The sequence below is a fragment of the Lissotriton helveticus genome, chromosome 1_1 (genome assembly GCF_964261635.1).
Source record: "Lissotriton helveticus chromosome 1_1, aLisHel1.1, whole genome shotgun sequence".
Classification (NCBI taxonomy): domain Eukaryota; kingdom Metazoa; phylum Chordata; class Amphibia; order Caudata; family Salamandridae; genus Lissotriton; species Lissotriton helveticus.
Window position 1 is genome coordinate 900,486,559 of NC_136057.1, and position 72,089 is coordinate 900,558,647.

Below are 72,089 nucleotides of genomic sequence, written 5' to 3' on the forward strand. Positions count from 1 at the left end.
TGTCCCCCTTCTTATAGATAGGGACAATGATGGAATCTCCCCATGTAGGTGGAATCAGAGTTGAAACTGCTGCATTTAGTACCAGGGTAAGTATAGGTCCCCACAGCAGTGGGACGGTCTTGTAGACATCAATGGGTACTCCGTCAGGTCCTTGGGCCTTACCCCCTTACTGTTCTTAATACTATGCTCGTCCTCTCCCAAAGAGATATCTAAAGAGATTATAGGCCAACATCTATGTTCTACATCAGAGGGGCCTGCAGCTTGAAATATGGCTGAAAAATGGGAGACCCAGGCCTCGCTGCTAACATTAGATGCGAGTTGTGGGACTTTATCATCCTTAAGGAATGGGGAGTTGACCGTAGACAAAAACAGGCAGCTATCAGAGGTCTCAGCCGCCTGCGACAAATTATCCCAGGCTTCCTGCTGAAGTTCCCGCTTCCTTCTGAATTGTGCCAGTTTGTATTCATGTCTCAAGTGTGTGATCTGATTCTTATCCCTAGGTCTAAGTGCTAGAACCTGTTTCAATTGGGAAAGGAGAGCTGTACAGGCGTGGTCAAACCAACCCGTTTCCCGGGCAGCCTTGCCATTCCTGCTTCCAGTAAATATGGCATCGATTATTTTATTAATATTAATAAAATTATTAAAAATGGAAACCGATGCGCTACCTGATGTCAGGATGCCATCGATATCAGCCAAAGATTTTGATATAATAGTCGTCATTACAGTTGTCGATTTATCCCCCTTCCACCTTAACCTGGTTCCATTTGGCCTACAAGGCTCAACATTACATAAGGTTCTTGACGCCCGCTGCCTACCGCACTTCCAAATCTCTGTTCTCATTACAATGCGATTATGGTTGCTTAGGGTAGAATCCTCGATTACTGAAGTCAAGCAATTTGACACAATGTTAGACGAAACCATAACATGGTCAATATAAGAACTAGATTTCCTCCCAATATAGGTGGGGATAGTTTGGCCACCGACATCTTTAGCAGGCTGCAGTAGCTCTAAATCGTAAGTGGACATAATATTGTTTATTGCCTTGCCATAGGCGTTGTGGGGAAAATGTGATGGATTGTCACCGCTATTGTTTTGCACCCCACAAGCCTTAGAAAGCGACAATGGACAAATCGGGGAATTAAAATCACCTAACCAAATGTAGTTAAAAGTACATTTTGCTTCTGCTGCAAGCTTCTCAAGGGCACTTTCTAATTCCTCGATAACTTTGTGCCATGTGTTATCGAAAATATGGTTATAAAAGTTTATTAAAAGCACCTCTGGGCCTTCCTTCTGTTGTACCCATAGAATTTGTGAATGGGTTCCTACTGTTATATATTTAACAACTGTCAGCAATAAATCCACGGATAACAAAAAAAGCAAACCACCTTTTGCTCTACCATGCCTAGACTCTGAGGCTTCTAGACTGTAGCAGACAAAACCATTGAGGCTAGGTTTAGTGGTGCACCATGTTTCCTGGAAACATAAAATGTCATATGACCTAATCAGATCCTCCCATCCCAGAATCTTTCCTTTGGATGCCCAGCCAGCTATGTTCCAGGTAACAATAGAAATTCCCCCTGTTAAACAACTTTTGGATTGGCCTTGGGCAATAATACAGGTAACCGCATCCACTTGGGTCTACCCTCAGCTAAACCAGCATTTTTATTCTCAATACATGTAGATATCTGGTCTTCTGCCATCCTCTCAACAACAAAAACAGGTTCAGGACTTTTGTCACCACCCTCAGCTGAACCAACATTTATGTCCTCAATACATGTAGATATCTGATCTTCTACCATCTTCTCAACAACAGAAACAAGTTCAGGACTTTTATCAATGGTCACTATAGGAACACCGTTCACAATTGGCTCTAGTTCTATACCAGTCCCATTCAGTTTATTACCTCTAATACGCCGAGTTAAACTCAGGTTCAGCCTGCTGACCTTTAGATGTCAATCGTTCGAGTCCAAAGAACTCAAGGGCTGGTATCTATTCTGTGTTGGAACTTCAAAGGTCGGGTGATGGTTGGGAATGAAGAGGATAAAAGGTCTATCTCTATTGGTAACCTGGGGTGCCTTAATAAGATGGTTATAAAAATAGCCCAGGGAATGTACACGCACACTATTCTCGTCTGGGGTTAAAGAGGCTGCTCTGAGTAAAACAGTTGGTACATGCTGAGGGTGTTTAAAGTTAACAATGACACAATCGCCCCTGCAAGTTTTTCTTGAGTTACCTATCCAGTTTACTCTTCGAGTAGTTAATATTTGGTCAGAGTAATTGGTAGGAATCCCGCATTGTCTGTGCAGCCATGAGACAGTTTTATTTTTAAGTGAATTGTGTTTCCTGATGCGGTTGGGACAAATTAGAATCCAAAGGCGGTACATTAGAAAGAACAACTACATAAGGGGCACAGTCAGGTGGGAGATTGATAGAACTGCTTTTCATTGGTGCTAACACACTCCCTTCGTACTTTCAGGTGCCGCTATTGCCTTTTTTTTCTGACTGGCCTGTAACGGGGGATCAGGTATAGCTACTTGATTTGGGCCCGTCTTTCCATCGTGCGGCTTTAGTACAGCGTTACTAACTAGTACACCCCTCTCTTTAGGCTTAGCAACGGGATGTTGCTGGCGGCAGCAGGGAGACCAGTAGCGTCAGGAACCCAGGGGTGACTGAAGCAGTGTTGCAGGTGAGACCGGTGGCCCTGCTTCAATGAAAATTCACCCCCGCTCCTTAGAAGGAGCCTCCGATGTTTAAGCGTCTCCGGGCGTGCGAAATGCGTGGCAGTGGGCGGGGCAGTCGCTGTGCAGCATGGGAGCTGTGGTCTCCCCCTCTGCGGCCGCGGGATGTTGCTGGCGGCGGCAGGGAGACCAGCAGCGTCAGGAACCCAGGGGCGACTGGAGCAGCGTTGCAGGTGAGACCGGTGGCCCTGCTTCAATGAAAATTCACCCCCGCTCCTTAGAAGGAGCCTCCGATGTTTAAGTGCCTCCGGGCGGGCGAAATGCGTGGCAGTGGGCGGGGCAGTCGCTGTGTAGCCTGGGAGCTGTGGTCTCCCCCTCTGTGGCCGCGGGATGTTGCTGGCGGCGGCTGGGAGACCAGCAGCATCAGGAACCCAGGGGCGACTGGAGCAGCGTTGCAGGTGAGACCGGTGGCCCTGCTTCAATGAAAATTCGCCCCCGCTCCTTAGAAGGAGCCTCCAATGTTTAAGCACCTCCGGGCGCGCGAAATGCGTGGCAGTGGGCGGGGCAGTCGCTGTGCAGCCTGGGAGCTGTGGTCTCCCCCTCTGCGGCCGCAGGATGTTGTTGGCGGCGGCAGGGAGACCAGCAGCGTCAGGAACCCAGGGGCGACTGGAGCAGTATTGCAGGTGAGACCGGTGGCCCTGCTTCAATGAAAATTCACCCCCGCTCCTTAGAAGGAGCCTCCGATGTTTAAGCGCCTCCGGGCACGTGAAATGCATGGCAGTGGGCGGGGCAGTCGCTGTGCAGCCTGGGAACTGTGGTCTCCCCCTCTGCGGCCGCGGGATGTTGCTGGCGGTGGCAGGGAGACCAGCAGCGTCAGGAACACAGGGCGACTGGAGCAGCATTGCAGGTGAGACCAGTGGTCCTGCTTCAATGAAAATTCAGAAGGTGGAGTTAATTTCCCTGATTTTTAGGCATACCTCTTGGTTCCTTGACCCCAAGGATGACTGTCCTCTATGGACCTCAATCGAGCGACTTTTTTTGTCTCCATTTTCTTTTCATGAGTATCTTTCTTTTTCACGCAAACCGCAATCCCTTTCTACTCCCATAATTAAATTGACCACCAAACTCCTTCGACCATCACCTTCCCCCATACACCAGAGTCATTCCTCAACTCAACCATCTGGCATAACAAATACCTGCTTATTCATAATAAACCCTTTTACAGGAAAACTTGGAGACAGAAAGGTTTACTTTGGGTCCACCAATTATTCACTCACTCAGTCTTCTTGCCTTTCACTTTGCTTAGTCAGCTGTTTAACTTACCTGCCTCATTTATTCATAAGTACAATCTTTTAAAGGAAACAGTGATATCCACATATACTCAATTATCTAAAACGCCCATTATTTCTGGAAATTCGGATTCTTTACCACGTTTGCACGCTTTGTTAAACAATACGCCCAAAGCTTCCACTATATGTAGTTTCCTTCAGGGTAATGACACGATTAGGCAGAAATCTAGAATAGAGGAGTCATGGGAACATGATTTTCAGATGTCTTGGCCAATTTCTGTATGGAAAATCTTATGGATTAAGCTAAGAAAATACTCCAGAACGGCTAACACAATGCAAACCTTGTTTATAGGCTTTTACTTTCGCCACATGCATTAAGTAAGAGTTTTTCAACTGTGCCAGATGTTTGCTGGACTTGTTCATCTCCATGTGCTGATTTATTCCATATGCTATTCTCCTGTCCATTTGTAAGTAACTTTTGGAAATAAGTTTGGGCTCAAATTAATCTAATCTATGGAACTAAGTTTCCCTTTTCTTTTACCAATATTTTCTTTGGAAGTCTTTCACCTGTTTGGGACAATGTGATGCTAAATGTTAAAATTATTGATCTGTTATGTTATGTCATGTTATGTTATATAGTTTTCTATAGCGCTCGGCTGCCCCAGCAAAGGGGCGTCCCGGCGCTTGCACCAATGAGGGGAGAGGGTTGCTGCGGATGTTGGTTGCAACTTATATAACATAGAGCATTTTTAGCAGAGAGGTGGGTTTTTATAGCTTTCCTGAAGGACAGAAGGTCATTCAGACCGCGGATCTGGGGAGGTAGGGCATTCCAGAGCTTGGCTGTCAAGTACCGGAAGGATCGGCCGCCCATCCGTGCCAACTTGACACGGGGGACGACTGCGAGGTTCTGTCCTTCCGAGCGCAGAGTGCGCCGAGGTGTATACGGTGTTAATAGTGGACTTAGCATGGGGGAGAAGTGGTTTTCAGGATTTTAAATGCAAGACATAGGGTCTTGAAGTGTATCCTCTTCTCTACCGGCAGCCAGTGGAGTTTGATTAGTGTACTTGCCACTGATTGATGCCGAGGGAGACCAGTCAAAGCTCTTACTGCTGCATTCTGAACTCGTTGCCCTAGGAGAAGCAAGCTTGCGTAGTCCAGCCGAGAGAGGATAGCTGCCTGCACTACAAGTTGGCGCGTCTGAGGGTCAAAGAACTTAAGAATAGGCTTAAGGTTCCGTAAGATCCCGAAGCACGTAGCAGCAACCTTTTTGGTCTGATGAGTGAAGTTAAGGGCGGAATCCACCCAGACTCCAAGGTTTTTCACAAGACTTTTAGGTTCGGGCAGTTTGCCGTGTGACTCTGGTCACCATTTATCGCCCCAGGTCGCTGCCTCTTTTCCCACCACTAATTCCTCCGTCTTTCCAGCGTTAAGCTGAAGGAAGTCAGATGACATCCAGTTGGTTATGTCGGTGAGACATTGTTTGAAGTTCTGTGCACTCAGCCCACCTGCATCCCTTAATGTCACCACTAGCTGGGTGTCGTCAGCATAGGATACCAACGACAGCCCCCCTCTTCTGGCTACCAAAGCCAGTGGTCGGACATATAGGTTAAATAGGGTAGGGCTGAGCGCTGAACCCTGGGGAACTACTTGTCTGATGGAGCTCTCTTTAGAGAGGTATGGGGGAATGGACACCCTAAATGATCTCTCAGAAAGGAATGCTTTAAGCCAATTAATAGCTTGTCCCGATATTCCTGCCTCCTCTAGCCTGAGCAGCAGCACCTCGTGTGATACCGTATCGAAGGCAGCACTGAGATCTAACAAAATCAGTGCTGCCGTCTCGCCAGAATCTAATATGGCCCGGAGATGCTCCGTCACACTCAGGAGAGCTGTTTCTGTGCTGTGGCCAGCATGGAAGCCAATCTGAGACCTGTCAAGAATGGAATTGGTCACAAGAAATTTTGGCAAGATGGTATTGACATGGGACTCTGCCACTTTAGCTGGCCAGGGAAGCAGTGATATAGGTCTGAAATTTTCAGGCAGAGTGGGGTCTAACGTAGGTTTTTTTATGACGGGGGAGACCCATGCCTGTTTGCACCTGGAGGGTATCTTAGCAGTGGAGAAGGACGAGTTAATGATATCCCAGAGTGGGCCCAGTACTGTCCAATCTGCTGCTCTGAATTGTGCTGGTTTTAGGGGATCTGCGGGCGAGTCGGAGTTGATTTTATTGCAGAGTTTGACAAAGTCCTCTTGACTAAGCGCGGGTATGTTAGTGAGCTTAGGAGTGGCCATGGCGTCTAATACTTTGATGTGCGGTAATGTTGGAAAAGAGTTATAAATCTTCTGAATTTTATCCATGAAGAAGGATGCTAAATTCTCGCACAACGTGGGCGAAGGATTAGACTGGTACTGAGTTCTTTTAATATTTTGAAGATGGTTTTGGAGGCATTCTGACTGCTGCTAATCTCCTTCGCATAGTATGTGGCTCGAATTCTGCAAATATTACGATGGTAGTTTTTTTGTGCCTGGACGTAAATGCCTTTGAGTACGGGGTCATAATCTTTCCTCCATTTACGCTCAGCGGTTTTACACTCTTTCTTAAGGGAGGAGAGCTCTTCATTGTACCATGGGCTGGATTCCCGTGAGCATGCCCTAATCCATTTAGCCTGTATGAGGCATCAAGAGCCTGATTGATCCAGCTCCAAAAGCCCTCCTATCCCAAATTCGGGTCAACACTGGCTATGTGGGGGTCGGCTGTGAGGAGAGCATGCAGGTCTTCGAGGCAAAGCTTTCTCCAAGGCCTCTTGAGCACTCGCTGTGCATCATTGATATTGGATGTTTCCCCCATGGGAATTGCCATGGTCACCAATCGGTGATCAGTCCAGGACATGGGGACCGGTGTTTCTACTGTCATGTCAGTCAGATTGGTAAAAATGGGGTCAAGAAGGTGCCCTCCACTATGTGTGGGGCCACTGACGAGCTGGCTGAGCTGGAATGCGGCCAGATCAGCCAGTAGAGTATCTATCTTCTTGTCAGTGATAAGGTCAAAGTGGATATTTAAATCTCCTACTATATTAAAATTTGCTGTTCCTGCCACCAGGGAACACACCGTGTCAAGGAGTGATTTTATGAAAGTATTATCGTGTCCAGGGGGCCTGTAAATCAGAATGCCCGCAAGAGTGCACTGTGGGTTGATTTTGACGTTAAATCGGGCACATTCACTGCCTGCAATGTCTAGTTTAGAAATTATACACGAGTAGTGGGACTTGGCAATCATTGCTATTCCTCCTCCCCTAGCTTGTCTATTTAGTGTGTATGTAGAATATCCTATGGGGGTGGCTAGGTTAATCACCGAGTGCATGTCGTCTTGCAACCAGGTCTCCGTGAGGAATAGGATATCTAAGGCATGGTTAATTATTAGTTCGTGAACTTCCAGATGGTGTTTTTGTAAAGATCTTATGTTGAGCTGCGCAATCTTAATTTGTTGAGGGGCTACTGCTGTAAGGGACGGAAGTGTCGAGGGCTTAGGAAGGGAAAAGCCACAGGGGCATTTACAGCTACCCTTCCTGCGTGTTAGAGAAAGTTTGTTGCACGTATCGTCAGTGACATTGAGATTCAATACATTATCCCTGGAGTAGGATACCATATCACTCCTGGTAGTGCCAGAGTTCCTGGCGAGAGGCGACGAACAGGCGCGGACGGGCGCAGACGGGCTTGTCTTAGGCGAGTCTTCGGCGAGCTGAGAGCGTGCCCGCTGCGCTCGTCCGCTGAGCTCCTGTCCCACCATCCTCTTGAACCCCTAAGGGCCCGTCTGATTGGTGCAGGATGCCCAGCGGAAGTCGTAATCACTTCCGGTGTGCTCCTGTACTCGTCTTCCCTCCACAACAAGCTGAGCAAGTCAGTGGTGGACCGTGGAAGCGAGGTAATGAACTTTTTAAAATCGGCGAACATACAATTTAAAATAAAGTAGCTCCAGCTCGAAAACAAATGCTTATAAACAAAGTAAAATGCAAAATAAAATGCTGCGCGCCTCTCCTTACTCTCGGTCAGCTAGGGAGTGCGATTGTCGCGGCTGCTTTTATGATGCCGGGCCCCTGATTGGTGCAGGATGCACAGCGGAAGTCGTAATCACTTCCGGTGTGCTCCTGTCCTCGTCTTCCCTCCACAACAAGCTGAGCAAGTCAGCGGTGGACCGGGGAAGCGAGGTAATTAACTTTTTAAAATCGGTGAACATACAATTTAAAATAAAGTCGCTCCAGCTCGAAAACTAATGCTTATAAACAAAGTAAAATGCAAAATAAAGCGCTGCACGCCTCTCCTTACTCTCGGTCAGCTAGGGAGTGCGATTGTCGCGGCTGCTTTTATGATGCCGGGCCCCTGATTGGTGCAGGATGCACAGCGGAAGTCGTAATCACTTCCGGTGTGCTCCAGTACTCGTCTTCCCTCCACAACAAGCTGAGCAAGTCAGTGGTGGACCGGGGAAGCGAGGTAATTAACTTTTTAAAATCGGCGAACATACAATTTAAAATAGAGTAGCTCCAGCTCGAAAACAAATGCTTATAAACAAAGTAAAATGCAAAATAAAGCGCTGCGCGCCTCTCCTTACTCTCGGTCAGTGTGGTGATATAATAGGAAATAGTGTGATGAACCCCGAGAGACCATAGTGAGAGGGAGTAGATGGAAGATGAACACTATCCAGTTATGATAATACCTAGGTCTGCAAGGATCTATATGATTAATCAGCACGACATAGAATGCTGGTAGGTTTGATCATGGTGGTTAAAGTTAGGATAGGTAAATGTGCTGCTAGGCCAGTGTGGATGGAAAGGCTTCAGAACGAGAGCAGCACTTGATGAATTCAAATGGATAAATGAACAGCCAGGACGTGAAAGGTAGTGATCTTCAATATAATATTTGTGGAGCTGTCAGTGGTAAGAAATATCATGTAACCTTGTTAGAGGTGTTCAAACGGCGCAGCAATACTTCTAACAGACAAGGATGATTGTCTGAAGCTGACAGACTGCCGTGAAAACGATGCTGGTGGCGGCTCTCCTGGGCTCTGATCTGCCTTGGTAAACATAGCAGTAACATTTCAACAAATTACTATGAATTGGAAAGACTTCACAAAAATTTCTTACAGAGCCTGGTGGTACGCCGTTTGCCATAATCATAGATTAGACACTGTTTTTGTTTACCCTACCAATTTGGCAATGAAACGTTTGGACATGTGGTCACCTGTCACAACATTTTTTGACACAAGTGCCAAAACTTTCTCCCAGTTAAGACCATCGCAGCAAGACGTTCTTAAACCCCCCTAATATCCTAATGTTCCTTTTATTTTACATGATTCATTGATATTACCATTCTCTTTGTATTTTTGGTATCTTGTGTGTTGTTATTTTTTAATTTGATTGGTATACTCTTAATATGGCATATTTCGAATGTATTGTTTTTAGACTACTATTTTGCATATTTCATTGACACCTTGATATTCATCAATAAAAAAATTCTTGAACTAAAAGATGCTTCGCAACTCCAGCTAGCGTCTCTGTGTCTGCTTGCTTGAATACCCTTGTAAGATGACATGCTGTTGCAGTATGGGCTTCATTGTGCAGAACCACTGCTTTTAAATTGCGGTAGCGCTCAAGTGTTTCACAACGTTACCATTTACTACTGGGTGCTTTAATTTGGCCATGATAGATGTATCCTGTCAGTCTCTCACCTCTATTTAGTGAATAATGTATATTCTAGTAATATTTTTACAAAAAAAAATGAGAAAGAAAGGAAACATTGGAAGCAGGACACACTTCTGCCATCCTTGGTACTGCAATACTTTATTCTAAGCGCCCTTAATTCTCCTGGGACTCCTTGAGACTCTTCAGACTCTTACTGTCGCAACCATGTCTCACCTCCTTGTAAGTGTCATAGAACTTTGTGACTGCTCCAATTTCCTTACCAAATTCTTGAACCCACCCCTCCAATATTATAGATTGGACACAAGGACACTCTGGGTGGGGAGAAGGAATGAAGAAGAGAACTAGTAGAGGACAGGTGCTGGCCTAGGAAGTATGGGGACTATTCACAAAGGTAAATTTGGCCAATCAATTCCACTACTACAAAACCTAGACTTTACAATTCTTGCTATTCACCATTTCCAAGTGTAAAGTTACTCCTAGAAGCAGGCTTACATGTCTTCACCCATGGTGGAGCATCCTACACCAGGATTTATGAGTGTAATGTTAATATGTGCAACTTTTGACATGTTGGTGGAAATGTCCACCACCAAGGCAAAGATCTTCCTATGGGAAGGAATAGAGAAATAATGAAAGTTTATTAATATTCAAATCAATATGACAAATATTTTAATATAAAATATTGCACACTCATTTTATATATTTTAGACAGAATTAATTCAATAAAACGTTACAACATTTTAACTTAAATGTGTATTAGATCATTAATAAATTATTATTTGTTAAAGAATATTTTTAGAAAATCCTTGCTATAGTACTTTTTAAATTTAAAATGCATTCAAAATTATTAAATGTTATTCAAAGAACTAATTTTAATATTTGTTTATAACAAACTATGTGTGTGTATGTGTATATATACATGTATATAAATATATATATATGTATATATATATATATATATATATATATATATATATATATATATATATGTATGTATATATATATATATATATATATATATATATATCACCAAACTCCTTCCCCGAGAGAAAACAGCAAAGGCCAGAGGGGGTATCTTTGGAAGAACTTTATTTCGTAGCTGTACAGGTAAGTGGCGGCGGATGCATTTCAGCAAGATTAGCCTTCTTCAGCGCCCTGCACCCACAAGAGTCTCTCATTAGATCCGTCTGCTCTGTTCCGCCTTATGTGGTACTGACGTCACTGGGCTCCTCCCCAAGCATGATCTGCTCACCTGTTGGGGCCCGCGAAGTATTAGACAAACTCCAACTCCCAAGATGCATCATGTCCATACATCTGGGTTGGTGGTGTGGGAGGTAAACCTGGATGGTACCGGCTCCAATGACTGTTGGCAGGTTTGGATGTCATGACTCTTTCCTCGCAGCCAGGATCCAAAGTGCCTCCTCGGGTCCCCTCGGCCTGCTACAGCCGTGGGATTAAGGATCTCGATATGCGGGGGCAGCCATGCAGCACACAACACCCTCACTAAGGTAAAATACCTCGCACCGCATGCGTCTCCCAATCCAAACGGCGGACACCGGAACTCTCAATCACTTGAGTTTGTAGATCACTGCAGGGCACTGTGTAGCCAGTTCTGTCCGGGTCTCTTGAGTAACAGGGCCATCCGTACTGCGCTCCTGGCTTGACGCAGACATTATCACCAAACTCCTTCCCCGAAGAGAAAACAGCAGAGGCCAGAGCGGGTATCTTTGGAGGAACTTTATTTCGTAGCTGTATAGGTAAGTGGTGGCGAATGCATTTCGGCAACATTAGCCTTCTTCAGCGCCCTGCACCCACAAGAGTATCTCATTAGATCCGTCTGCTCTGCTCCACCTTATGTGGTACTGACATTACTGGGCTCCTCCCCAAGCGTGATCTGCTCACCCGTTGGGGCCCGCAAAGTATTAGGCGAACTCCAAATCCCAAGATGCATCATGTCCATACATCTGGGTTGGTGGTGTGGGAGGTAAACCTGGATGGTACCGGCTCCAATGACTGTTGGCAGGTTTGGATATCATGACTCTTTACCTCGCAGCCAGGATCCAAAGCGCCTCCTCGGGTCCCCTCGGACTGCTACAGCCGTGGGATTAAGGATCTCGATATGCGGGGGCAGCCATGCAGCACACAACGCCCTCACGGAGGTAAAATACCTCGCACCACATGCGTCTCCCAATCCAAACGGCGGACACCGGAACTCTCAATCACTTGAGTTTGTAGATCACTGCAGTGCAGTGTGAAGCCAGTTCTGTCCGGGTCTCTTGAGTAACAGGGCCATCCGTACTGTGCTCCTGGCTTGACGCAGACAATATCACCAAACTCCTTCCCCGAAGAGAAAACAGCGGAGGCCAGAGGGGGTATCTTTGGAGCAACTTTATTTCGTAGCTGTACAGGTAAGTGGCGGCGAATGCATTTCAGCATGATTAGTAATATTTATATATATTCACGATCCAGGCGCTCCTCCTGGGAGCTCCGCCGGTGTTCGGTGGCGCGATGGCAGCCGGTAGAGCAAGCCGGCATTTTAATCATCAATCCATTTCAATAATACGTGCTCTCAGAGTCCCGTGTCAATATGATTTATTTAAGGTTCAAGATTACGCGTTTCGGAAGCGAACTTCCTTGATCACACAAGGAATCAAGTGAAAACATTATGATTTCATAGTCTCGGTACTTGTCATAGAGAGAGGACAACACAAAAAGGTGTACAGTTGCATTGAAAAAGTGGCGGCCATCTTAGAATGCCCAAAGTAAAAACATAATTATATTATATGCACATTTTACAAATTTGTATCTCGGATTTCAGTGATATTGTATTATTAACTACATAATACAAGAGCATGAATATGGTAAAGCAAGTTAATCACAACAAAACTCGCCCAGTGGAGGTAACTGCTATGAGAAGCACTCTGTGTGCCACGCTAAGAATGTATTTCTCAATAGAAACAGTTCTGGCCATCAGAGAGAAGTGTGAATGTGGAGAAGTGTGGCTCAATGGTTAGAGTGGCTCAATGGTTAGAGTGGCAGACCCTGCTGCAGACGTCTAGCCCGGGACCAGGGTTCAATTCCCGCCTCGGCGGGTCTTGGGCTCAAAATTCCACGGACCTGACAATTCTCGCCTCGGTGCCTATTCCAATCATGGAGTCCCACTCTGCAACTCTGGGCAATAGCTTGCTTAATCTCCACAACGGCCCCCACAACGCTAAGGATGCCTGGCCTCCACCTTGGGGGTGCCCAGGAGTGGACACCTCACAGGGAAAGCCAGGATGGGTTCCACAGCAGTATTCGTACAAGCGCCTTGAGACCCTTGCGGGTGAGTAGTGCGCTATACAAATATCTATTTACATTTACATTTACATCATAGAGTTCCGTGAAGGTGAAAACATAATGCAATGTGTGCACATATTACACAGTTTACCAAGTTTCAAAGACATAATAGGACCTGGAAAGGCATGATCAATATAAGGCTGAGAGTCAGAGGTTATTGTGACAGTGCAGTTCAAGCAGTCTTGTAACTGCATACAGTGTCGCTAAAAGGTGTTGGCGAGGCCAATTTGTGAGGGAATAGCTAACCGTAGTGGTTAATTAAGTGTCTGTGTACCCCCATCAGCCAGGAACGTGTCAGAATACTGCAAGATATGGAGTAATCACGACAATACTTTCGCCCAGTGGCTGTACCAGCTCTTTGAATAGTAGGGCTCTAAGTGCAATACATGAAGAATGTTTACTCAATACTGGCGCCAATTGGCTCTGTCTCATTGCTCCCCAGTACTGTCCAGAGACAAATAACAATAACACTGACTATATGTGAAATAACTAAAGTTGAAAGAAAGAAAGAAAAAAAGAGTCTTATCTATAAGTCGGTGGTGCACTCTTCTTAGAGGTAAAGAAAAGGGTAGGTGGCCCGTGAAGTGCCCGCAAGTGTTCGGTGGGCCCCTTCCTTTCCATCTATGAAAAGAAAGAAGAAAGAAAATGTTAGATTAAAAGTAATACTGTGACCAACTCTACTTGTAATGCAGCTATATGAATAATTCACTGTAAGCATAAACGTTCAAGCAGTTACATATATCCATCAAACATCATGGATATGCTAAAACCTTAAAAAAAAGAAGAAAGAAAATACAGACATATCTTTACAAAGGTAATCTGTTATTCTTCAAAACGGATGTGTGGCTAATTTCTCATCTAAATTATGTCCATTGAGGTATTGTGTCTCGAGTTCTAGGATCCATTTGGATTCCTTTTTCCTGAGTCAAAGCTCCTTGTTCCCCCCTCTCAGACTTCCTGGTACCTGTTCAATAACAAAGTAACTAAGAAGCGAGCTATTGGAGAGATGATACTCCGCAAAATGTCTTGCAACTGGGTAGTGAGAGTCATTATTGTTTATGGCCCTAAGATGTTCAAGGACCCATTTCTTGGCCATATGCGTTGTACTCCTTACATAGTGTTTATGGCATGGACATGTCAAAATGTAAATGGCATATGTCGTGCTGCATGTCAGGAATTGGGAGATAACGTTTTTCTTTCTAGAGTATGGTATGCTAAATTCTTTATCCATATAGCTTGCCTTATACGCCTTGCAATGTCCGCAAAGGTAGAAACCTTTAAGATTGTGCATAGCCGTGTTGTGTTGTTCTGTGATGTCACCAGGCATCAAAATGTCCCTGAGGCTACGGCTTTTGCGATATGTGATTCTTGGTCTATCACTGAAAGTAGGGCCCACTATGTGATCGCTTTTGAGGTTATTCCAATTCTCGTTGAGAATTTGTTGTACTTAGCGCTAACTGTTGTTGTACGTTAGGATAACACATGTCTCCTGAGACTCAGTGCTCCTTTCCTTTTCTCTCAAAGTGCTCTGTCTGTCAATGTTTTTCAGTTTGGAAACAGCTCTATTCAGTACCCACTCTGGGTAACCACGTTCTCTGAAACGTTTGATCATGGTTTGTTCTTCTGCCTGATAATTTTCTTCTGTACTGCAGTTTCTTCTCGCTTTCAGCAAATCCCCGTATGGACTGCTCCATTTGAGCGTTTCCATGTGGTGGCTGAGAGCGTGAAGAATACTGTTTCCAGCTGTTTCTTTACAAAACAGTCTGGTTTCAAGGGTGTTGTTGACTGCTTTGACTTTGACGTCCAGAAATTCTATTTCCTCTCTGTTTATGTTCTGTGTCAGTACTATATTGTATGCATTGGTGTTCAGTTCCCTGATGAACTCAATGGCTTCTTCTTCACTACCCTCCCATATCAGTTCCCAGATGAACTCAATGGCTTCTTCTTCACTACCCTCCTATATCAAGAAAAGGTCTTCGATGTAACGCAGCCACGTTTTAACTTTTTCAAAGTACTGAGATAGATGTCATTCCTGATCTCTTCCTCCCATAGGCCCAGGAAAAGACCCGCAAAACTGGGGGCAAAACATGTGACCATGGCAGTCCCTAGTGTCTGTTTGAACAGTTCCCCATTGAACATAAAGAAATTGTTTTGTAAACATAGAAACATCATGTGGTACATGCACGGATGCCTTGGTCGTGATCAATCAGGCTGTAGAGACTCGAGACAACCATGGTGATAAATATATAGTTTGTTTTCCATTGTATACTATCAATTTTGTGCAAAAAATCTTTTGGGTCCTTGACATAGGAAGGGAGTATGGTAACATAGTCCTGCAAAAAATGATCCACATACTTTGAGATGTTTTCAAAGACACTCCCCAAGGATGAGACTATGGGTCTCCCAGGGGGCACTAGAGGGTTTTTGTGCACCTTAGGGAGAAAATAGATAATGGGTAATTAGGGGTAGTCATTTTTCATAAATAAATACTCTTCCCGTGTAATGATGCCCTCTTGCTGCCATTAAGATAGTTTATTCCGGGTTGTTACAATACTGTTATTGTGTGTCTTTGTATTGTTTTTTTGGTAAAATCTGCTGTTTTCCAGCTGGCAAAGTGTTTCTGCAATGTACATGGTTTTGCTGAGTAGTACAATGTTCCCTCCTTTATCAGCAGGACGGATGACGATGTCTCTATCATTAGCCAATGATGAGATAATGAATCTTTGTTTGGTTGTCAAGTTGCCTGACACAAAGGTTTGTTTGGATCTAGCGTTGTTTGCATTCCATTAGAGCCTTGGTGATGACCTCATGGAATGTATCTACGTGCGGGAGATTAGGGTAGAAAATGGAACGAGGTTTGAAGGGAGTTTGGGCAGCCCTGTCTGTAACTATGTCTTCAATTTCAATAATGTTATTGGATCTATTTTATGCAAGGTCATTGCTGCATCCTAATTCTTGCATAGTTAAAAGCATATTAGTGTCTCCAAATGTAACCCATGGCATGGCACACAGAGCGCTTCTCATAGCGGTTACCGCCACTGGGCGAGTTTTGTCGTGATTAACTTGCTTTACCGTATTCATGCTCTTGTATTATGTAGTTAATAATACAATATCACTGAAATCCGAGATACAACTGTATAAAATGTGCATGTCATAATATTATGTTTTTAAAAATACAATAAACAAAGAAAGAGTGCTCCAAATTCAAAAAATATTTTTCAGTCCAATGCTGTAGTCCCAAAGTTCTTTATTTTCTGATTAATCCAATTTTTTCAGTTCTTTTTCCTTTGATCAACAGAACAAAATATCCAATTCTTGAGATGACAATCACATATGATAACAGCCTACGCGTTTCGTCCTAGACGGACATCATCAGGGCTGCAAAAATGATAAAAGAAAATTGTTTTTTACAATCATATCCATCTTATTTGTCATCTAAATATATAGTACAATATAGAATTTTCAAACATTACATTTCAAATCACTAAAATTTGATAAACCTAAATTGTCCCTGCCTATATGCCATTCTAAGCTCCTTGTTATGCGATCATGTACAGGCTCCAGTATTATAAGTCTCAGATCCACCATTGAATTTGATTAGAGCCCACTGCTCAGTTACACCTCTCATAGTAAGTTATATATTAAAGGCCCATACCTCCAATTTCATCAAGATCCTGTCATCCAAGTTCTGTACATCAGTTTTCAATCAGAAATAATGTTGAAAAGGCATTTAGCTATTTAAAGATGGCGGGAAAGTCACTATTACCTAGAAAGTCTCTTTCTATGTTCATGAATAATGATGTCACATACCTTAAAATGGCCCCGAACAGTGTCGATAGTAGACACTGAAGAAGGCATATCGAAACGCGTTTGTCTATTTATTGTGGAAATAAAACAACATAAGAAAATACTTCCCGTGAGTGCTTTAACTCTTTGTGGCGAAGGAGAGAGTAAGGAGCGGGTATATATATACATATATATATATATATATATATATATATATATATATATATATATATATATATATATATATATATATATATATATATATATATATATATATATATTACCTACTGGCGGTCGCCAGTAGGTATATATAGTTAGGATTTTTTCTCTATGGGATTTTTGAAAATTCTATGTGTAATAACTTTGGCGTTTGTGGACGGAATTGGCTGAAATTTTCAGGAAAATGGCACATTTTGTTTCTGAGCAGCCCTTGAAAATTTGGGGGGGGTTCGTCAAGGGGGGGCCGAGAAAAAAGGGGGGTCCCAAAACGTGTTTTTAACATTGAGTTTTCCATAGGGCGGTTGGCCTCACTTTTAGCCCGAACGGCTGAATGGATTTGCACGAAACTTGGCAAAATTGTAGGGACTGGTAGCCCGATGTGCCTTTTGTAGGTCTCAATATATGTGCTCCAGTGGATTTTGAGAAATTAACGTTTAAAAAAAGATATATATCTGTAACAGCGGACCTGGCAGCGTCCCAGGACGCGTACTTTTCGCGCAACGGAGCTTTGTGAAGCGAAGCTGATTGGTTCTCCGGCGTCTGTCAACATTCCAAAAAGTCCGTAGCGGCCGCCATCTTGTCTCTCGGTAGGATCGAGAGACAAGAGGAGGTCAAAACAAAGGGGGAAATAACTATAAGGGGGCATAGTAGATCCTCGCTGACCCCCTAGGTTTGATGTGGAGGTTTTAAAAGGGCCCCGCGGGGCAAAAAAAAATAATAATAATAATAATCGAACGGCTGAATGGATTTGCACGAAACTTGGCAAAATATTAGGGACTGGTAGCCCGATGTGCCTTTGCTAGGTCTCAATATATGTGCTCCAGTGGATTTTGAGAAATTAACGTTCAAAAAAAGATATATATCTGTAACAGCGCTCCGCTTCGCGTAACGGAGGTTTGCGAAGCTGATTGGTCATTCTGTCACTGGGCTATAGTTGGGCTACATCTGGCTGATATTTGGGCTACATTTGTTTTTTTGTGTGTCTGGCGGCCATCTTTGGGCTACATTGGGCTACATTGGGCTTCATTGGGCTACATTGGGCTACATTTGGGCTCCAACATATATATAGGCCAATGTAGCCCAATATATATTTTTCAAAGTTAATTTTCGTAAAAACCACTGGAGCATATATCTTGAGACATAGCAAAGGCACATCGGGCTACCAGTCCCTACAATTTTGCCAAGTTTCGTGGAAATCCATTCAGCCGTTCGAGCTAAAAGTGAGTCCAACCGCCCTATGGAAATGAAGGAAATGAATGGGTAATTTGTAATTAGCAAATAGCTAATCGCAAACTAGGAATGGTAAAGAATCGCTATTTATTCCTTAAAGTTCGCTATTTAGGAAATGCAAAAAACTTTGATGATACATATGGCGGTTCATCTCTAACAAGATAAGAAGCATAGGGATACATTTATGATGACTGGCGCATCACCAGGGATGTGTTAGTCATTCTGTGCCGCTGTTCCGTCACCTATGGTGTGCTGCATTTACAATGCGGCGCATCATGGGGCAAAAACAGCACAGATGCGTGATGTATCTGTGCCGTAAAGGTGGCGCATTGCTGGAGTTGTATCGCAAGTGTGATGAAGCTCCAGCAAGGGTCGGGGGTGCCCCTGTCGCAGGGTTTCTGTTCTCACACAGAACTGTGGACAGAGGATTGGAACCTCGGCGAATTAGGGTGTCCCAAAACTCACGTTAGTAATCAAAAACTCCTTAGCAAGCTAGGTACAGTGTCACATTGGATATAACAAACTCTCAATGTTTAGACAATCCAGAATATGAACTTATAGTACCTCAGGATACGTGGAACTCATGAACAGTCGGTCGTTATATATTTCTTAGAAACCAGAACATGGAGTTAAGAAGAACACATGTGTATTTGAAATGTTTATTTACTAATGCCGTCTTCTCAGGCGTAGTATCTTAGATAATACAAGTACACATATTATCAGTAGCAAAATTACCAGCATAGTTACTAGTACATAAAAAGTGAATGGTGATAGTATGTTAACATGCTGTAAATGAATAAGAGTTAGCAACACTTATAAGCAGCCGCGGGCCGTGGAGGGAGTTACGGTGAGGCGGGGAGGGGGAGAAGCAGGGTGGAGAATACAAGTACACATATTATCAGTAGCAAAATTACCAGCATAGTTACTAGTACATAAAAAGCGAATGGTGACAGTATGTTAACATGCTGTAAATGAATAAGAGTTAGCAACACTTATAAGCAGCCGCGGGCCGTGGAGGGAGTTACGGTGGGGCAGGGAGGCGGGGAGGGGGAGGGGCAAGGTAGAGAGGGCTCCACCCTGCTTCTCCCCCTCCCCGCCTCCCTGCCTCACCGTAACTCCCTCCACGGCCCGCGGCTGCTTATATCTCACCCTCCCTAATACACATATTATATTATTTGCTAAGAAGGTCTCTTTGTGTTGGTTTAGGGCGTGCCCATACTTTAGTGTCTTAGATTTGAAGGAATCACATCAGCATACACCAGCTCTCTCTTCATGTGAACCGCATCAACTGTTGTGTATGTGTGTTCGGCAAAGCAATATAAAACCCGCCTCATGCCCAGAATTGGCAGAAGTTGCACTTATGTTATGAGTATGAAGTCGTGGAGATCAGACCTCATAACAATTCTGTATCGTGTTGTTCTTGAAACTTTAGCACTCGCTGTACAGATATAGTTTAACAAGCAAAGCAGATAGTAGAGCAATAACATATTATTCTCATGTAAACCACGATGAACTACTAGGTGGAAAGCTAAAGCAACAACTAAGTGTCGTGTGCAGAAGTTGCAAAAAAGGAAAAATGGCGTTTAAACCGGTAATGAGCCCATGCTAACTTAACACGGTGTAAAGATATCCAGGACCTAGATGACACCTCCCCATGATCCGGAAACGAACTGAATAAGATAATAGAAGTGCCATCTCATGAGAGCAGATTGCAAGTTTATATGTGGACGGTCCGCAAGGTAAAGCATTAAAAACTAGGAAAATTTAATGCTAAAGAAAAATAAAACAGCCAAGTACTTTATCGAGTCTTAAGCCAATAGGCAAGGTAAATAATAAAAACTTGACAAATAAGTCAATGAATTGTCAATGAAATGCTAGTACTCAGCATATCAAACATGAAAAAGGTCTATGACATAACTGTGTATGCAAAATAAGCTGCAACAGCCTCCAATAGGAAGTCACCGTCTTCATCCGAAAACAGTTCAGCCATCCAATTTAAAAGCGGAAAAGAACATACGTGCTCTCCCAGCACCGGATCCTCTATCACCATCAGAGGACAGCTCGGTGGGTTTTCAAGAAAGCTGTGTTCCAAGAAAGACTGTGCTGCCGCCAGTAAATTCCAGGGACCAAGTAGTCCATGCATCAATGCCACAGCCATAATCCTTTCGCCAGGACAAACCAACTCGTGAGTAATGATAGGAGTCATCAGCTGATTAAAGTCGACGTCAGGAGAAACCGGTCCGCAGAGACACAAATCAATGGCCCAATCGAAATCACAGGTCAGGCAGTGAAATACAGGCTGGACACAGGTGAAGTAGGAGAATCGAAAAGATAATCCATATGCCGTGCTTAATATCGCCAACGGCATTGTGCCATAATATTCTAGCATGCGATTGCGGAACAGTGTCAGCAGCTGCAGGGTGGGAGGTTGCATAGGAGGGACATCCATATTTAAAAATGTAAAAAAGCACAAGAGCGTCCGCTGGTAATGCAAGTAAAAATGCCAATCCACGAACCAGAGTGGAGAAAATAGAATGAAAGGAAGCAGGGATGACTCCAAAGATTTTCTCAAATGAAGTCACGAGACCACTGGTAACAACTTTAAAAAAGTGCGCCAGGGCTTTTGTGGAGGATGCGTTAAAGATAGTCGGAACCATCTTGCTGAAATTGAAAGGCAAATCTGAATTGAAAAGGGTCTGCACCTCTGTACGGGTGTTCGCTATGTGAAGCACGAAAGTTTCACGGGCCGAACTCAAGGCCACCTCTCTCTGAGACAAAAGAGCTCTTATTCTTGCCATGCCGTTGAAATCTGTCCCAAGGTTGGTATTTGTGGCCAGATTGAAAACTCCCTATGTTCATGTGTGGGAGGAAATAGAACATTTCTGCAGCAAATAACCCGTTCACTTACTGTTACGATAAAAGGAATACTTTTAATTAACTCAGAACAATCTTCATTATTGAGCATCAAATAACTACCATTTTCCAACAACTTGAACGTGGGGATGATAGCAGGAACTGGCGTGCCTTGCAACACGCAAGCCATATTTGGTCGGTGTTTGTTGCATGAACCGTGTAACTGTATGTGCCTACACATTAGTGAATGATCTGGCGTCTCAGTGCATTCCTCTCCATTCAGATAAACTTCTTGATCATCTTTGAAACATCTGTATGTGTATGGAAGCGACCAGACCTCATGAAGAAAAGCACTACCTAAAGGTTCATAACGACCTATTGATATATATTTCATACAATTTGAAAACTTATATAAAGCAAAAGGCAGCGTTATTAAACCGTGGATAAGGCACGTTGCCAAAAAACCCGCAATCCTCTGCTGATGATGTCACTGAGCATGTCATGAATGATGTAATATGTGACATCATCAGCAGTGGATTACGGGTAATAGTATCTCTAGTTTACTCCCCTATAGCTGTCTTTCTTTTAACATAAGTGTCTGTTTCCTTCCCTTATACTTACTGTTTTTGGTTCGCTTCCGGTTCGCGTACCGGCGAGCGAACTGGGAAGCGAACTAAGAGAAATAGAGGTTGGCACAGTTCCAAATATTGTACCAATTTTTTAATAACGGGGAGGTAGTTCTGAAAAGAACTTTTTTTTTAATTGTTTTTGTTGTTTTATATTTTTTTTATTATTTTTCGGAACATTTTTTTACTTTTTTTGAATTTTTCTGAACAGTTTTATATTTTTTGGGGTTTTTCTTGGAGGGGGCAATGAAAACGATTCATTGTAAAGGGCTCAACAGGAGCAACAAAACAAAAAAAGAAGTATTTATTATTTTGGGCGTTTCGTACAAACTTGCATATGATAGTCAATAGCTCTGTTGATCAGAGTGATGCTTCTTTCTCCGTAGGAAATGAATCCATCGCAAAATACGCAGATGTGTTTTACTTCACCAAATTTCATTTGTATATTTGGCACCATCTCCCTGCCCTCTGGTCCCGTTACTTCCGGTACAACAGATCTTCTGGCCATAATAGGGAGATTATCTAGGTCGTTCCGAAACTGTGCAGCACTGTAGTTGTTAGGATGCCACCTAGTCATATGGCGATGCATTGTGTAGTTTCCGAAACTGTATTTTTTCTCGGTTCCTCTGGACAGTCTATCTTGACATATAAGGCAAGTTACGTATCTTGCATTTACTTTTTTCTGACCTTTGGGAATTTTAAAAAATTGCCAAATGAAGTTTTCTTTCCGGTGAGACGTCCTGGGCTGCTCAGGCAAAAACTGCCTCTCTTCGTGCTCGTCGTCCTGTTCCTCTTCTTCCTCTTCTTGTTGAATTATAACTTGAGCAGGTGGTCCACTCTTCCTTGGATGTGGTGGAGGTGGTGGGGAAGCACCAGCTGAAGCTACTAAAGAAGCCATTGCTCAGTGATCACAAAGGGTCTTTCTCTCACAATGATGAAAGTCAGAGTGAGGAAAGAAGGAGGGATTTTCATCATTTGGGAAAAACAAGAGTTCTCAACCAATCAAAAGTGTTCATTTTAGATTATATGACCTAGTCTTACATCATTAGGAAACCAAAAGTGAAATGAACCAATGAAAAGTGTTATTACCAAGTCACATGACTTGCTGTGTTTACGTTAAGCGCTTTGCAGGGCCTCCCGGTTTGCTTCCAGAAACCTGCGCTTTGCGACTCGCTTCGCGTACCAGTTCGCTAACGTAGCACGTCATATGACGTATCACGCGACAACGTGAAACGTCATGCGGACGGGAGGCGTCACGATGTTGTTTTCTAACGCGGCACTTGCGGTAAAGAAACGTTTACCGGCTCGCGGTCTATTTCGCGGCATCAAGGTCAGCTAACGGGAAGCTTCCCGATTCGCGAAGCGGGAACGAAGAAAAAAAAATATTTTAAAAAAAAATTATTCATAAACATATAAAATATATTTTTGGATTTAACCCCTTCAGCGCGGGTGACAAAGCCAGCTCGTCATGGGCGTTACCTGCGCTGCGCGCATGACGAGCTGGCTTTGTCACAATCAAGCCATTTTTGAAATTTCAGCGCACGGCGGGAATTCGCGGTAGCGCGGAAGCGGTTAAAGAAGAATACATTTTACAGCTACAGATATTAGCTGTTAAAAAAACCAATGAAATTCACAGAAAAAAACCATAGGTTATAGACCATATATAGTTAGGAATTAGCATTTACAAAACCTTGAAAATTCACTGAAAAAACCATAGGTTATAGACCATATATAGTTAGGAATTAGCATTTAGAAAACCTTATTTTACTCACACAAAACCATTGAAATTCCATATATAGTTAGTTGCACTAACTATATATCGCGCACCCACAATCCACTGCTGATGATGTCACATATTACATCATTCATGACATGGTCAGTGACATCACTGATGACATCACTGATGACATCTCAAATGACAACACTGATGACATCATCTAGTGTCTGTGTGTTTTTGTAAAGTTTAAATACGTTTTACATATTGAAGAATGAGTGGATGTATGGAAGACTGAGTGTGTGTGTGGCTGGCTGGGAGGTGTGTGACTCTGCATATCAATGTGTACTTGTATCAGTGATTGTATAAGAGAGTAAGTATGTGTTAGTATATGTGTGAAAAGTATGGTGTTCTGTGTTTAACTATAGATGAGGAAATCGAAGTGTGATTGATTCTTCACAGGACTGACTAGGTGTATGAGTGCATATGATAGTGTTCTAATAATAACTGACTGTATGTATGAGTAATTGTATGGGTGAATGAGTGAATGTGTGTGTAGACGTACGAATCAGTGACGGCGTATGTGGTAACTGGTATTGGTGTGTCATGATGACATCAGTGATGTCATTTGAGATGTCATCAGTGATGTCATTTCAGATGTCATTAGTGATGTCATCAGTGATGTCACTGAAGTATGGTGTTCTGTGTTTAACTGTATAGATGAAGAAATGGAAGTGTGATTGATTCTTTACAGGACTGACTTGGTGTGTGAGTAACTCCATGGATGAGTGGCAGTGCGTGACTGTCTGCATAGGTGTATGAGTGCATATGATAGTGTTGTAATAATGAGTGACTGTATGTATGAGTGATTGTATGGGTGAATGAGTGAATGTGTGTGTAGACGTAGGATTCAGTGAGTGCGTATGTAGTAACTGGTATTGGTGTGTCATGATGTCATCAGTGATGTCATTTGAGATGTCATCAGTGATGTCATCAGTGATGTCATTTGAGATGTCATCAGTGATGTCATCAGTGATGTCACTGACCATGTCATGAATGATGTAATATGTGACATCATCAGCAGTGGATTGCGGGTGCGCGATATATAGTTAGTGCAACTAACTATATATGGAATTTCAATGGTTTTGTGTGAGTAAAATAAGGTTTTCTAAATGCTAATTCCTAACTATATATGGTCTATAACCTATGGTTTTTTCAGTGAATATATATATATATATATATATATATATATATCGAACACACCGTCACCTTCCTCGTGCTCTGGACCAACTCCAGCCAAGAAAAAAGTCAACGGACACGGACCATCTGTAGTGCTCCAATTTTTAATTAAGGTGCAGAAAAAAGCCTCATGACGTTTCGGCTCACAAGAGCCTTGTTCACATGACAATGTTCATTTGCATGAAACACCATTTTATAATGCCAGTGATTGGGTAAAGGTCGTCACATGGGAGGGTAGTGTGTTGCAATAAACATAGAAGAGACACTTTATCAGTTTCCAAACATGTACATCATTGGAAAACACATTTAAACAGTTTCAACAGAATCGTGGTAAAATACCAAAAGCGAAATAAACATAAATAATATTGTCCTTTAGGTGTATACAGAGGTTAAAATCAATACAGTGCATAAAGTTCATCAAAAGATCGCAATAGATCTATTTGGACTGAAGATATTAAATCTGGGTAAAATACCCAATTGTATATATATTGCCACATTGATTACATATTTTAAAATAAAGTGCAAATGCATACTGATCTAGTATGTGTAAAATTCGCATTAGTGCATTTTCAATGTGCAAAATATAGCAAATGTGCAAAGATCTGCAATGTGCAAAATACTGCTTTAAAGTGCAAGAAATATATCCGTAATCATATGACAGGTTGTCCTATCAAATTCAGGGCCCTATCATGCAATACTAAATCATTATTAGTATGAATCATATATCTATTAAACTCCAAGGGAATATCAAGTATAAATAGATATATTAAAATCAACAGTCCCTAATTTATGATGAACGATTAAACCTCTGTTCAACCTCTGGTTGATACCGATATCGTATTATCTTTCATAAAATTTACTGCATTTAAATAATAAACACCGTGAATAAAGTGCATTAAACAGATGAGTATGAATGACTACCAGGGACCAAGGACCCAATTAATCTACCATACTCAACCATACCCATCAAAGTGAAATCAGCCTATTACTCAATAGGCAGTAAGTACAGGTCAATGTCAGATTCAACTAATCAAAAACTTGAACATTTAGAATGATATAAGCATTCTACGCTACATTGAATAATTCCCAGCCGGGCTAAGATTATCCTGATAAATCAAGATCTGTTTCATGCTGTTTATATCTAGGATAAGTTAGGGTAAACACGTGTACAGATCCTCCGTAACATTAAGCCCCCCCGGACTCTTGGTGTTAAGTAAAAGAATATATTTGGTTTCAAGTCTCCTCAGTTTGGTTTCCCTATCTCCACCCCTTCTACTGGCTAGGATAGAGTCAATTACCCAGTATTTGAGTAAGCTGTTATTGCTCTGATGCATTTCTCTAAAATGCCGGGCAACTGGATAAGTGTTATCACCATTTGTTATCGCACGTAGGTGTTGTAAAATGCGCTTATGTACCGCAAGTTTCGTGCTGCCCACGTATCTAAGTAGACAAGGGCATTGGAGTACATAAACCGCATATTCGGTTTTACAGGTTAAGACCTGTGTTATAGGGTGAGGGATTTCAGTGAAACCGTCCATGTATATTTTGGTATTTACTCCATGGACACACGCCTTACAAGTTTTACAGCGATAGAATCCTTTGTTTTGTTGCCACCATGAAGTTTTGTTAAATGGTTCAGGACTAGTGTCAACGATTTTGTCTCTAAGGGAGGGTGCCTTACTGAAGGTCAGAGAGATTTTATTAGGGAGGGTGGCTCCAATGATGGGGTCTCGGGTGACTAGAGGCCAGTGTTTGTTTACAATCTTGTATAACTCTTTATGTTGCCTGCTATATCCTGTTATCATTCGAAACTTTTTGTTTCCCGGGCCAACCTCATTGTCCAAATCTCCCATCTCTGACACTGACTTCCTTTTACTTCCTTTTACTTCCTTTTAAGAGTTCCTCCCTAGTTGACATCATGGATTTCTCTATGGCTTTGCAAATTGTTTGTTTGGAGTATCCACGTTCTAAAAATCGTTTCTCACTCTCCTCCTGAGCTACCTTCAAGTCTTCGGAATTACTGCATACTCGGCGTAATCGAAGCATCTCCCCATAGGGGATGCTCGAAATTAGATGCGCCGGGTGGGCACTAGCTGCATGGAGTATACTGTTTCCAGCAGTTGTTTTCCGGAACATTCTGCTCTCAAGATGGCCATCATGAATGTAAAGTTCAGTGTCCAAAAACGTAATCGATTCTTGGCTAAGGGTGGCAGTGAACCTAAGATTGAGATTATTGTTGTTTAACTTGTCTATGAAACTCAATGCTTCCTCCTTACTTCCCCTCCATCTAATCAACAGGTCGTCTATAAAACAATACCATCTGATTAGGTTGTGAATAACAATGTTCTGGTAATTGGGTTTGAGGACCAGCTCCTCCCAAGCTCCCATGTGCAAACATGCGAAGCTTGGGGAAAAGCTGGCCCCCATTGCCACACCCTGAAGCTGGCGGTAAAGTTGTTGATTAAGCAGGAAAAAGTTGTTCACCAAACAAAAACGAAGCATGCTTAATAACATAGCATTGTGATCATCGAACTCAGAGCCCCTTCTTGATAAATAGTATTTGACTGCCGCAATACCATCAAGATGGGAAATGCTGGTATACAGCGATGTTACATCCAGCGAGATAAGCCAATCCCCCACTACCCATTCAATGTCCATAATTTTAGTCAATAGATCCCCAGTATCCTTAATGTAGTAGTCTAACTTGCGCACATAACCCTGCAAAAAATAATCAACATAAACAGAGGTGTGCTCCAAGAGACTGACCCTGGCAGAGATTATAGGTCTGCCGGGTGGATGTAGCGGATCTTTGTGCACTTTGGGTAGCAAGTACAGAATGGGTGTGATAGGATGGTCTACTTTCAAGTATTTGTATTCCGCTTCGGTGATAAGTTTAGCGGCTTTCCACTTGTTCAATTTTTGGTGGTAGTCCGTTTTGACTGTTGTTAGTATTTGCATCTGAGCTCGTTCATAACAATTGCGGTCATTCAATTGAGCATATATATATATATTACCTACTGGCGATAGCCAGTAGGTATATATAGTTAGGATTGTTTTCCATAGGGAAATCGCAACATTCTATTGAGAATAACTTTGGCGCCGGTTGAGGAATCTTCCTGAAATTTTCCTTAACTTTGCCTTGCGGCGCTCCACTCCTTCCCTGAAAGTTTGGGGGGATTCATCAAGCGGGGGCCGAGATAAAAGGGGGTCCCAAAACGTGTTTTCCCCATGTTAATTTCCATAGGGCGGTTGGACTCACTTTTAGCCCGAACGGCTGAATGGTTTTCCACCAAACTTGGCGAAATTGTAGGGACTGGTAGCCCGATGTGCCTTTGCTATGTCTCAAGATATGTGCTCCAGTGGTTTTTACGAAAATTAACTTTGAAAAAATATATATTGGGCTACATTGGGCTATATATATGTTAGAGCCCAAATGTAGCCCAATGTAGCCCAATGTAGCCCAATGTAGCCCAAAGATGGCCACCAGAGACAAAAAAAAACAAATGTAGCCCAAATATCAGCCAGATGTAGCCCAACTATAGCCCAATGACAGAATGTCCCAGAGTGTTCTAAAGAGCAACTAGAACGCTAACAGTCTTACTTATGACAAAAGTATGGCACACCTGAAGTCATCTTGATTGGAATAAATTGGTAACACTTAGGGGCAGATTTATGTTAACTGGCGCATCCCCAGGGATGCGCCAGTTAACATGCGCCACAGTGCGCCACAGCTCCGCCACCCATGGTGCGCCGCATTTATGATGCGGCGCACCATGGGGCAAAAACGGCACAGATGCGTGACGCATCTGTGCCGTAAAGGTGACGCATTGCTGGAGTTGCGTCGCAAGCGCGACGCAGCTCCAGCAAGGCTCGGGGGTGCCCCATCTCGACAATGCTGCGTCAAGACCTACGCCTGCTTCAAGCAGGCGCAGGCTTTTGACGCAGCATTGGCCTGAAAGTGACTGAGTGAAATCTTATAGATTTCACTCAGCCACTTTTGCGAGGCGCACCTGCCCCGGAACGCCCACCCTGCGCCGGAACGCCCACAAGCGGCGCAGGGCTTTACAACGTGACGCATCTGCCTAGATGCGTCACGTTGTAAATCGTTCGTAGGGATGCGCCACGTTTACGCCGCCTTGCGTGACGCAACAGCGGCGTAAACGTGGCGCAAGTGCCTCATAAATCTGCCCCTCAATACATTTAATTTGAAAAGGAACAAAATGAGGGGTTTCATTTTGCCATAGAAATTTTATATTTATATTATATATTCACTGAAAAAACCATAGGTTACACACCAGTTATAGTTAGGAATTAGCATTTAAAAAACCTTTGAAATTCACTGAAAAAACCATAGGTTTCACACCAGTTATAGTTAGCTGGAAATTTTACTCGCATAAAACCATTGAAATTCCCACGTTATAGTTAGTTGGGCTCACTATAACTTGCACGTCTGCAATGCACTGCTGATGACGTCACATATTACATCACTCATGCATATATTTAAATATTTAAACATTACTCGCTAATATATGTATTCACTAAGATACACTTAATAAGCCAGTTAACCAATCAATTTTTTTTTTTAAAACACTGAAAAAACCATAGGTTTCAGGCCTTATATAGTTAGGAATTAGCATTTAAAAAACCTTTGAAATTCACTGAAAAAACCATAGGTTTCAGGCCTTATATAGTTAGGAATTAGCATTTAAAAAACCTTTGAAATTCACTGAAAAAACCATAGGTTTCAGGCCTTATATAGTTAGGAATCAACATTTAAAAAACCTTTGAAATTCACTGAAAAAACCATAGGTTTCAGGCCTTATATAGTTAGGAATTAGCATTTAAAAAAACCTTTGAAATTCACTGAAAAAACCATAGGTTTCAGGAGTTATATAGTTAGGAATTCGTTTTTAAAAAACCTTTGAAATTCACTCAAGTTTTAGTGGTGTTATAGTTAGCTGGACATTTTACTCATACAAAACCAATGAAATTGCTCCTATATAGTTAGTTGTACTAACTATATTTCGCGCACCCGCAATCCACTGCTGATGATGTCACATATTAGATCATTCATGACATGGTCAGTGACATCACTGATGACATCTCAAATGGCATCACTGATGACATCACTGATGACATCATCCACGTGACAATCACATACACCTTTTCATACACTATTACAATTTTTCATCACTGTTTGTAAAATAGAGTATCATATTTAAATCCATTGTCACAGCAATACAAGTATCTAAAAATCCACTCAGTGATTCATAGATGTATACACACATCTAATCACTTACCTATGGATTCACTCATACATGCTGTCAATGAACAATAGAACACTATCAAAAATACTTATACATCTATATCGACATTAAACAACAGCACGCATCCTATTCACATATGAAGTCATCCTACTCACTTATGCAAACAATGGATCATACTTACCACTTCTTCTATTCATTTAGATAGTAAGTCATACTTAGTGAATTATAAAATCATTATTACAAGTATACAGTTATCCATACAGTCACTCACACAATCATTGTGTCTTATGTATACTTATTTATATAGAACAACTGACACATACACTGCCTTTTATTTTTCTAGTTTGTTGGACCTGTACCTTTGAGAAATATATTTGCTCATCACCACACCCATAAAGAGATTCCCTCACCCAAACTTTTAGAACATGTAGTTTTAACTTCATATATCTACTGAATGAACTATTCACACATCTTTGGACAGTCACACCCCCCCCCACCGAACCACACACACTTTCACACTCCCATACAAATACTCAGTTAACTAATCAATAACTAATATAGACTTTCACATAGCTAGTAACCAACTGTAGAATCAGTTTACACAACAACTGACAAAGTGATACAGATATTCACACAGTTTAGTCACTATCCACTATATTTAGTGAGACATTACAAATTGGTCAAGTAAACAGTCAATTACACTGCTACTAAATCCTCCATCCAAATATTTATTTATATATATCCACTCATTCTTCAATGTAAATTGCTATATATATAATGCATATTTAAATAACGAAGCAAACCACATTCACTGGATGATGTCATCAGTGATGTCATCAGTGATGTCATTTGAGATGACATCAGTGATGTCACTGACCATGTCATGAATGATCTAATATGTGACATCATCAGCAGTGGATTGCTGGTGCGCGAAATATAGTTAGTACAACTAACTATATAGGAGCAATTTCATTGGTTTTGTATGAGTAAAATGTCCAGCTAACTATAACACCACTAAAACCTATAGTTTTTTGAGTGAATATATATATATATATATATATATATATATATATATATATATATATATATATATATATATATATATATGTATCCCAACGTAGAGTTGAGCCCTCGATGGAAGCAGCCACTTGATCGGAAATTTGCATCCATTTCATTTAAGGAACAGCTGCACCAGGAAACGCAGAAGAAACAGTCATCGTCTTTCCTTAGCCAGACCGGTTTCGGGAATGTAATCCCTTTCTCAATGGCTTCTGCATACCGTGAAGGTTCATCATGCACTGAATTTTAAAGGGCCTGCCCTTGTGGGCGTGTCCGCAACCTGCGGCATTCTGGATCCTGTAGTGCATGAGCATTAGTCTCTAGTGAGTTCTTCAATGTAGCAGTAAATTAAAACAAAATAAAACCCCTGTGGGCTGATGCGCTGTAATGCTGGGTGTCCTGTTGTCATTATTCAACTGCTCCTGGACACCGGTCTCCCGTGTCAGGATAGCGTCGCGTGGCGCCATCACGGGTCCACACTGAAGCGGCTGGCCTGCTTCCTGCGGCTGGGCTCGTGCCGCAAAATATCCCAACGTAGAGTTGAGACCTCGATGGAAGCAGCCACTTGATCGGAAATTTGCATTCATTTCATTTAAGGAACAGCTGCACCAGGAGACGCATAAGAAACAGTCATCGTCTTTCCTTAGCCAGACCGCATACCGTGAAGGTTCATCATGCACTGAATTTTAAAGGGCCTGCCCTTGTGGGCGTGTCCGCAACCTGCGGCATTCTGGATCCTGTAGTGCATGAGCATTAGTCTTTAGTGAGTTCTTCAATGTAGCAGTAAATTAAAACAAAATAAAACCCCTGTGGGCTGATGCGCTGTAATGCTGGGTGTCCTGTTGTCATTATTCAACTGCTCCTGGACACCGGTCTCCCGTGTCAGGATAGCGTCGTGTGGCGCCATCACAGGTCCGCACTGAAGCGGCTGGCTTGCTTCCTGCGGCTGGGCTCGTGCCGCAAAATATCCCAACGTAGAGTTGAGCCCTCGATGGAAGCAGCCACTTGATCGGAAATTTGCATCCATTTTTAGAACTATGCTCCAAATCACATGAAATTAAATCATTGACAGAATTATGTACAGAAATACAATTAATTCACCCATACTTTGGAATTATGCCAATATAAATATATATATATATATATATATATATATATATATATATATATATATATATATATCCACGGATTCCTCTTCAAATCAGGAAAAAGGACGACAAGCCACACCACCAGGTACCGGAAAGATTGTTTATTTTAGGGCATAAACAGACGCGTTTCGAGCTCACGGGCTCTTGGTCACATGACCACCATCTTTTTCAACCTTGTTTATATAGTGCAAAATAATAGAAAGGAAAGAAAGTTTCCATGTTTACAAACACCACACGGAAACTTATTTTAAAGTGCAGTTTCTTAAAATCATAAATAAAGAAAACTCAAATAATGCACATTTCCCAAACGTTTGGTATTTAAGTTATTACAAATATTCAAAAGGGTTTAAACCTCAGAAAACACGCGAACAAATCGCATAAAGGTATAGTACCCATATTGCCTTATTGAGAAGACAGGTTTAGAGAAAAAGAGGGAGCGAGAGGAGTGTAAGAGAGGTATGGATAAGTTAAGAGCAAGTGGTAAGTTTAAGTTGGAATAACCAGTGGTAAGTGGGAGGAAGATGTGAAATATCGATTGATTGGTCAAGTTTATTGGGTCTAGTACCCATTTCATCATGCCTCCATATACTTAAGTATCCATATCATGATTCAAAATAAATCAGTGGATGGCTATAGTCTCTATCTGATCAAAAATGAGTGAAAATAAACTATTTCATAGTTGATATCTTCCCAAATTATTCTATCCCGTGCTCATAGTCGTAATTTGATATTTCTCGTGTAGTGGTAGTGCCCATATCAGTATTCACTATTAGTGGTTTATCACTTCTTATCAGGACGAAATATGTCACTAGAGGGAAAGTAAGAAAATGGAAAAAAAGAAAAATTCATTAGTTCAAATGCAAATTCGACAGCTAAAAACTATTTAGACATAATAGCATTTTCCGCATCGTTATCCATTTCAACCTATCATATTATCATAGTTAATCAAATTATATTTGATATTGCGTAAACCAAACATTATTAGAATCTAAATCATAATTTAAAAAAAAATAATACGGTAATGTCATGGAATCGGAGTATCAGTGAAGGGGGTTTAGGAAGCTCAGAGTTTACTTATTCACAAGTGTACATACATCTCCTCGTCAATGTTCATCCCAAAAGGTACGATACATCCTGCTTGCAAAATGAATTTGGACTCTGCTCTGCGTAATGCTGTTAGACGGTCTCCTCCTCTGATATGTTTAGGGATTGAATCAAGAGCGAAGAATTTCGCCTTAGTCCAGTCTCCATCATGGTATTGATGGAAATGTTTGGCCGTGCTATATGCAAAATCTTTGTTCGTGATTGCACGCCAATGTTCCAAGATTCGCTTTTTCACCGGGAAGGTAGTTGAACCGATGTACCATTTGCCACAAGGGCAGGTTACTACATAGATGACATAGTCAGTGGTACATTGGATGTTTTTAGTGATTCTCCATTTTCTCTTAATTCTTTTGAGTTCAACCTCCCTTACATTGGTGCTGTGGCTACAGGCCTTGCATTTACCACACTTGAAAAAACCACCCTTTGCTGCCAACCATATTTTTTTCTTATCTAAGTGACTTTGCACTATAAGGTCTTTGATGGATCTGCCTTTTCTGTATGTTATGGAGGGGTGTGGGTCTAATCTTTCTTTTAACACTTTGTCCTGTAAAAGGATATCCCACCTCCTTCTTATTATCTGGCTGAACGCAGAGGATTGTGTATTATAGGTAGTTATCAGTCTTATAGGAGATTTGGGACTTTGTTGTCTGGCTGTTGAGTCTTTAAATAATGCATCCTTCCGGTCAATGAGGGCTACCCTATCTTCACCTTTTTTCAGCATGTTAGCGTGATAACCTCTCATTTTAAACCTTTCATGCATTGTTTTCTTGTGTTTCGTGTATGTTTCATCAGTGCTGCAATTTCTCTTGGCGCGCAAAAACTCACCGAAAGGGATTGCCCATCTGAAACTGGGGGGGGTGACAGCTTTTGGAGTGGAGCACAGAGTTTCCTGCTGTTGCTTTCCTAAAAATCTCTGTTTCAATCTTATTGTTCTTGATGTTGAGTTTTATATCAAGAAAATCGATTGTTTTCTGGCTATGTTGCATTGTAAATCTCAAGTTCAAGTTGTTCAAATTGAGTGCATCCACAAATTTAAGTAGCTCATTTTCACTCCCCTCCCACACAAAAAAGACATCGTCTATGTAGCGGAGCCAGACATTCACGCATGTAGTCCAATGTTCCAGGTCATCACTCCTGAGCACCTGCTCCTCCCACCAGCCCACCAATAGATTGGCGTAGCTGGGGGCAAAGCAGGTGCCCATCGAAGTGCCCTGGATTTGTCTAAACAGAGACCCATTAAACAAAAAGACATTTTCTTCGAGACACAATTCGATCATTTGGAGTAGCATTTTGGAGTGGGCTTCCAAATGTCTACTTCTGGTTCTAAGAAAATATTCGCAAGCCTTCAGGCCATCCCTATGTCGAATGGAAGTGTATAGGCTTTCTACGTCTAGACACACAAGCCAAAAATGTGACTCCCAATTGATATTCTCTACTTTTTGTAGAAAGTCTTTGGTGTCTTTTAAATGTGAAATCAGATCTTTGACATAGTTTTTGAGAAAGTGGTCAACATAGTGCGAAACATTTTCTAAGAGGCTGTTTATGGAGGACACAATAGGCCTTCCAGGTGGTTGCATCTGGTTTTTATGGACCTTTGGTAACAGATAAAAGGTGGGAGTGGTGGGATTTTCATTGATGAGAAATTTAGTCTCATCCCAACTCAGTAGTTTGTTCTTCTCCCAATCACGGATATTCTGATGTACCCTATTCATTAGTTTACTCAAATAGGAGTGGTCCACTCTGGTGTAGCATGTGGTGTCAGATAGTTGCCTCATGGCTTCTTTTATGTACATTTTCTTATCCCACAAAACTACGTTTCCTCCCTTATCTGAGGGTTTGATGACGATTGAGTCGTTGTTCTTTAACTCATTTAATGCCACCCTCATACCTGGTGTGATATTCTGTTTGCCCAAAGGTCGGTTGAGGAGTTTCAACATGTCACTGTTGACTAGGTCATGAAATAGGTCTATGTTGTCCCTGGGTAACTGGGGTCTGTATCTAGATTTGGGTCTGAACGGTGTGGTTACAGTGGAAACATTTACTTCTAAGTTGGTGGATGATAAATCATCAGGTGTGGAGACAAAATCAGTGCCCTCTTGGGTGGCAGGGACCTGGGATTGCGTCAGATCTATCCTACCTTCCTCATGCAGGGTAACTAAGACATTTTGCAAATCATTGTTCTGGCTTACAATTACAGCGGTATTACTAGACAATTCTGGATCACATTTCTTATGTGAGTGTATTTTATGTAATTTAAGTTTTCTCACAAACATGTACATATCTATGCGCGTCTGCGTATAATCAAAATGAAGGTCAGGACAGAATGTTAATCCTAGTTTAAGAACTTTTTTGTCATCATCAGTTAATTGTCTATTTGATAAATTCATTACCGTTAGCTCTGAAGTCTGTACATCCATTACTTGGTCTTTTGTGTCTGGCTTTTGTTTCCCACTCCAGTAGTTCCTGAGTTTGTTGCGTCGTTGCCGTCGTTTCTTGCTTTTACCTTGCCTCCTCGGCCTTGATATCGGGTTCTCCCCCTTATGGATTGTTCGTTGGCCTCCATCACGAGGCGCATCTCGTCGGAAAAAAACGTTACATTAAAGTTATCTTGTGTGTTTGTATCGGTTGAACTTGCTTCAGAGCTCAGGCTGGTTCCAGACTGCCACCGGTCTTTATCCGCCATTCCAAGTGCTTTGTCTCTTAGTAGTGAAGAACGTGCCTTATCAAATGTTTTAGCAAATGTCAGGATTCTCCCTGACTTGTAATCCCGCTCATCACGCCCAAATTTGCGCTGTTTTCTCGCAATCAGATCTTTTTCAAATTTTTGTATTTTTTCATCCACAATTTGTAGGGTTTTTGATACCTCTGTTTGGTCTGTTTCCTTAGCTAATTCGTCAAGGAGCGATTGTATTTCTTTTAACAGTTCCTCATGCTCCTCCCAAGCATTTTTGACCAAAATTTGCATCATTGTTTTCGAGCATGCATTGGTGTTCTCCCGCCATGCTTTCAAAACTTCAGGTTTTGGTTTGTTTAATGTTGGAACGATAAAGATACGCAAACCGCGAGGGACACGATCCATCTCTATATAGTTCTGTAGAGATGTCGCCTCCCACCAGCGGCTTAGTTCTTTTTTTCTCAGGCGTTCCAGTGCATGTCCCTTTTGTTTCAGTGATGCCACACCAGGGGAAGTGATTTCAGCTGACCCGGTAGCTGCAGTTGCATCGGGTCCTTTCTGTTTCCTAAAGATGTTTTCTGCCGAGGCTTCCCGCCCCTTCAGATACTCCATTGCCCAGAATGCAGTTTGGTCTTCCGACCGTGTTGGTACCTGGATATATATAGATATCTCTTTAACAAAACTACATCCTTGTGACCGCCGAACACTTAATGGGTGGGTTCTCCGTAAGTGAGGAATAGGCTCACGTTTTCTATCACAACAATCCCCCTGCAGCAGAGAAGGGAACGGGAACACGCAGGCATATTTCTGTATTCATCCATTTATGCAAGACGCATTTCGGCTTTATGCCTTTTTCCATTGCTTCAAATCTGATACATGCATGATTGCAGAATTTGCTTTTAAAATAAGAGTGTTCCAATTGGAGAATGGTACAGTGACAAGGATGAAGACTATGCTGTCTTGGTTGAGTACCACATTTCAGCCTCCATCTTGGGTGTAATAGTTATATTTTGTTTTAAACATTTCTAATCTTTCACCCCAGGTAAATTTGATTTCATGGCCCTCTTGTAATAACACTCTGAATGAGCTGCCTCGCCATTGTCTTTTAGTACCAGTCATCATAAAACTCATTATATTCTGAGCATTCCGCATTCAGTCCCGCAGGCCCATTTTCATGCAGTTCAAAACAATGATAGTTATTGAGAAATGTGTCCTCACCTCAGCCGCATACCGAATTTGTAATCCATGACCGTCATGTGTCACATATCCAGACGTGGTGGTTCTGGCAAATGCCGAACGGTCCCGCGAATCTGAGATTACCATCCATGATTTTCATGGGCCAGTCCTTCAAAGTGCGGTGGTTCTGGCGGTATCCCCTTGGAACCTTTAACAAAACTCCATCCTTGAGACCGCTGAACACTTAATGGGTGGGTTCTCCGTAAGTGAGGAATAGGCTCACGTTTTCTATCACAACAATCCCCCTGCAACAGAGAAGGGAACGGGAACACGCAGGCATATTTCTGTATTCATCCATTTATGCAAGACGCATTTCGGCTTTATGCCTTTTTCCATTGCTTCAAATCTGATACATGCATGATTGCAGAATTTGCTTTTAAAATAAGAGTGTTCCAATTGGAGAATGGTACAGTGACAAGGAAGAAGACTATGCTGTCTTGGTTGAGTACCACATTTCGGCCTCCATCTTGGGTGTAATAGTTATATTTTGTTTTAAACATTTCTAATCTTTCACCCCAGGTAAATTCGATGTTATGGTCCTCTTGTAATAACACTCTGAATGAGCTGCCTCGCCATTGTCTTTTAGTACTAGTCCTTATAAAACTCATTATATTCTGAGCATTCCACATTCAGTCCCGGGGGCCCATTTTCATGCAGTTCATAACGATAATAGTTATTCAAAAATGTGTCCTCACCTCAGCCGCATACCGAACTTGTAATCCATGACCCTCATGGGTCGCATATCCACACGCGGTGGTTCTAGCAAATGCCGAACGCTCCCGCGAATCTGAGATTACCATCCATGACTTTCATGGGCCAGTCCTTCAAAGTGCGGGGGTTCTAGCGGTATCCCCTTGGAATCTTTAACAAAACTCCATCCTTGTGACCGCTGAACACTTAATGGGTGGGTTCTCCGTATGTGAGGAATAGGCTCACGTTTTCTATCACCACAACAATCCCCCTGCAACAGAGAAGGTAACAGGAACACGCAAGTACGTTTCAATATTCATCCATTTGTTAAGCAAGATGCGTTTCGGCTTTATGCCTTTTTCCATTGCTTCAAATCTGATACATGCGTGGTTGCAGATGTTGCTTTTAAAAATTACAATGAGTGTTCCTAATGGAGAATGGTACAGAGGCAAGAAAGAGGACTATGCCGTCTTGGTTAAGTACCACATTTCGGCCTCCATCTTGGGTGTAATAGTTATATTTTGTTTTAAACATTTCTAATCTTTCACCCCAGGTAAATTCGATATTATGGTCCTCTTGTAATAACACTCTGATAAGGCAATCTTGGTACAACGCTGCGCACTCTATGCATCAGGCGCCCTTAGTTAGTCTAACCGCGGAAGTACGCGCGTGTGTAAATTTGTTGTGTTAATTTTTAAATAACTCACCTTGCAGCCCTGTGTTTTTAATTGCACTTATTGCGCTTACTTGCACCATAATCGGCATTTTCACCGCTGTTTTAGCGGGTTACTTTCAGGAGCACACGTCTTGTAGCCATCTTGGGGGTAGATAGGGACGCCTAGCGCCGCCATCTTGGTGAGCGCTCTAGCGCTCAGGCGGGCAGACGAGTCCTCTATTTAAGACGGTCTCTCACGGCAGCTCGGCCTTGGATAAGGCAATCTTGGTACAACGCTGCGCACTCTCTGCATCAGGGGCCCTTAGTTAGTCTAACCGCGGAAGTACGCGCGTGTGTAAATTTGTTGTGTTAATTTTTAAATAACTCACCTTGCAGCCCCGTGTTTTTAATTGCACTTATTGCGCTTACTTGCACCATAATCGGCATTTTCACCGCTGTTTTAGCGGGTTACTTTCAGGAGCACACGTCTTGTAGCCATCTTGGGGGTAGATAGGGATGCCTAGCGCCGCCATCTTGGTGAGCGATCTAGCGCTCAGGTGGGCAGACGAGTCCCCTATTTAAACCTGTCATGGGGACGCGCAGCGGTGACACGCAGCGGGCATGCCGTAGTCGCGCCGGAGTTGAGCCAGAGTCCTGCCCGTCTGCGCTCGTCAGCGTCGAGGCAGCGATAGAGGCTAGGTACTACGCTCCATGTGTAAATGGGCAGGTTCAGTCCAGGGAGTGGTTATACTCTCTTAACAAGTGTTCCTCTGACTGCCACGACTCCCTATTACCAGATACATGGGACGGCCCAGCTTGTTGCATCCACTGTAAGACGAAGTTTATTCCAGTGTCATCTGCTCTAGACGAAACTCAGCCCACTGTTCTACGAGGGGGGCTTATTAATGCCAGGTCGATGTGCAAAAATGCACAGCACATTAACGACCTGATCGTAGAGATGAATCTGGACTGGCTTTTCGTTACAGAAACCTGGCTTCGTCCTTGGTGTAACCCGGATATAGCAGTGGCTCTTCCGCAAAAAAATTTAATTCAGCGACTAGACAGGCCCCTGCAACGGGGAGGAGGTTTGGCAATAATATATCGCAGTACATTGAAATGTACGACGTATGAGTTGCCAGGCATTAAGGGGGCAGAGGCTATGGCTTTCTGCCTTGGTATCCACGACTCCTTTTCCTTCTCTGGGGCACTGATTTATCGCCCACCTGGTTCATCCACTGATTTTCTGGAGAGCATTGGAGATGCGCTGAGTGATCTCACGCTTAGGTTTGCCAATTGTACGGTGTTGGGTGACCTTAATCTCCATTTAGACTCCCCTAAGGAGCCAGGGACAAGTTGTTTTATGGATATTATTAAAATCCTTGGTCTCACCCTGCTAACGCTGGAATCTACTCACATTGCAGGTCATGTTTTAGACTGTATCTGCTCTAACTCAGACAGTCTGATAGTTAGATCCCCGTGTGCCCAAATTTGGTCAGACCACAAATTCATTCCGTTTGATCTTTCTTTAAAACATATGGCCCCGGCAAAATGTTTGAGAACAAGTGCTGCCAGTCGTAAACCTGATTGGAAAAATTCACTCACCCGGCCAGACCTCCTGGAGAAACTTAGAGACAGTAAACCTGTATTAACTGGCCACACTCGGACTGATAACCTGCAGTTCAATGAGTGGATGGCGACATTTGGCTTGTCCTTGTCTCTAGCAAAGAAGTATAATAACCCAAGCTGTGTTAAAAAAAGAAAGAGCGCCCCGTGGTTCTCATTAGCCTTAAAATCGGAATTAGGCGAAGTGAGATCACTCGAGCGGAGGTGGCGAAGAAACTATGAGGTGGCCGCTCGTGATACATATAAAGCTGCCCGTAGGAAGTACCACGCCGCTATTAAGTTGGCAAAAAAAGCACATTATTTAGAGGCTATCACCTCTTCTGGTAATGGACAGAAGGAGATTTTTAAGATCGTTACCAGTTTTATCAACCCTACATCACTGTCTCGGAAAATTCCCCCCTCGCTATCTCTTTGCAATGCCATTGCTACTATTTTGAGAAGATCTCTGACATCGTGAAGGATTTTCCTTTTGTGCCACCTAACCCGTTGAAGTCTGAAAAGGCGAAGTTGGGCTATGAATCAACTAATACCATCTATTTCGATTCATTCATGCCCATCTCTTTAGAGGAGTCTCACCAAGCCATTCTAGCAAGTAAATCTGGATCTCCATTTGATCCTTGTCCGCCTATGGTTTTTCGGGCGCTGGTTGAGGAGGTAAATCCAATTATTACCAGCATCATCAATTCATCTCTTGCCACGGCAGAAATCCCATGCGATTGGAAGCTCGCAGCGGTTACACCACTTCAGAAAAAGGCTTTACCGGACCCAACCACTCTTTCCAACCTGCGTCCCATTTCCCTGCTCCCTGTGGTGTTCAAGTTGACCGAAACATTCGTTAACATCCAACTTACGAATTTTCTCGAGGAGAATAACATCCTGCACGCAAATCAATCAGGGTTTACATCCAAACATTCGACCGAATCTGCCCTCTTGTTTACGGCAGAGACCTTGCGAATGGCTATGGACCAAGGGAAGAAGGCCGTCTTGATTTTACTTGATTGACCGTCTTTGTAACGCAGGTATGGGAGGAGTGGTATTGACGTGGTTTAGGAACTTCCTCAACCAGAGACGTCAAGTTACGGTATTAGGCGAATTTAAATCTGAAGAAAAAGTCATCAGTTCAGGGGTCCCCCGGGCTCTAGCTTGAGCCCTGTACTTTTTAACCTTTACATGGTACCCCTGATGGATCTAATCGCCTCCTACCAGATTAGTACAATATCATATGCTGACGACACGCAGCTGATTCTGGTATTGTATAGGGAGCTGCCTGGAGCAGAGGAAAACCTTAAAAACTGCCTCACGGCCACATTTGAGTGGATGAATAACAATCACCTCAAATGTAACTCCGGAAAGACGGAAATATTGCCTTTCGGCCCTCAAAATCTGTTTTCCCCTAAACAATGGTGGCCCGAGGATGGTGAAGCTCCTCCAAATACTATTTCGTCTGCTCGCAACCTGGGCATCAAGTTTGATGACCAATTGTCTTTCAAGCAGCAAGTGGTAGGTGTGGCTAGCATGTGCTTTCACATTATCAGATCACTCAGGAAGCTTTTTGACCTCCTTCCTCTCGCAGCAAAGAAAACAGTGGCAGTGGCTTTGATAACATCCAGACTGGACTACTGCAATAGCCTGTATGCAGGAACCAACAAAGCAGTGCTTCACAGGCTGCAGTTAGTCCAGCATGCCACTGCCCGTCTAGTACTTCGGTGGCCAAGAAAGTCATCTGCCTCGGCCGCGCTAAAAACTCTCCATTGGCTACCAATACACAAGCGTGTATTATTTAAGGTGCTTGTTATCACTTTTAGAGCCTTTCAGTCACAAGGACCCAGATATTTGTCCAAGGGCTTTAAATATTATCAGCCAGCACGTTGCTTGAGGTCGGCTAACCAAAACCTTTTGGTAATTCCCAGATTTAGACTTGTCACTAAAGGTGGGAAATCTCTTTTTGTCTTGGGTTCTAGGGCCTGGAACAAACTGCCACTTCAGCTTCGACTTATGTCCAAGGAGAGCCATTTCAGGAAATCCTTGAAGACTTGGATCTTCTCCCTTACTGACGCTGCATGTAGGGCTCTAGTGTAGAGTGTGTAACGTGCTTTGTGTTGCCTTCAGTCCACCAACCTATTCGAGCTGGGTTGGCTTTGAGCGCCAAGATGCTCCTTGGAGTGGTAGCAGCGCTATATAAATGAGATTTTACATTACATTTACATTACATTACATTACATTACATTACATTATGGCGAGGCAGCTCATATATATATTGAAACTGTAACGTGGCAGGAAGATTATCAGTTGATAACTCTTGACGTCACTGCTCTGTACCCCAGCATACACCACATGGATGGTGTCAGAGAAGTGGAACACTTTTTACTGACAAAACCGATTTACATGCTGAAACATAACAAAATACTGTCTAATATGATCCTGACATGTTTGAATAACAATTACTTTTTGTTTCAAAGCCAGGTGTTCCAGCAAATGAGAGTTGTGGCGATGGGGGCTTGCTTCTCCCCCAGTTACGCCTGTTTACACATGGAACTGTGGGAGGAGCAAGTCCTCAACGCTAGCATGAGCATATCCTAAGCGACCATATAGCAGTCTGGTATCATTACATTGACGATTTATTTCTCATTTGGAGAGGGTCCGAATTAGCAGCCAATTTGTTTATTGAGGAAATCAATGTGAATAACCTCAACCTTGAATTCACAGGTCATGTCAGCAATGTGTCCGTAAATTTTCTGGATGTAGAAGTGTACATCAAAGATAACCATCTGGAGACCCGGTTACCTCGCAAAGCTAGAGCGGGTAACACGGTTCTGCAAGCCACCAGCCACCACCCTGACCATCTGATACGCAGTATCCCCTACGGGGAGATGCTGCGTATCAGACGCATCTGTAGTGTGGATACTGACTCTGCGAGGGCTCAATATGAAAGCAAGCAACGATTTTTAGCCAGAGGTTACACTGCCAATATGCTTGACATAGCAATTAAGAAAGCCAACTCTATCTCTCGCTCCTCAGCATTGGGTTGCAGCACTGAGCATTCTGTCTTGCCCATGGTTCCCAGAGCCACTGCAGAACTACCCAGATTAATCACTACGTAGAGCCGACAACACAACAAACTGCGTATGATTTTCAACAAGAATTGGTCGGTTGTTCAGAGTGATTCAGTAATTGGTGACACTCTACCCAAAGCCCCTGAGATAAGTTTTCGAAGGGCTCTTTCAATGAACGATATGCTTGTCAAGAGTAGTCCATAAATCACCACCAACAATTCCTGGTTACAAACCACTAAGGGCTTCAGAAAATGCGCATCTTGCAAAGCCTGCAAACTAGGTAGAAACACAACAACATACAATATCGCTTTTAACGATGTCCCTGTGGTTATTTCTAAGAAATTGACATGCAAAACTGATTAAGTCGTATATGTGCTGGAGTGTACGTGTGGCCTGCAATATGATTGTAGTAGCAAGTTGCAGGTCCACAAACGTATACTCCAGCACATGAGGGCCATCAGCAAAAACGATGCAGATTATCCAGTTACTAGGCACTTTAAAGAGATCCATAGTAGTTGTCTAGATCACTTGAGTTACTTTGTGGTGGACATGGTCCCACAACTTTGTTGTGAAAGGGACCGTGAAGCCCTTTTAAGACAGCTAGAGACTAGGTACATTTTCGAGTTAGATATCAAGACCCCGAATAGGCTTAACTCGAGTGAGGAACTCTTCACCTGCCTTTAGATCCTCCCAGATCTGTGTCAGTTTGCTTACAGTCTTAGCACTGTGTGCTAGATTAATTTCTAATCTCTGTATTAAATCATTTTTCATACAGGAGATGATCAAATTTGCTGTATTTTAACATGTTTTTCTTTTCCGTTTTCATTTCACTCCCCCCCCCCTTTTTTATTTTTTTTTATTTTACTTCACTAGACCATGACCACCTAGGGCAGATTAGATATAGAGGCCAACAGGGTTCCATGCGGATGGATTAGAATTATTACCACTTTTTACTCACTTTTATTCTGCTTCGAAAACTTCAAGAATTGGTCTCCGAGATCATCAAACCACACCATTTAGTGCCTCTAGCAGTCATACATGGGATTCAGCCCATGGGTCACTTTTTAGATATTTATGATGTAATGCATATTTATTAGTGTTTTTAGAGGTTCCTTTAAACTGATTTTTTTATATGAAATTTGAATGAATATTGTAATCATAATGGTTGTTTTTTCATTCTTTTTCATAAGTGGACCACTTACGGGTTAAAGTTTGAATCAGGGACATGGCAGCTCCAGCAGAGTGCATTAACTCTTTGACCCACTGGGGTTCGATGGGGCGTTGCTCTACTACAATGTCTGTATAATACTTTGGGGAGTTATAGATTGATCTTATACGTCTGCAGTTGGTGTGTTATGATACTAATCTTGTCATCTAGGTTACAGACATGTTTATTTTGGAACTTTCCATTGTATTTCATGCAAATGTGACAATCTGATAAAAGGCTTTGGGCTGAAATGATTTAGCACCACAAACCCAACTGTCAAATTCAAGACACCGGTAAACAGCCTAACGATCTGAATTGAAATCAGCTGTTCACTCGACAGAGTTCACTCGACAGCCACCATTTCATCACATCTACCAAATTAGCCTATTTCTTCCTTAAAACAACGCCTCACTCGGTAGGATCTTTTTTCATTAACCCCTCATTTACAACTATGAACTTAAAAAAAAAGGGGCAAGTTAACCCTATATGTATCTATACTGAATTACTACAATGTCTATAGCCCCATCTCAATTAAATATTGAGCAAAAATTGGAAGAGCTTGTCAATAAGGCTCTTGAGAAAGCCTTGGACTCTATTAATGACACTGTAAATAAAAAAATAGAATCCTTATCTAATTTATCTTCTAACCCCTCCACAAGTAAACTTAATGGGGCATCTAAAGCTACTAAAAAGAGGGCTTTTGGAGGAACACAAACCAAGAAGGGCGCCAAAAAATCCCAAACCTCTACCTCTACACGCCTTCGGGTGTGAAAAGAATGGTGCCTCGGGCACCCCAGATGGGCAAGATAAAGGCCCAGAGCTTCCTATCCACATAGACAGCGATGATAGCTACGGAACAAGAAATTGAGCTATCCTGCTCTTCTGGTTTTAACACCGATGTAGAAGATGAACAAATGAAGGGAACTGGAAGATTGGAAGAGGCATCTAAGGCCTCAGGGCCCAACATAATACTCGTGGACCAATTGGGGGACAAACTGTTCGACCCTTTACTAAACACCCCTTATCACCCAAGCGGACCCCATCTCAACACATTGCGGACTACCTCTCCTTCTGGCTAAGAAAGGAAATACCCCAAGAAGTGAGATCTAGACTTAGGTCTGAATGTCCGCGCCCCTCGCTACCCAATAAAATTGCTATGACCCCAGAATTGGACCCCAAGGTCGTAGCTTTCATAGCAAAAAACAACAAGGACCCCAGCAAAGGGTTGGACAAAGGATTAAAATCCTGTCAAGATCGCCTTCTTGATGTCATAGGACCACTCACCAAAATTTTTGAGATGGCCGAATCAGCCTACCTGGGGAATAATCAAATTGACGCAAAAGAGCTCAGAGAATGGGTACAGAGGACTATATGCCTTGTTAGCAACACAAACACTGCCATTTCCACTAAAGAGAAAACGGGTACTTTTAAAAATCGTTCCTAAACTTATAGAATTGGCCAAAAAAGATGGAGGTGCTGACTCTCAAGGCCTTCTTTTTGGTGAGGATTTCATAAAAGAAATGGCTAAATATGTTAGCGCGTTTAGCTCAATCCAAAAATCCCAAAAAGAAATTTAAAAAGTATTCCAGGATAGAGTTTTTACCAGGGCCGGGAGAATGCAGGGTAGTTTCCCCGGCTGTGAAATACACTCCTCAAGACCCTTCATCACCCGTGGCAGAAGGTTTTCCAACAACTACGGCTCACATGAGTTCTACCCACAGAGACAAAGGAACCTTGGACGTCCCTTCAGAGGTGAACGAAGACAACGCTCCTGAAAGACCCTTCAGATATCCCCCCAAAGGTAGGAGGGAGGCTACGTCAATTCGCTGGGAATTGGAATTTAGTAACTGAAGACACTTGGGTCCTACATACAGTAATGGGTTACAAAATAGATTTTACAGATATCCCATTTCAGACGCGTCGGCCACGAGAGATTATATTCTCACTCAAAGATAAGGACCTAGTCTCTCAAGAGGTAAGAAACTTATTAAAGAAAGGGGCAATAATCGAGACAAAAAAACTGGGATTCCTAAGCAACATCTTCCTAGTGGAAAAGAAAAACAAAGAACAGAGACCTGTAATAAATCTAAAAGATTTAAATCACTGGGTAGTCTACCATCACTTCAAGATGGAGGGTATACACCTTTTAAGGGACATCTTAAGAAAAGGGGATTGGCTGACGAGGCAAGACTTAAAAGATGCCTACTTGACAATTTTGATCTGGGAACCTCATCAGAAATTCCTACAATTCACTTGGGAAGGAAAGATATACCAGTTTTGCAGTCTCCCCTCAGGACTATCGCCCGCCCCTTGGTGCTTCACCAAGGTATTGCGCCCCGTGACCGCTTGGCTCAGGGAAAGAGGAGTAAGACTAATCATATACCTGGACGATATTCTTATAATGGCCCAGTCAAAGCAGACCGCATCCCTTCATACTAACCTCGCAATTCAACTCCTATAACCTCTAGGTTTTATCATAAACAAGAATAAGTCTTGTACAATACCGAGCCAACAAACACAGTTTCTGGGTTTCATGGTAGACACGATAAAAACAGAATTGAAATTACCTGCAGAAAAGGTAAGGAAACTGAGGAAGGAACTGAGAAAGACACTCGCAAAAAAGACCTTCCCACTGAGAGTCCTAGCAAGGATTGTTGGCCTTCTATCCTCCACAATTCAAGCTATCTTTCCGGGACCCATCCACTACCGAGCACTTCAAAGGCTAAAAGCCAGGGCTCTAAGATCAAACCATTTATTCTCCCAAATGATATCTCTAGACCAAGAGTCGAGGACCGAACTCCTCTAGTGGTTGAAAAATGCAGAGGCATGGAATGGCAGAGCCATTTTTGGGGAGGAACCGGATCTAATATTAGAATCAGATGCGAGTTTAGAAGGATGGGGAGCGAGATGTGGGAACTCCTCAACAAGGGGTCGCTGGACTACCCAAGAGAAGAAGTTGCATATCAACTGCTTAGAATTACTGGCAGGTTCATTCGCAATTCACTGTTTTACACCGAAATCAGCGAAATGCTGTGTGACATTATGGATGGACAATGTGTCAGCAGTTTGTTATGTCAACAAACTAGGCGGACCCCACTCCAAAGGGTTAACAGACCTGGCAAAGAGCTTCTGGGAATACTGTTTGAACAAAGGAATATCGGTTATAGCGGAACACATTCCTGGGTTGAGCAATGGTGTAGCAGATTGGTTCTCCAGGAATTTCAAGGACTTGAGCAACTGGAGACTAGACAGACAAACCTTCTTAACTATCCAATCCATATGGGATCCCTTCAGAACGGACCTTTTTGCGAACCGGTTGAACACTCAACTGAAAAAATTCTTCAGTTGGAGACCAGATCCTCAAGCTCAGAAGGTGGATGCCTTCCTCCAAGATTGGAGGGGCTTGAAACCTTATGCTTTCCTGCCTTTTGCAATGCTACCCCGTCTTCTTCTTCATGCTCGGCGTTACAACGAGAACATAACAATAATAGCTCCCCTTTGGAGATCCCAAGCTTGGATTCCAATCATTCTGGAAATGAGCATAAACGTTCCAATCCTAATACCCTTGTTCAGAGAAATAGTCTTGGGTCCAGAAGGGGACGTTCATCCCCTCGTAGATCAGGGTTTCTGGTCCTGACGGCATGGAGGATTTCAGGAGACAATGGCAAGTCCCAGGGCTTTTGCCAAATGCTTAGAGACCCATTTCTGAGTCATGGGCACCCGGAACAAGGAAAGCATATCGACTGGCGTGGAACAAATGGGTTCGCTGGTGTTTTCAACGAGGTTATGATCCTGTTTCAGTTGATCTAGTACACGCTGTTAATTACCTGCAGGACACTGCCTGATTAATGGTCTCTCTGTCGGACAAACTAAAAAGATAATGAGAAGTATGAGAGTCCTTAATCCTCCAGTTGCTAAATATTCCGCCCTTTGGGACGTTACTCTTGTACTTCGTACCCTATCTTCCTGGGGAGAGAACTCCTCTCTCTCTTTGAAACGTATCTCTTTTAAACTTACTGTTTTATTATGTCTCGTATCCTTCAGAAGAACTTCTGATGTTAAAGCTCTAGATATTTCTAACAGATCCTTTCAACCAGAGGGTGTTTGTTTTTACCTGAAAAAGAGAACCAAAACTATGTCCTCCTCAATCTTTTACCCCTTTTTTCCTCAGAATGAAAGTCTGTGTGGTTAGATGTCTGAAAGAATATGAGAAAAGAACTCATGATCTAAGATTGAATGAGACTCTATTATTAATTTCCTATAGATTTCCTCATAAGGGTGTTTCCTCACCAACCCTAGCAAGGTGGGTGAAGGAAGTTATGTATGAAAGCGGTTTGGACACCTCTATCTTTGGAGCTCATTCTCTCAGAGGTGCATCAGCTTCCAAAGCCTACTTTCTTGGTGGGGGATTACAAGATATTCTTAGGGCAGCAGATTGGTCAAATGATAATATGTTTAAGACTTGCTATTTTAGGCTAATCTCTAATGTGATTGATAATGTTCTTAATGCAATTTAAACTTGCATAATATGGCCTCCGTGTCGTGCCATAAAATTTAGATTTTTCACAGCCTGCTGGGCAGAAAATCTGGATTTTATTAAGGACACGGAGGCTAATATTATCCCACCACTTGTTTGAATTGAAACCCACCCTGTTGCTTGAACAAATATTACGAAAATGTATTCTTCTTCTTCTTTCAGAATAAGAATAAGAATTTCCTTCCCTCTGGACTACGAGTTGGAAATCTTTCTTCCTTTGAAGTCCTGATTTCTGCATGTTGAACCTTTTTCTTCACAGCCTAACAAAAAAGGAAGATACTTGGTCATAGAGGGACTTTTTATCTCTTCAGAATGTTCACTTAAGTTCTATTCAATTGCTGCTGCTGAGCCGTGGCAATAAAGGAGATTTGCATAATATTAGCCTCCGTGTCCTTAATAAAATCCAGATTTTGCACCACAGCCAGCTTTTGGCATGGATTTTTTATAAGCAACACTTTTTGTTATCTGTTAGGCTGGCTTAGGTAAGAGGTCTCAATAATGCACGTTGCACTTTTGTGACTTTACCCAGGTATTATATACCATTGCATTTCAAGCACCAATGTATTGTCAAATGCCTTCTATGTCCATTGGCCCGATGGTCACGTGATGGTCACTACTTGCACTTTGAATTTGATGGCTTCTATTGTCAGCGACATGTGATCAAGGCCTTTCTGGGGCCGAAACGCGTCATGGTGGTGCGTGGTGCATCAATGGACTAAATAAATACCTTTTGCACGCAAAAGTCTGGGTCCGTTTTCGTCTTTGCAGCATTGGGATGTTTGACTTCTTCGCATAGATAGATAGATAGATAGATAGATAGATAGATAGATAGATAGATAGATAGATAGATAGATAGATAGATAGATAGATAGATAGATAGATAGATAGATAGATACAGAGATAGATAGACAGATAGATAGATAGATACATAAAAAAAACATTTATTTAAAAATTCTATATTGTATTTATTTAACATTATTTCTAATGGGGTCCTATTTTAAGTCTCTGTGTCTATTGTTTTCTATGTGGGTGTGTTGCAATTCCCACGAGTTATCTTGTGTGGTGCTGATCTTATTCCAAGGCTGAAATGAAGTACATGTATTATTGTTTTGGTACCTTTTTGGCTATAGTAACTATAAAAGTGTAGTTTGAGAATAGCAATGGGCTGACTCTTTTGTAGTGAAAGTTTGTTTTTGCACTATCACCCTAAACCACTCCTTCACCCACCCTAGATTACTTCTATTTAGCTGAAATTATTCCCCATTTTCCAGATAGTTGTCCCTATCCCTCCTGCATTTAGTATTAAAACGTAGACCCATATGTGCAGACATCTCCGCACACGAGGCAGAGCCCTTTGCACAGAGAAGAAAGGAGCGACAGAGGTCTCTGCATGTAAATTAGTCATTAGCTACTGAAGTACCTCTATGGTACTACTTCACATACTATAAAATGTAGTCTGTGAATAGCTCCCTTAGTCTGGAATCTGTGCGGAACGTGGCTTGAATTTGCACCACCCTCTATCTTTGCCCTCATGAAAATAAGCACACAGATTTGCATAGATAGTGTTTACTTGTTCTCTCACTATGCAACGCCATTCTTTGGAATAAATGAATTCAATAACTTATTCTCCTGTCTTGTAATGTTCTGCACAACTAGCTTTGGGCAATTCTAAAATACAAAACAGACCAGTCAGTGGATAGGACCTTCAGAGTTATTCTAATGAATGTGTTGCACTGTTCCAGGAACTAACTTGAAGAACTCGCTTTAAATACTATATCCTGAAAAACAGGCTAGTGCACAAATAACTTAAATGTTAAAACTACACTGTGTTAAAAAAAAAAAACCAAGGAATTAATGAGTTCCAAAGAGAAAGTCCTCTAATCTTGGTTCCGCAGAAAATATGTCACACTCTACAAAATGTTGAGTCTGGTAGTTTAATTCATGAATCCATGCGATCAATTTTGATCTCACATTGGCCCTGAAATATACTTAGTATTTCTGGATTTCAATTAAATCTGATTATAACTGATAAAACCACACCAAAGTAAATTCTAGCGTTTAAGTAAAACCCAGAAACAATTACTTTTGGACCGGTTACACTACTTTCACACTCTCTAGTGTCAATGCAGTATAACTGCTGACCTTTTCTCTAACCACGTTTTTTTAGCATGGATGCGTCCACTATGCCCCATTGTTAGCCTATGCAAAGCCTCCCATTATGCCACTACAATCATCCCCACAGTCCCAGAGCCCCAGGGTCTTCTCCTTTCATTTTGGAAGTATGACTCACCTCATTTAGCTTCAGCTAATTGTTCCCTGCACGCTATTGTGTGATGGCTCACAGCCGGCTCAGAGCTGAGTACTGAGTCAGGTCTCAGCCTAGGACAAGCAGCACACTCCTGATATGTTCCTCCTTCATGGATATTGGGCTGACGCTACACTTTCTGATAGCTCAGGAATAATCAATACAGATGCCTCCAGAATCAATATCCTGCCATAAAGAGGTGCACCTATCACTTGTTCTCAATCTTTCAGCATGATGGTCTGAGAAGTACACCTCTAGTAGCTACAGCTCCTCAATCAAAGGTTTCAGAGGTAATGACATAAACATCTTTAGTGCCTATGCGCAGGCCAAGAATAGGTCCATGTGACAGTTTTGCAGAAATGGCATATTCTACAGCACATGAATTAATTCAAAGCTAGTGTGTAAGCTACTGAGAGAACATCTAGAAAACAAGATGAGGCAACAACTGCTCTGTGTTTTTAAAAGTGCCTTATCTGCAAAATATGTTCTCATGTATACACTGCTGGGTTAATATATGAGCTGCAGACAGTGCCATTTCAGCAGTAAAAGGTGTGCACGGACTCCTTCTGAGATGCAGAATAGAGTTGCCCGAGGGCTTCTCTATAAAAACCATCAATAGAGACTCCAGGGGCGGGGGGATAGCTGTCATCTACAGATCGTCATACAATTGCACCTTTGAAAAGGAAGCCATCTGGGGTTGCGAAAGCGCACGGTTCAAAATCTCCACTAGTCCCCAGTTCACCTTATCTGGACTCTATATTTACCGGCCTCCCGGCCCCACCGCCCGGTTCATTGAAGAACTCTTAGACGTCGCCCACACTCTAGTGATATCCTCTCCCAACTTTACCATCTTGGGAGACCTCAATTTACACTTCGACTGCATGACCGATCCTACCATTAAGAACCTACAGGCAGACCTCTCTGCCCTTCAGCTAAACCCACTCATCCAAACCCCCACCCACTCTGCCGGGCATCTTTTGGACCCTGTCTTCTCCAACCTCTCAGACGCCACGGCTGACCCCCCTATACCCATGGGCTGGACTGACCACTCTCTTATTAAATTCTCCCTGAAGGTCAGAAACTCGATTATGAAAAACACCTCCAGTTCCCGCTACAAGAGGCCTTGGCACAAACTGACATCTAGTGATCTTACTAAAAAACTAGGCAACTTCCACCTCAACCCCGCAAATGGAGACATTGATTCAGCCTACGCGGCCTTTCAAGAATGGATCAACTCAGGACTTGATTCCCTTATTCCAGCAAAGTGGACCAAAACTCGTAGTACCCCATCTAACCCATGGTACAATGAGAATCTTTTAACCATGCGGAAAGACTGCAAAAGAGCTGAACGCCAGTGGAGGAAAGAATATAAGGAGACAGATAAAGCCGCTTACCTGCTAAAACTGAGGTTGTACCACAAGGCGGTTCGTACCACCCGTGCTTACTTTTATGCGGAAGCAATCAGCTCTAGTACTAACCCTTCAAAAACTATTTTTAAACTTGTACAAAAACTTAAAGCTAGCTCTAATCCAGCTCCATGTATTACCTCCTCAAAACATTGCGACGAACTTGCCACTTTCTTTACCGACAAAGTAAAGAAAATCTATACCACCTTTCCGCAGAACCCACTGGAAGCCTCCAAACCACGGAAGCCTGTGCCGGATAGTCCCAGTTTGTCACTCATCCCCAGCATAACCCCTGATGAGCTTGCTAAATTATGCACTAAAGTTAAATCTGGTTCTCCTACAGACGCCATGAGACCTGCCAAATTCCTAGAATCCCTTGAGTTCTTCCTCCTACCTCTGACCACCCTACTCAACCTATCATTTTCCTCGGCTGTGGTTCCCACATGTTGGAAGCAGGCTTGGGTCTCTCCAATCATTAAAAAACCTGAAAATTTCAGACCAATTTCGTTGCTTCCATGGGCTTCAAAATTGGCAGAAGCCCATGTGAACAAGGTTTTAGCCAACCACATGACGCAAAATCAAATCCTAGACCCCTCACAGAATGGCTTCAGGCCAGGATTCAGTACCGAATCCGCCCTGCTGACCACTATTGAACACCTACGGAACCTCCTGGACGCCGGTCAAAGTGCTGCGCTGATTTTACTCGACCTCAGCGCAGCCTTTGATACGGTCTCTCACTCTCTGCTGCTAAAACGCCTCGAAGCCATAGGTATCAGAGACCTTGCCCTTGAGTGGTTCCGGTCTTTTCTGACGGATAGATCCTTCCGGGTCTCAGCCCCCCCATTTATCTCCCAGCCTCACCCCATAGAGCAAGGGGTACCGCAGGGATCGGCGCTCAGCCCGTCCCTATTCAATCTTTATGTCCAGCCTCTCGCTGAAATAGCAAAAGATTGGGACCTTACACTGGTGTCGTACGCTGACGACACCCAGCTGGTTATCTCCCTGACTGAAGGCCCCTCGATCTCAGCTGCGAAATTCAAGAACGGATTAGAGGCAGTCGCACGCTGGATGTCACACAACTGCCTCCAGCTGAACGCTGGTAAAACAGAGGTGTTGCTCCTAGGCAAAAATCCCGACTATTGGACTGAGCACTGGTGGCCGTCCGTATTGGGCCCCATCCCCCCCCCAAAAACGTGGTGAAAAACCTAGGTGTCTGGGTGGACGCCTCTCTTAACTTCCAGACCCACACTAAGAAACTGGCTGCTACCTGTGTGGGCCTGTTGAGGAGCCTTCATCCGATTCTTGGCTTTTTTGACCACTGCACGCGCCAACTGATAGTCCAGTCTACCATTTTGGCTCGACTGGACTACGCCAATGTCCTATTCTTAGGCATTAACAAAACTGAGATGGCGCGGCTACAACGGATTCAAAACTCTGCTGCCAGGGCCGTTGTAGGCCTCCCCCGCAGATGCTCGGCAAGAAATACTATCCAGAAACTACACTGGCTGCGTATGGAAGCCCGAGTTCAATTTAAGGCTCTCACTACTGTTTTTAAAATTCTTAAAACTGACTGTCCCGGACTTTTACGTCCACTCCTAGAGCCTTACATCCCCCAGCGTGCCCTACGCTCCTCGGGTCAACATTTGGTTGTAACCCCCCGCATAAGACTAAGCAGAATAGGTGGCCGTTCTTTCAGAGTTTTGGGGGCAAAGCTCTGGAATTCCTTGCCTCCCCACATTCGCTCCATGACCAACCTGCTGGCCTTTCGCAAAGCGATTAAAACTCTTCTATTCTCCCCATCATAATCTTCACTAGTCCTTCCTCTTCCTCCCCCTCCCCTCAGGTTACTGTTATGGTTCAGCGCCGGGACGCCTCGTCGCTGGGGCAGCTGTTCGCGCTCAATAAAATATAATAACAATAACAATAGTGATAATTCCCCAGGATCAATAAAGTTAAATTATATTCTTACTGCCTCCAAAATCAAAATGGCTTGGACCTTAAAATCACTGTGATGGCTATTTAATGACAAGATATCCAGCCATGTTTGTTAATTCCCATTAAGATGGAAAGTGTGCCAGAACAGTGAATGCAGGACAATTGCTAAAGACAATACAAAGGTAAAGTGGCTACACATGCCCAAGTGTCTGGCATAAATCAATGCTTAGCAGTACTTCTAATGATTTTTAAATAAACACACGAGACAAACAAACAGTGTAAAATAAACATGAGAAGAAAAGAAAAGATTCATGAAAGTGCATTGACTTTGCCTTTGGTCATCCTAAAGGTGGCTGGTAACATCTGAAAGTGGTGGGGTGAGCGAAGTGTCTCACTGCTTCCCAAAAGCCAAAAATAAAATAAGCATCATGCAATATAAAGACAAACTCAATCACTGAAATGCATTACACAAACATTTTCAATAAAATGAAATGTTACCCACGGGCTGTGCATCTCAGTGTTTTTCTGCAGTCTGTGGCTCCGCGCACAATTCTAAGAGCTAACTCCCCAAACCAATCCAGATACTGTTCTTATGCTATTAACCAGCATGAGAGAATGAGAGGATGGGTTGGAGTGGGCTGGCGGGATGCTCGGTCGTGCCCTGAGGCATGTGGATGCTCTCCACCCAGCTGTCTAACAGAGCTTCAAAGTACACATGTCTGGCTGACCATCACAAGACTGTGGGCCACAATGAAAGGAGCACTTTGGAGTGGCGGACCACTGCTCAGGTTCTCCATGCTGCCAACCAGTAGCAGAGGACTTGATCCGCTTAATACTTGGTTCAGGCAGGCTGCAGCTGCTCAACAGTAAAAAATAAAATGGCAATCAAATCATTTAATTGTAATTTTATTTTTCAGATTTGCTACGCTTGGCTCGCAGCGAGCGAGCGGGGTGCGGGGGTGACGCTCCTTCGCCCTAATGTATAAACCGTCTTGCACAAAGTAAGTAAGAAGAATACATCACCGAGCGAGTGTTGAACATTCTGCCAGCTCGATTGGAGGGGCCCCTGACAGCCAAGCAAAAGTCTCGATCGGGACCCTTAAAAGTTACCCTGCGGCAACACGTCTGTTCCACAGCGATCTCCCATCTGGGTGTCAAGATTTCTTGCCTTTACAACCTTTACTAAACCTGAGAAGGTTCTAGAAAGCTTGCTCCCTTTCTTCTGATACGAAAAACCGAGCTGACCGTACTGGTCTATCTCAAGATCAAGACAGAAGCTGGCCAGGCCCCAATATTTTGACTCCGAGACAGAGCTGTACACTCCACACATTTCTCTTTCAAAAACAATCTCTGCCCTCAAAGGTACCAAGCATGCATCCCACACAACATGTTCCAGTTTACTCTGCACGGTGAGGAGCGAAAACTGCTGAATAACAAAAACATCCCCTCCCCACCTTGCAACTGCATGTGAGCACAGAAAATATAGTCAGTTAGACAAGATGGAGACATCACAGAAAAGGGAGTCAGTTATAAAAGATGGAGTCAATGGTCAATATATCATTCTTAATAGCATTACAGTAGCCAGAAGTATATTTTTAGGGAGGAATGGCCCTCAGCTAAGATCAAACAATAAAGCTGTGCTCTATATGTGCATTCTTTCCCAAATACTGGTTGTACCACTAAATAACGATCACCAGAATATTGTAATACCAGAATGTTGAGGACATAATAGGTACATATATTTCTTGCTTAAGGAATAGAAACACTATAATTACTTACCTCTGCATATTTTCAATTAGATAGCGTATCATCGATATTCTGGTGTGCACAGTGTGATTCTATGTGGTGGAATATGTGGACTTTTTTAGGTGCATATTAAAGCACACTCAATCAGTTTTTCACAATCCAACATTGAATCCTGTCAATTAGATGGGATTTAAAGTAGAAGGATGTAAAATTGTATATTAGGCTGACTGACAAAGTTGTGTATTTTAAGCATGGAAGCCTGTCATGTGCACTAGAAATGGTAAATATTTACTTGCAGAGGGATTGTTTGCCATTCCTACAGGTACAGATAAAAGTCAAGCTTCACGTTATGAAACAGTTAAGAAACTGTCATAGTTAAATGTACACTAGAAAGGTAAATCACCTCCTTAATAGAACTTTAACTTTGCAGCAAGTCGATTGTACTTTTCAGTGACTATACCTGCAAATTTAGACATGGCTGGTATGCAGTAAAAGAGAAGGTATCAGCACTTCTGACAAAGTGCGCATAGTAACAAATACCAAGAGGATGCCATTGTTAAGCAATTTGCAACAAGCAATGTGGATCAAGTAACCATGGTTCGACTTTATTGGGACTTTAAAGACCACTATACAAGGAGATGTGTGTATCTCACACTAAGATCACTTTTAGAAATTAATTGTGCTTTGAAATCACATTGGGCCAGGTGTTTTGGCCAAAATATGATAAGCTTATAAATTCCACTCAAAATCACCAATCACCATTTGTCTACATGTATCTAGCTATCATTTAATTCCTCCAGGCTTTCTATTACTTTCTCTATTTACTCCCATCTACCAATCTCTGCCCCAGCTGCCTCTCTCAAACTTTTCTATACCATCCTTTCTATTTGATGCAGCATCTATCTTTCCATTCGTGTCTCTCCTGCTCTCTTTTGCCTTTTCTATTTACTCCTTTCTTTCTCTTAATCTTTTCTCTTTTTCTAGAACATCTACTCTCTATCTTCTCTTCTATCTTCTTTGTACTTCTCAATATTTTTTATTCTCTCTATATCCCTCTTCTCCATAAACCATGTATGGCAAATGAGACTTTCTCTTTGTTGTTCATGGCTATTAGCAGCATCTGCCACCTTTTTGACCACTGTGCTTTCCACTGTTCCCCAGTCCCAGAAGCCTACCATCCTGTGGGCCTCCTGGAACTGGAGAAGTCTCCTACAATCATGGAATAATGCAGTGTGGCCATCATATCCCCACAACTTGTTGTCGCTTCTTGTTGGACAGGACATCAGGCTGCATGCATCTGAAGGGTTTTATCTGCTTTATGGTAGGTGACCCGTTGAGATCCACCACACTACTTTACAGTGCGGTGGACTTTAATGGGTAATCCACAGTACTGGAAAAGAAAATGCTTCTGAAACAAACAACAGAAACCCTTTCTTTTTAAAATCAAAGTTGGCACACAAGGGAAATGCTTCCCACAAGTCCCAAGTTTGATTTTTGTTTTGATGTATTGTGCAGCACGCTGTGCACACTGATGTTCAACAGCAAAATGAAAGTGAAACTAAATCACGCTAATGGACTCTGCGGGGATCCATAAGAGTCCAACCACCCAGCGTTCCCAACTTCTTCCGATAATAGTAGTACCCCACTCGTGTGACTGATTTATCACCTGTGAAACGAAAGGCTGACTACGGCCGGTAAGGTACAAGGAAGATAAAGAGTGTGACTTGCAAATTGACCAATTCTGGTGATGAGAGTAGCTGTTGCATTTAGGCCAGGACTCAGTCGGCACCCAAAGAAACCTTCCAGCCCCAAACATTTTTTAAAACAAGGTACTTAGGGAAATCTGGGGTGGTGTAGTTTGCGTAGATTCTTACCCAGAATGGCCTGCAAATTCCAAACTTTGGCTAAATCACAGATCATCCTAATATTTATGTGAAGGAAAATTCTGGAATTTGTGAGGGCTCATAAAATTCCTACCACCCAGCATTCCCAAACATCTACCAATAAAAACACTAATATGAATATTTCTCTGTATATGTTTTTATTTCCGCTATCCGCTATTTGTGCTATTAGCATAAAGGTTTTACGGATATTATAACTGCTACTTATTCTTATTCAAGCATGTGAATCTATGAACGATCTAAGACTGGAGAAGAAAATGAGTTACTTACTAGCAACTGTAGTTCTCCATTATTGGAATCTTTCATAGATTCACATGCAGCCCACCCTCCTCCTCTTAGAGACTCCACAATTGTTATGGGATTACCTGTCCCCCTAGTGCTGGAAAATCTGAGGGAATTAGCCTCTGTGCGGAGTGTTCTAGACGGTGCTGTCACCTGATTGACTGAAATTCGATTCCTTTCAAATTATATGGATAAATCATTAAAGTGAATGTTATATTGCTGTTATAGGCTAGGATAATATTATGTCCTGCTTTGTTATGGTACCATGGGACTCCCACTTCGACAACGGGGAATGATTCAAGCATGTGAATCTATGAATGATCGAATAATGGAGAAATGTATTTATTTATTGTTGTTACTTCTTCATTCTGTATGTGCTGCATTGTGCAGCACACATAGAAAGAGGAATATGCCTCTATGGATTGAGTTTGTGCAGGAAGTAATACTTCATGCACAAAAACAATCCTGCCTTAAATGCAGGCACCCTTGCACCATGAAACAAGAGTGCCTGCATAGGCGTTAGGCAGTATACAATGCACCAATGTTAGGAGAAAGCACAAATGAGCCATATCTTTGTACAAATGGTGCATTTCTGCTATCTGCCTTTCATGCAGCGCAGTGCAACAAGCTCTTTTGCTGCATTGCGTGAAATGTAAGCAAACCTGCCCCAAAATGTCTGCTTGAACAACCCAGTGCACTAACCAGCTAAGCAGACTATAATCATAAGAAATACCACAATGGGACCCACAGAGCTGTTCAATGCTGCCAACATACTGAAAAAACATAAATTGTGCGTCTTTCTCACTCCTCATCATCCATCACACTGCTATGCGCTGTTTCTCACAATATTATGCCTGCACCTCGGTGGTCATATCACACACGACATGGAAACACTTCCCAAATTGGATCACAAAACAAAGACAACATCCTTCTACCCACATACCACCCTATCTGGCGTAGCTTGCTGCTCATGAAGGTAATCGCTTCAGTACCACACATTTAAGGTAGTACGTGCTATAAATGCTCAATAAAATACAATATTTAACACTTGCGCAAAAGCCAGATTTTTTTTATCCTATTTAAATCTGGGTTTCCATTACTTCAGAATTACAACATAAAATGTGCTTTATTAGTGCTTTGTAACTGCTGGTATATGTTGAAATATTTGTACAGCTAGGTTTTTTGTGAATTAGAAACCAATGACATCCTACAATATTTGTTTCAAACTTCCTGTACACAAGACCACTGGAATAATGTGATTCGGCGGCTGTGGATTTATGTGAATCTACAGCTGTCTTTACCGCATAATTAAGAATTTATCTCATTTGCCACATAATCCATCATCTGCTGCATAATCTGCAGATTTTAACAAAAAAAAACATTTTGTTTCCAGCTCAAACAGTTCAAAAGTTTCTACAAATGCTGCAACACATGCAGTGGAAGGTCCTTTGCAAAGGTTGACTGGTCACATTTCAGTTACTTACAGCGAGCGGTATTTGGATGTGGAACTAATAAAGTGAAGCCTGTGCCCAGACAGTGCCAACATGTGCAAAAATTACAGAATGATGTAATGATCGTATTAAAATGTGCAAGTTTAAATAGAATAATGTGTTCTTTCTTGCCACATACTTTAATTAATAATGCTGCATAATTTAGGCTTCCACTGCTGCCTAATTCCAGTGGTCCGGTCTGTATCACAGAGAGATTGTCACACAGTTCACTTTACAAAATCCTCTTACCTTTGCCATCAAAGGAAGGAAAGTAAACATCTCCACAATAAAAGAATAAGCATCAATGTGTCAGAAGACAGCCTGACGTTTATTTAACCTGTCTTGTAACACGCAGCAAATGTAACAAGAAACAAATAAACGTTAAATGCATTTTTTTTGCTCTTTAACCTTCTGAACTCCCTCATCTCTATACTGTGCCAGGGGGACAGGCAAAGATTCCTATGGGCTGTCCCAGCTCTCAATTGCCCCCCCCCCTCCATCACCCCACCTGTGGCTATGGCCCTGTTCCAGACCAGGCTGACCAGGCTCTCTGACAGCCTGTCAGCACAGCCTTGTCTGCTTTGACTGAAAGCAGAAAGCAAACTACGGGAGACGGAGGGTAGGTAGGAAAGGAGGAGAGGCCATATTTTGTATGGCCCCCCATTACTCCTTGGCCTAGCAGTGGACAGATGATTTTGTGGGCCAAATATAACATTACATTATAGCTGGATAGCGATTAGCTACAGGGATCTGAGCGACATATTCAATTTGGTGTTTGCCTATTAAAGACATCGCATTATGCAGCGCTCCTTTGAAAGCATACCCTGATGTGAAATAAATGTGTTGATGTGATGTCAGTGAATATAAATATAGCCAAACAAAATATGCTGTTTGGAGCAAGTGCCTTCATAAATGCACATTCACAAATTTATAATCACAATGTAATTGGCATGTTATACGCCTACCTAGTAACAGGAAAACGCACTCATCCCACCATGATTAACGCCCTGTATCACAGTCATCAATAATTGCTAATTTTCCAATAAGCAGCGGTCGGGACGTCCTGAATCTTCCTGGATGGGGGACAATGTCTTATAAACCAATCTGCAGCTTTCAAACCAATTAATTGTGATAGAAGCCAAAATGAATTCATGCAAGGCGAAAATACAAGCCAGGCTTGATAAACGTCTAATTGTATATGTATGCCACACTGTTAGCCACTTATATTAATGATACTTAAATCACAAAAAGAGAAAGAGGTACCAAGGGTCACCAGTCCTTCATTCCTAATACAATATATAACACACACATGGATTAGTGAGCATACAAAGAAAATGAATGTTGAAGAGTTATATTCCTGCTTGGAAAACAGAGATTTCCCCCCTATTGGGAAAAAGAGCCCTCGCTCACAATTTGTGGCATGCTTCATCATTGGGCGGTTTTCCACACCCAAACCACCTGGTAGTGTCTGGGTGGCTCTGTCATCAAGTGGAACCGGATGGCTGAGTGAGGCCTGTGCAACCCTAGCTGGGCACAAGACTGCATAGGAAAGCAGAAGTCACCAGGACAAGTTAGGAGCAATATCAGAGCAAGTTAGTTGATGGGAAAACGCATAAGCAAAGGAAGGGATGCAGGCAATCCCTTGGATTTTCTTACTTTTCTTTTTTCCTTGCCATAATTATTCTACGGTGGTGCTTTAGACCATAAATATTTGTAAAACACAAAATAACCTACTTGGGCTGAAGGGTTGAGGGTTTACATAGGAGTAGCGAGAAGATTCCAGGGAGGATACCTCCGAGCTCTGAGCCTGGGTGGAGCTGTCCTGTTCCTATTAAATGTGGGACGCTCCGGCACACAGCTGGAAACGAAACATGGCGCAACCATAGACATAAAATGTACTGTGAGTGGCAGCTCTTTGGAAAACTCATGGTACCCTCGTTATCAGCAACAGTAAATCCACTACGTTAGATAATAAATATTTATATTACTTATGTTCTGTGATTCTTTGTAAAGCAACATATTTTTGTAAAGGTGTGTGGCTGGCAAAGGGGAAATTATTCTTCTAAGAGGAAAATAATTTTCTTCTTCTCTGTCCCCATCAGATTCAGTGTTCAGTATAATGAACTGCAGGAACGGAGAGCCGGTGCCTGCACTCACAGAAGCACCACAAGAGAAATATCAGCAAAGCCAAAAGAACCACTTTCATGCGATAGCAGGTGAACTTTACAGAGTTGTTTCGAGAGGTAAAAACTTTGACCATTCATACCCAACTACCTCTGCTGCATCATGTACCCACTGCACATGGATGAGCAATCGCCTTTAAATGGTGCTTTGTCATGTACTAAGGCAGCCCATAAAATCACTGTAGTGTGAAGGTAAAGACACCCTTGGGGTTACCAGCAAAACTGAAACAAATACAGAAAAACTCCAGGGGGTGGGCCCATCCTCAATATCGGGGCAGTGCCATGCTAGCTCTGTTAAGGTTACCAGATGTGTAAGTAAATGTACTTCGCAAATTATGAAAGTAGAAGTGTTCCTCGAAGGCCACATGTGCAGAAAAAAGGATCAATGTTTGGAAAAAGGTGGTACCTAACAGGCACTTGATGGATATTATCAAACCATGTACTTGGCTAATTATTCACAGCTATCATTATTGGTACTGGAAGGAACACACAGAAGTGCACCCAAGGCATGATCATGGAAGAAACCAATTGTTTTCTCCCTTGGTCTAAAAGATAATACAAATTTCTTGTAAGGAGTGGTGGTGTTTCTGACTCAACACTTCATACCTAATCTGTGCTCACCCAGAAATCAACTTATATCAGGCAGGGAGGGGAGGTGTGATGTTTTAATGCTCATTTCCAATTTAGGACTCCCTCACAATGAACAGTGAATATGACCAAGTGTCTTTGACAAATACATTTCCGTCTTTTTCTACAGTTTACCTTTTAAAGACATTCCGATGCCCAAACATGCACACGTACAGGGCCGCATTTAACTTACTCTTACCTGCCAGGAATTAACAAAGACATTTCTGGCAGGCATAAGCCCATTTACAAATGGGGAGATCATTGGACCCGTAAGTCCCACTCAAGTGGTAGCAACTGGGTGTTCTGAGCAGTGGCAGCTGCCACCGAGTTGTACAGGTGAGGGGAGAAAAATAAATGAAAAGTTACTTACCTCACTACCGGCTGCTGCCTCGCCTCCTTCCTCTGCTGTTCCTGCAGGAAGCACACACAGGCTTCCCTAAACCAATAACGATGTTGTGATTGGTCTGAGCGCCGTGGTTCGGCATTCAGATAAGGAGTAGGAGCCTGTGCATATTCTACACCCAGGCTGTACAATACAGCAAGTGGAGAACATGCAAAGTGCGCATGACTGTTTGGACAGCCGGCCAAACAATCATGCGCACTTAAGTGCCCCATCAACTCCTCCCCTGCTGGCTGTGTTGACAGCCAAGCCCAGCTCCGCCCTGTAAACCTGGCTGACAATGGAAAAATAAAATGATAATAACATAGTGTTATTATCATTGTATTTGTCCCTTTTTCCACTGCTCAAAGAGCAGTGCGATGGCGCTCCTCTGCCTTAGCGGAGGAGTGGCCGCTGGTTCTGAGGCAGTCCAAGGCATAGTACTCCTGTGAAGCTTTGAAAGACCCCTAAAAAACGGCGGTTTCTACTCATTTAAAAAACTCCTCTCTTTCCCCTTTAAACCCTGAAAAGAGTTTGAGATTTACTCTAGCCAAGGGGTGTTGAAGATCCAGATTTGCTGTGGGTGCAGGGGAAGGGGTTTCTCCACAGGGAAAATTGTTTTCCACATGAAGAAAAAAAATGCATTTGCACAGAGGAATCTATTTTACATGAGCAAAGTTCTCCGCTATGGAGAATCCACACAGCGATAATAGGATTCTGCTAGAAATTTCACATGACCATCCCTGGAATACAAATGGAAACCTGCACCTGGCACATCTTTCCATGCATTTTTTTAAAAAATGTTTCTGATATTCAGAAAGCTACAAACCTACACATACAGGTATAAATATGCAAGAGCAGGTTTACAACGTTCTTTGTGAGTCAGGCCCATGCTGTTGAAAAACAAAAGAATTTCAATGGCACGTGTTCTTTTCTTTTGCTAGGCATCTATTAATGAAATGCCTAGGATGGACCTGGTGAAAAGAAAGTGTTTCATTAAATGCAACCTTAAAACAGGCTGTTTAGATGTTGGGAGACATTAGGTGGTGCTCGAATATCTCCTGAACTATCACGGAGGAATGTGTACCCCAAAGAATGTTGAGGGATTAGTATACTTGGTCATTTAATAGAACTAGAGGTATAATACTGCAATAAAAGGCACACACTCAAAAAACAACAAGCTCTAGGCATTGTTGTGGCAGGGGGACAGGGGAGCGGCAGCCATTGAAGTCTGATGCCTAGACACAGACAAATGGTGATGCGCGATGTGTACGCAGGGGGGGCGGGGGAGCGGCAGCACAGACAAATGGTAGTGTGTTATGTGGCTGGCTTGCACGCACCTGTCTCACATGAACTGTATGGGATCCGCAGCCGTTTTGGTAAACTTTTCTTTTCCACTTACTATAATTCTCGCCAGCAATGCGCAAGCGCATTGGCAGGCGAGACCTAAAAACCACTAGCTTGGATTAGTGGTCCACAAAGTACTCAATGGAAATTTTTTATGACTAGGCCATCCTCTCTCTTTTAATATTAGGATTAAAATGGGGATTTCTCAGGTGCTGCCTATTGCCCTCCAAATATATGCCCCATGTTATGACTAGATAGAATGGCAACTGGCAAGTTTATGAGTCATAACCTACTGAATTTGACGCTTCGTAAATTGAAAAGTCTGACATGTGGGCCATAGAGGAGGCATGATAATGTCTTCCTGATTGGGTTCTGATCCTCAACAAGGCTAGTGTATTGACACTGTTCAACAGGTACTCCAACCTCTTCAGTCTTGGGGAGGGGACCTTGTTCTTAACCTGCAAAGGTTGCAGACCACCCATATGTTATGGATTCTGAAGTATTTAAATTCAGCACTCTCAATGGTTTTGGTACTACATTTCTGCATGTGGCATGAACATTTCTTGGGGCAATCCTGCATTATCATTACACACCTGTGAGTCTAATTGGAGCATTCATGCATTTGCTCTAAGCTTTGGTGTTGGGTAGTGCGTTTTGGTGTCCTCCTTCTAGCTTGCTGTGTATTCCGGTGTGGGTCCAAGGTTGGTTACTGCATGGCAGGCTTGACGGAAATGCTGTACGTTTTGCCACAGAAGAGGGTAGTCATTCATGCCAGCTAACATTGCCATCTTACTATTCCAAAACCGTGGTAGTTCAATTTCTGGTGTATTCTCAGACTAAATCCTCAAACCTGCTCCTCAGTTTGCATCTTCTTGTCAAATGTTTCCTGCATGAAGCAAGCATAATCAATCCTCGATGTGTGTCTCTTTATTTAGCAATTTTGCCCATCGACTCATTTAAGGTAATGGAGTCTTTATTCCAGTCATAATAAATAATTATTTTTCTTCTAGTGTATCTTTCTGTGTTCCAGCATCATCATGCTACAAGGTTCCTCTTTGTCTTATCCTGTCACTGTCTACTTTTTACCTGCATGAAGTCTCTGCTATACTTTTAGAAACAAATTGAAAACATGGTTGTTTACCGAGGTCAACTAAGTGCCTGCTCTCCCGCTGTCATTTCATCAGTCCACTGCTTAGCGCTGGGAAGTCTTTGGGTAGCCATACGCTCTACAAATCCTCTTAACATTAACATATAAACTGTTCCTACCATAAGGGTTTCTGCTGAGAATAGTTTATAACATTGAGGATCTTTTCCTTCTGGCGCTATCTGGCACTACTTTTAAGGGGGAATAACTTTGTAACCTAGGGTTCTTGCAGAACAGACAGTATGGCTTTTGGGTGCATCCTCCCTTCTTTGAAGTGCGTTAAGCCTTTGCCACCCCTTGAAAGGGGTAATACTTACAACTCAATATTGTGATAGAACACCCTTAATGAATGTTTTTGAAAAATTCAAGATTAAATTAGAAGTTTTCACAAGAAACCTATCTGTGAACCAAAACTGCCACACATCTTCCTCACACAAGTGAATACATTAGCTCCTACCTTTGTCATAAAGCTAAATTCCAACGTTATAGCATAAATAAGATGTATCAGGGGCACTGGACACAGGTTAAAGTAACTTTGTTTACACTTAAAATGTGTACAGGGGCATTCACAATACTCTTTTTTTAGGTCGAGCTGGAAGATCTGTTGTACATACTTTGTTGGCTCTGGAGATCAGCCCAGGACTTGTCTACTTCTACTTAGGGACTTTTTTTTTTGTTCAATTGCCTCTATTTAACTGTCTTGATAGAGAACGACCCGTAGAGGTCAGCAAAATGCCAAAATTGCTTTCTGCTTGTTCAACTGCCTCTATGTAACTCTCTTGATAGAAAAAAACCGGTAGAGGTCAGTAAAATACCAAAATTGCTTTCTGCTTAGGTACTTTCTTTTTTAATTTTCCTGTCAACTGCCTCTATTTAACTTTTTGATAGAAAACGGCCAGCAGCGGTCAGTAAAATACCAGAATCACTTTAGCATTTCCTAGATTCTTGGCCATAAAAACTTGTCTTCCACGAGCACCCGTAGACAATATTTTGTTCAAATCTTGACCACCGAAGGCGCTGATTTTTTTTACTAAAAGCACAGCTTTGGACAATACCATTTCCTGCTCATAGGCAGTATTTCTCTCCATGTGTTCCCACACCTGGCGCATTCTGCAGTTTGGTGCTTACTTTCCCTCGATGTTAAAGGAACAGTAGATGTTTCAGTACCCAGGCTAATGTGCTGCATATAAGGTCCCAAAGGCGATACCGATTGCATTGCAAATGCTTGTTATTTACATTTTCTGACCTTTATTCGCATGATAGCTGAAAGCAGAATTACATCGGAACTTGCAAAAAAGCACAGTGCCAAACTCGCAACTGAAATCAGAATGAGCTACAGACAAGCAAAATAATGTTGAGACTCAATTAAAATCTTCAAATAAATTTTAGTTAGTTATTAAAAATCCTAAACATAAAAACAAACAATCAGACAAATTAGACCAGAGCAGTAAATGATATATAAAAGGTTATAAATTTATATAAAAGGTTATTATATCTTTACTACCCCCCAAAAAACACATAACAGTCATAACAACTGAAAAAAAAAGGTATAAATCTCATTTGGCTTTTCATAGCTGGGAGGAGCATAGCACCATAATAATACCCCAATAACTCCCCAATCATAGCAGCAAATATTGGGTACTAAGGGGCAGATTCATGAAGGCCTTGCACCGCCGGTGCGTCACTTTATTTGACGCAACGGCGGTGCAAACAATGCGCCCTATTTACAACGTGACGCATCTAGTAGATGTGTCACGTTGTAAAGCCCTGTGCCTTAAGGAGGCGTTCCGGCGCAGTGGGGGCGTTCCTGCGCAGGAACGCCTCCTAAAAGTGGCTGAGTGAAATCTATGAGATTTCACTCAGTCACTTTAAGGACAATGCTGCGTCAAAACCCTGCGCCTGCTTGAAGCAGGCGTAGGTCTTGACGCAGCATTGTGGAGATGGGGCACCCCCGAGCCTTGCTGGAGCTGCGTCGCGTTTGCGACGCAGCTCCAGCAATGCGCCACCTTTACGGCACAGATGCATCACGCATCTGTGCCGTTTTTGCCCCATGGTGCGCCGCATTATAAATGCACTTGCCTGAATCCAGGCGCTTGCCTGAATCCAGTGGCAAAGTGAGCAAAGGACTCACGTCTGAGCATACCCTGCCGCACTTATAGCGGCCAAAGCGGTACAAAAGGGGGTGGTGGTGGGCGGAGCATCTGAATCAATCGAACACTCACACCCAGTCAAAAGATCTGGGTTTGATCCATCACCGTTCTTTAGGACACTCTGCCACCCCAGTTCAGACATGGCTATATGCAAATCAGTCTGACACTGTGCCTCATGGGAACAGTCCAGCCCGAACCGCCAAGCCATGCCTTCCCTGGACCGGAAACAAGCTTCCGAGGACCGGTTTCTGGCATTCCAGCCGTCTTCAGCCCGGCTTGCCTGAATCCAGTGGCAAAGTGAGCAAGGGACTCACGTCTGAGCATACCCTGCCACACTTATGGCGGCCAAAGCGGTACAAAAGGGGGTGGTGATGGACGGAGCATCTGAATCAATCAAACACTCACACCCAGTCAAAAGATCTGGGTTTGATCCATCACCGTTCTTTAGCCCACTCTGCCACCCCAGTTCAGACATGGCTATATGCAAATCAGTCTGACCCTGTGCCTCATGGGAACAGTCCAGCCCGAACCGCCAAGCCATGCCTTCCCTGGACCGGAAACAAGCTTCCGAGGACCGGTCTCTGGCATTCCAGCCGTCTTCAGCCCGGCTTGCCTGAATCCAGTGGCAAAGTGAGCAAGGGACTCACGTCTGAGCATACCCTGCCACACTTATAGCGGCCAAAGCGGTACAAAAGGGGGTGGTGATGGACGGAGCATCTGAATCAAAAAAACACTCACACACAGTCAAAAGATCTGGGTTTGATCCATCACCGTTCTTTAGCCCACTCTGCCACCCCAGTTCAGACATGGCTATATGCAAATCAGTCTGACCCTGTGCCTCATGGGAACAGTCCAGCCCAAACCGCCAAGCCATGCCTTCCCTGGACCGGAAACAAGCTTCCGAGGACCGGTTTCTGGCATTCTAGCCGTCTTCAGCCCGGCTTGCCTGAATCCAGTGGCAAAGTGAGCAAGGGACTCACGTCTGAGAATACCCTGCCACACTTATGGCGGCCAAAGCGGTACAAAAGGGGGTGGTGATGGACGGAGCATCTGAATCAATCAAACACTCACACCCAGTCAAAAGATCTGGGTTTGATCCATCACCGTTCTTTAGCCCACTCTGCCACCCCAGTACAGACATGGCTATATGCAAATCAGTCTGACCCTGTGCCTCATGGGAATAGTCCAGCCCGAACCGCCAAGCCATGCCTTCCCTGGACCGGAAAAAAGCTTCCGAGGACCGGTTTCTGGCATTCCAGCCGTCTTCAGCCCGGCTTGCCTGAATCCAGTGGCAAAGTGAGCAAGGGACTCACGTCTGAGCATACCCTGCCACACTTATGGCGGCCAAAGCGGTACAAAACAGGGTGGTGATGGACGGAGCATCTGAATCAATCAAACACTCACACCCAGTCAAAAGATCTGGGTTTGATCCATCACCGTTCTTTAGCCCACTCTGCCACCCCAGTTCAGACATGGCTATATGCAAATCAGTCTGACCCTGTGCCTCATGGTAACAGTCCAGCCCGAACCGCCAAGCCATGCCTTCCCTGGACCGGAAACAAGCTTCCGAGGACCGGTCTCTGGCATTCCAGCCGTCTTCAGCCCGGCTTGCCTGAATCCAGTGGCAAAGTGAGCAAGGGACTCACGTCTGAGCATACCCTGCCACACTTATGGTGGCCAAAGCGGTACAAAAGGGGGTGGTGATGGACGGAGCATCTGAATCAATCAAACACTCACACCCAGTCAAAAGATCTGGGTTTGATCCATCACCGTTCTTTAGCCCACTCTGCCACCCCAGTTCAGACATGGCTATATGCAAATCAGTCTGACCCTGTGCCTCATGGGAACAGTCCAGCCCGAACTGCCAAGCCATGCCTTCCCTGGACCGGAAACAAGCTTCCGAGGACGGGTTTCTGGCATTCCAGCCGTCTTCAGCCCGGCTTGCCTGAATCCAGTGGCAAAGTGAGCAAGGGACTCACGTCTGAGCATACCCTGCCACACTTATGGCGGCCAAAGCGGTACAAAAGGGGGTGGAGATGGACGGAGCATCTGAATCAATCAAACACTCACACCCAGTCAAAAGATCTGGGTTTGATCCATCACCATTCTTTAGCCCACTCTGCCACCCCAGTTCAGACATGGCTATATGCAAATCAGTCTGACCCTGTGCCTCATGGGAACAGTCCAGCCCGAACCGCCAAGCCATGCCTTCCCTGGACCGGAAACAAGCTTCCGAGGACCGGTTTCTGGCATTCCAGCCATCTTCAGCCTGGCTTGCCTGAATCCAGTGGCAAAGTGAGCAAGGGACTCACGTCTTGAGCATACCCTGCCACACTTATGGCGGCCAAAGCGGTACAAAAGGGGGTGGTGGGCCATATAATTCGCCAAGATTGGAATATTTTGTTTAAATAGAGCATAAGGGATACCATTTAGGCCAGGCGCAGAGTTGGAATGTGAATTCTTTATAACCTTGATAACAGCCTATGTAGAATATTCCAGTGGATCAGTCTCAGCAGGCGTATAACTTTCTGTGAGAGATTCCGCTGAGGTTGACACTGTGAAAATTGGTCTATCTGAACTCCCTGAGAACCGTGTCTTCAGGTACTCCACCCAGGTATCCTCACTTACGTTTGCATTATTTGCTGCCCTTGGGCCTTTTTGATCTCATTAATTATCTTCCGGAACCTTTTCGGATAATTTTGCTTTGAGGAACATAAGAGCTTGGCGCATAAAATGTAATGCCTACTTTTCTTGAGAGACCACATCTCTCTTTTAAACCTTCTCCGACCTTCACGTAGTTTTTTTAGTACAGCGGGGTTCTCCAAAGAGCGCCGCAGCTGCCAAAGAGTTCTGCTAATCCGGTATCTAATAAGGCAAATCGCCTTCCGCACACAGATGTTCCATTTTAAATTGATCCTTTCACATTTATGTAGGCTTTCAGCAAGGGATTTGCCACCAAACACACGGTACAGCATTCCCAGGCATTTACTGAGTTTGACTTGCACACTGAGGCAGCTTCAAAGATCTCTGCTGCAGCAGCCACCAATTCATGGACATTATCTGCATCCCACATAAGACGTTTTATATTTTCGGTGTGCGCCTACTCTAACAGGGTTCTGGCTTGGCCGAGTATACTTATATTAGTTCTAATACAAATATTTTGAGATTGGTGATCACTGTCAATATTTTGATCGATTTGAAAATCTGTGACTTGGCTGTATAGACTATGGTTTGCCATGGAGTAATCCAAACAGGTGAGCATTTTATCCGGCAACCTGGTCCATACAGGCGTAATATCTCCCGGGAAGTGGCCATTCAGAATTGTTAGGTTGGCCAGTTCACAGGCTCTCAGATGTTATCTTGTGACCTATATAGTGGATAACTTTAGTCTGGAAGGGCACCTCGCAAATCATCGATATTCTCATCTTGGAGCTGAAATAGGTTTGAGTTAAAGTCTCCAATGATTAATAAGTTAGCTATCATGCAATCCCTTTTTCACTCCAGTAGGTGTTCAATCAGTTTGTCTGCCACCATAGATTTATCTCTTGGATTAACATAGATGTTGACTAGTATCAGAGGATTTACCAGATGCAGAGACCAACCTTCCTGGTATAGTGCCAGTAGCCAGGATTCCTGTATATCCATTAATGTACCCTTTGCCGTTAGAGTAGAACTCACCTTATTCCTTAAACCCCATTAATGGTATATTGGATAGCACCCAAATGTCTTACACCGCTATTGCATCAACATTTTTCAGATATTACATCAACGGGGCATCCTCAATTTTTGCATAGTCCTCTGAGGTTCCAGGAGCATGCACTTAATTCTCCCTGCTAGATTGTGCCTATCATGGATTGCTTACATTTTCAATCCTTGGATTGTTCTATTTTCAGGGCTGATGGGAGCCAGCTCCAGCTATCAATGTCACTTTGCTTGGTTACCATTTTTCTTTGTACTGCAGCTGTTTGGTCAACTGTTGCTTTGATCATCTGCCAGGGGTGTTGTGGAGGGGGTATCCAATCCACTGCACTTTTCAGTATTATAGTTGTTGTTCATTTTCCCTTTGTTAAATGGTCTTGCTGTGGTTATACTGAGGGGTAGCAATCTTGAAATGTTACTACCTTAATGCCCCAGCTTATCAACAGATCTTTTTTTGTTAAGATTATTATTTGAAGGCATGGAGTGCTGAATGTGACCAGGCTAGGTGCTGATACTTGTTTGCCTTGAATGGGTAAAACTTTGATGGAGATGATATCTTGTGGCTCCACCTTTGTCAGT